Source organism: Ylistrum balloti, unplaced genomic scaffold, assembly GCF_031769215.1.
Source record: "Ylistrum balloti isolate Yb309-2 unplaced genomic scaffold, AGI_CSIRO_Ybal_v1 Utg369806, whole genome shotgun sequence".
Lineage (NCBI taxonomy): Eukaryota > Metazoa > Mollusca > Bivalvia > Pectinida > Pectinidae > Ylistrum > Ylistrum balloti.
The window spans coordinates 1474686-1546774 of NW_026781981.1; the positions used below are offsets into that span (position 1 = coordinate 1474686).

General features: G+C 33.9%; 1 protein-coding gene across 1 annotated transcript; it reads left to right on the plus strand.

Annotated features, from left to right (window-relative positions):
• The first annotated feature begins 2877 nt into the window (after positions 1-2877).
• On the plus strand, positions 2878-21193 carry LOC132544680 (prolow-density lipoprotein receptor-related protein 1-like). The gene is made up of 21 exons (XM_060208304.1): positions 2878-2944; positions 9807-10257; positions 11020-11275; positions 11585-11729; positions 11842-11952; positions 12336-12593; positions 12840-12990; positions 13120-13260; positions 14853-14964; positions 15322-15469; positions 15614-15736; positions 16115-16351; positions 16632-16839; positions 17104-17243; positions 17713-17857; positions 18290-18402; positions 18935-19057; positions 19250-19426; positions 19806-19926; positions 20188-20488; positions 20630-21193. The coding sequence occupies exons 1-21, from the start codon at positions 2878-2880 to the stop codon at positions 21191-21193; spliced, it is 4092 nt and encodes a 1363-aa protein (XP_060064287.1).
• The last annotated feature ends 50896 nt before the right edge of the window (positions 21194-72089 follow it).

The window sequence follows — 72089 nt, forward strand, 5'->3', positions numbered from 1 at the left end:
CATAACCTCTAAGGTCCCCGTCATTACGGCAAGACTTTCATTATAGCAAAGTTACAAAGTTGCCACAAATACCTTCAGATCATGATAGAAATTTGCAATGGCCACTTGTCTAGTATTAAGTCCGGTGTCATTAAACACCATTTTTCAAGAGATTTGAATATTAGATATAAATGAGGCTCTGTTGGTTCATTAACAGAACAGCAGTTTACAAAAAATAATCAAAAATGTTTTATATAGACATACTTGCATATTGTTAAAAATATTAATGATATAATAATTGATATTAATATCTATATTGTATTTTTTCTTTGCAGAAATCCAGAAGTAACGACTATGTTTTTAACGTTAGAGTTACCTGATTAAAAATAAAGGACACGTTACATCTATCGTACTGACTTTGTAAATTATATACATTGTTGTTTACTATTTCTTTGCTGAGAGAATATATTTCATTTTATTGTAGATTAGCTCTTAATGCTTTTCATTCTACAAAAAGTGCGACTTCCTGAATCTCAAACAGCGGTATTTTTATATACAAGTTTTAGATGAATATTATTTTAATTCCATATACTGCTACATACGTTCTAATAGCAAAACAACAAAAAATATATGTCTGTAACAAGAAGATTTGAAAAAGCATGTGTGATCTGACGAAGGCATGTCTTATTGTGTCACAACATATGCCATGATGGCCTGAACCACTCTCCTGGATTTTTATGCCAAGCAATAGTAAAAATATAATTATATTTTTGTGATCACGACCATTTCAAATTAGAATCACGAGGTAGGAATCTTAGCTGTTCCAAAGTTATGATCCATAGATTGAGTTGTTAAGAATTGGATCAGATCCCAGAGTCAATTTTCATATCACAATCGTGTTTATCTTTTGATGCCCAATAATGCTATACATGGATATCGGATGGGGATCTGAAAAAGTTCCAAGTTATTACTAAGGAAGTAATATTTAGGCTGAATTAAGAAAAAAACACTGTAAAGATAAGATAGCAGATACTTAACTGATACTTAGGTTTCTGATTAAAGTAAGCTTGTATTATGTATTTGTATTTGCTGACTGAAACATACCATTTTACCTATAGCAGAACAACCGTTTATAAAATACAGAGTTCTACATCAGTAGGTTTATTATTAAATATAAATTATATTCTTAATATATTGAATTAAAGCGATTCTATCTAAATTAACTTTGGTACCATAATTAAGTAAATATTTCTAAATATCAACAGTAGACCATAACACATTGATATATTTCTAAGATAATTTTATCCATTTATGTTTCACATAAGGTTATCTAAATATATACTACATTTTCTTATATTTATTTAACAACTCTATTCATTACATGTTTGAAAATAACCAGTATGTAATGTGTTCCATTCATTCACTTCCTGATCATGTAAACTCTGTAAATTACATAATCTATTAAAATCCTGTTGACTTTATTCAATACATATCTTGTTTCTAATAATCAATGCACATATGCAGCTTTTCGATTGATTTTTATATTGGATTACTAGAAAATGCAGACGCATTTACATTTAGAATAAAATCAAGGTTATTAACACAACTGTAGGATACTCTACAGTTAAAGATTTAAGACACAGGTAAATGCACAGGTAGCCATTGGCGCTGTCCATAACCTATATTGGGGGAAACAGCTATATCACCTGTATTAGGTCTAGTGCACAAGTAGTTTACATGGAGTCTGAACTTCGTCTAAACCCTGTCTTGATCATACGTACTACACGTATACTAGGTGTTAAGATTAACCTACTACCAACTTTACTGTGTTTCGGAATTACAGAATAATGATTGACTTCCAGGCACATTTGATACATCAACAATCAGCTGTTACTTGTTGTAGTGTACATGTAGTGCTATAATACCAATGGAGTCAAATAAATATCGCCTAAACACAAGTCACAAAAGAAAAAAACAGCATTCCAGCTCTGTTGATTTTATATTTTCTAAACGTTTTGTCTTATATCGAATTTCCTGGATACATACTGAAATATAAACAACAGGAAGCAGAAAAAATTACCTAATCATATTCTCTAAACACCTTGTAAGAATCATCTTTGTAAAATATTCCTTTAGTTCATATTTTGCACTATTTCCATCGAAGTTCGGATTAAATTAAAAATCTGTGGACATGTCGTTTATTTATATATATATAGTTTCTCATTGCTTTATTATAGGCAAACAATGACCATTTATTGATACTGGGATCATATTAGATATTATAGATGTCCATGTCATGAAGCGATTGTCAAAAACATTAAAACTACAGAAAAGAAAGAAAAATCTGTCAAAATGTTAAAACTACCCGATTCATATCCAAGTGTACACATGTATTTATGAGACTTGGAATAGTTTAAAACCCAGTCATGCCAACAATGAAATTAAAAAAGATAATAAAATCAGGCACGTTTATTCTCAGAAGCCAAATTTCCTCAATACATGTTTGTTTATATAGGGTGTTAACGTCTATAAACAGTGCACTTTAAAATCAAAGGACACGTTTAATGCCTGAACAATTTTTGTCAAAGTAAACTAAATGTTTTGTTATGATAAGATAGAATACGAACTTATCCCTGCGTTAACTACCTGTACGTATTTAGAAAGAAGTCAACCATCAAATTTTACTCTTAACATCAACATAATCCCACATGTAAGATGTTAGTGTTGGAGAGTATACATATTTAAAAGGCAGTCGTCCTGAACGTTAACACTGTCTAGAGGATGTATCCACCCGTCACAACTTTTAATTGATTTACCGGCGTACTATTTTACTCAGCTTACTTGTATATACGTACATGCACATACACTTCCTCAATGCGGTGAAGAGGGCGTTAAAGAATGGCAGTGTTCGGGTATGTACTGGGGTATATACTGGCTGTTTCCTTTACCACATTGTCTGCGAAAGGTAAGACCATCATCTTAATATGATTTACATATTATAATTAATTGCAAACGATTTGTAAAGTTTTAATATCGTCTACATTTCGGCATCGCCTATGCTTTTCTCGTAAATCTGTCGTTTGTGCGATATATCAATACTATTTCTGCTAATGTGACTTAACATTTCTTAATATTTGAAAGTAAATAATTGAAATTGTGTTGAGCATTTTCGTCACATTTAGGTATAGGTTACCTGGCCAAGTATAAATAGTTTTCGATTACGTTCTATAGGAAAGTAAATATATCACAAAGGACATTCTACATTGACATCAAATAGGAAATCAAAGAATGTATTGTCTTCCCTTAAGTTTTTTCTGTTGAGCTCATGCCTTCCGCATTTCTGCTTTGGCATTTTTGTTATTTCGCATTGTGTATTGTACATCACACGCGATCGCAGCTTTCATGAGAGTGGTCACGAAGCCGATAGATTAAGGTTCAATTTGTTTTCAGCATACAGAAAATAGTAACAACATCCTCTAATGTTTCATTTTTCGTCTAAACTTTATCTAAGTTTACTATTTGTCCTCTACGTATCTCTGGATTACTATGCCTCCTACGTAACTCTGTTTTACTAGTTGTCCCCCCATCCACATACCTCTGGATTACTAGGTGTCCTCAACGTATCTCTCGATTACTATTTGTCTCCTACGTATCTCTGGTTTTACTTGGTGTCCTCTACGTATCTCTGGTTTACTAGGTGTCCTCTACGTATCTCTGGTTTACTAATTGTCCCGTACGTATCTCTGGTTTGGTGTCCTCTACGTATCTCTGGTTTTCTACTTGTTCCCTACGTATCTTTGGTTTACTAGGTGTCCTCTACGTATCTCTGGTTTACTTGGTGTCCTCTACGTATCTCTGGTTTACTACTTGTTCCCTACTTATCTGTGGTTTACTAGGTGTCCTCTACGTATCTCTGGTTTACTACTTGTTCCCCACGTATCTCTGGTTTACTAGGTGTCCTCTACGTATCTTTGGTTTACTTGGTGTCCTCTACGTATCTGTGGTTAACTTGGTGTCCTCTATGTATCTGTGGTTTACTAGGTGTCCTCTTCGTATCTCTTGTTTACTAGGTGTCCTCAACGTATCTGGTTTACTAGTTGTTCCCTAAGTACCGCTGTTTTACTGGTTGTTCCTTACATAACTCTAATTAGCTAGTTCTCCCGTACGTACCTCTGGTTTACTATTTGTCTCCTACGTAACTCTGTTTTACTAGTTGCCCCTCCCCCACCCACATACCTCTGACTACTTGTTCCCGACGTATCTCTACTTTAGTAGTTGCCCCGTCCTACGAATTAAGTAGTTGTGCCATACCAACCTCTGGTTTTCTAGCAGCCCCTACATTGATGTGATTTACTGTTTGTTCCCTATGTAGCTGTGGTTTACCCGTTGCCCCCTTCCCCATCCCCCAGCCCCCACGAATCGTAGGATAAGTAGTTTTGCCATACCAGCCTCTGTTTTACTAGTTGATCCCTATGAATCGATGGTTTAATTGTCAATAGTTGTCCCATACATATCTCTGGTTTAACAAGTTGTGCCCTAAAAATCCGTTTAATAAGTTGTGCCCTGCGAACCTCTAGTTTACTAGTGCCATACGTAGTAATGATTTACAAGTTGTACCATTCGTACCTCTGGTTTACTATTTGTGCCATGCGTATCCCTGGATTACTAATTGTGTCATACGTACTTCTGGTTAACAAGTTGTGCCATATGTAATTCTTGTTTAGTCGTTGTGTTATAGGTACCTCTGGTTTAGAAGTTGTGCCCTATATATCTCTGGTTTAACAAGTTGTGTCCTGCAATTCAAGTTTATAAGTTGTGCCCTGCGAACCTCTAGTGTACTAGTTGTGCCATGCGTATCCCTGGATTACTAATTGTGTCATACGTACTTCTGGTTAACAAGTTGTGCCATATGTAATTCTTGTTTAGTAGTTGTGTCATAGGTACCTCTGGTTTAGAAGTTGTGCCCTATATATCTCTGGTTTTAACAAGTTGTGCCCTGCAATTCAGGTTTATAAGTTGTGCCCTGCGAACCTCTAGTTTACTAGTTGTGCCATGCGTATCCCTGGTTTACTAATTGTGTCATACGTACTTCTGGTTAACAAGTTGTGCCATATGTAATTCTTGTTTAGTAGTTGTGTCATAGGTACCTCTGGTTTAGAAGTTGTGCCCTATATATCTCTGGTTTTAACAAGTTGTGCCCTGCAATTCAGGTTTATAAGTTGTGCCCTGCGAACCTCTAGTTTACTAGTTGTGCCATGCGTATCCCTGGTTTACTAATTATGTCATACGTACTTCTGGTTAACAAGTTGTGCCATATGTAATTCTTGTTTAATAGTTGTGCCAAACGTACCTCTGGTTTAATAGTTGTGCCAAACGTGCCTCTGGATTACTAGTTGTGAAAAGTCCTTTGCAGCACTAATTGCGGATACGGGGCGTCTCATGCACTTTTTGTTCGCTTCTTATTTTAATTCATTTTTACTGCAATGGAGCAGCTATATCGGTGTTTTAAAGCTTTGATTGGTATACATAACTTCTCACAAAGCGTTTGTAGTGTTATTTTCGCTTAGGCGTTTAACTGTAACATATGAGTATTGTATTGCCACTGTTGTCGGTACAAATTTTCTTTCTGGCTATGTAACTTGTATTTGCTGTCTTTCTGGGTGAAACACATATAAGATTGTTGATAAAAGAAGTTTAATCCTTTCTGAATCATCGACAAATTCACTGTTGGGTGGTGATGTTAAACAAATTGATGTGAACAATGTAGCACTCGCTGCCTTATCAGCAACATACAATCATATCTAAAGATATTGAGTCCAAGTAATATCGGGAAATATCGTTTATTTCTTGTGATAAAGAAACTTGAAATAAAAATTAAACATATAATCATGCCATACAAAAATGATACATAATGGTTTTATTGTCATTGCTGTAAGAATTTTCCAAATAAGGAACGATTCAAGCAATATAGAACTTTAATGGCTTCAACCTTGTCCATAATTTTGTTTGGTGAGTATGTTTCACAAAATGTTATTTCAAATGTCTATTAACTCACAGAAAACTTTCTGATATATGATAGCACATGTATCTTTGTATTTGCTAGTTATCTACAGGCGGACAAATGTTATTTACAATATTATTTTTTATTCTACTATTCAGCCTACAAATAAAATGTAACATAGAAAGCGTGAATAACTTCATAATGGTGTTAAAAGGCTTTTAAGAAAAGCTATGTAAACATGAACAACATAACATCTATACTTAAAAGAAATCAAAAATCAACTTTGGTATCGACGTCTGGGCATCTTCTTAACAAAGACTCCATTGACAAGTATTTGAACAATGGCGTCTGGTTATTCAGTATATAATACAAAAAGGAATGAAAAAATTAACTGCAAATATTAAGATATTATATCTTAATGATGCGTAAGAATATATATATAGTTTCATATCAATGCATTCAAAGTTACACTATACTACCAAAATATATTGACATTTTCTATTACGAAACCCGGAATAAAATCAATATCTCCACTGATATCATATCCTAACCTAAATCTACTAAAATCAACATCAAAGTATTTTTTTTTAAATTGACATGTTACTGGCTTTAAATTCAAATAGAGTTAAGAAAGTATGATTCATACTCAGGTGTCTTTTTTCAAATTATTAAGTTCGGAAGAATATATTGAAATATTGAATAGCTGTAGGCCTACTTATGTAGATAGCAGTTATCTGCTAAATACTTAAAAAGCTTTCAGTTTCCTGGAATTTTTTAAAAGGAAAACTACAAAATGCTGAGAATAGGAGATGTTACAGACTAGTTCTAAACATTTTCACAGCCATGGATTATTGAAATTACAGGGAAGCATTCTCTTAACAAACATAAACTACTGAAGATTATCTTGAAATAATACTAATTAATACTTGATATTTAACACATATTTAAGTCCGTTCATCGTTTACTTAGAAACAAAAGATACCGCAGTCATTCACATGTTTATAGGACACGAAAGATATTTAAAAGCCTATTTAAGGAAGTTAATATACTATTCTGTGACTCCAGTGACACTTACTAAAGCATAGAAATTGGTCATTCATCCCTCTACTTTAAAGACCTACGCAGTGTAAACAACACCCAGATTTCTAGTAACAGAGATATAAGGGCATTTTCTGTGCAGTCTTAGATGATAAATGACACGTGTCACCTGGAGACACACAGTGTAACTTTGTACTTTTATTATTAATTCAAGTCCAGTAGGTGCTGTTAGATATTCGAACTAGGTAATATCAGTCAGATTTACTATTAGATCTAGCAGTTTAAACATCATGTGTCCCCTACAGCAACGACATCAGTGATATCACTCTGTTCCTCTCACAGTGAATACAGAAACTACTCCTGCTATGATAAAAATGTGACATCAAAGACAGCTGTATATATGAACGTACATGACTTCTGATTATCAGAGCTATGTTTTATGTCATGGCATTACTATATTTTACCTTGATCGACCCAGTACTTCGTAATTCATAACAGTTTTTTTTATCCCCAAACAACGTCTAACACGGATATGTTGAATGCTGTCATGTGACTGCGATTGTATAATTTGATGAAACATTTTTATAATTGTCTCCTACATAGAAGCCAAGGTTCCAATCAGTTGACACTAGGTTCTAATCACCAATAAAGTGACAAAGAAACAGTCACATCTTTCAATACGTCTTTGTATTCAGCAATATGGAACAACAGCTATATATACTAGCTTCTCCATATATATTTTATTGTTGCGCTCAACTCATTTGGTAACACCAGGCTTAAAGGTCAGCATTATATGTCAGGGTCATGGGTCGAAGGTCATATACTATAGATGAATGTTGATACATTATTGTCTGCAACATTCTAGAAAACTCTTATACTGATTTCAATGAAGTGTAAAGATCACATCAGCTGAATGTTAGTACTGCTATGTCCTAACAGTATAAAAAAAAATTAATAAATATTCTAGCTGCTGATGAAAGGGTCAAAACATCCACTTTATTAAACACTTATTAACGTCAAATCATGAATGAAAACAATTTCATGACCGATCGGCAGCATGTGCCATGTGAATGTCTTTGTCACATGACAAACACCTACGTTACGAAACGGCACAGTTTACGGAGATATATTTACCTAAAACTCAGTGTTGTAATGGAACAATGTCAATATGTAATTCGCACAAGGATACTTCCCAACAGAAACATAAAAAAGGAATATTTGCATTAGCTCCCAATTTTTAATTCATGTTTTTATTTACACTGGAGTACTCGACACCAGCCATAACACATCTTACGTTCAGATACCGCCCGTAAATACCTAATTAACTGTGATATGAAAATACTGTAGGCGCTGAAAGCATAACACAATGGAAGTAATTCCTGCTTGTCATTTCGTCCATATTGATAAAGATAAACAAAGACTAGCATCAAATTGACTATGGGCACGCTGCCGACGTATATTCATCTCAACAACGAAGCCACTTTCTCGAAGTGTTATCATTTATACTTCCTGTTTAACCATTTAAAATGAAAAAAGAGAGTTAATCAGGAAAGGGAGGAATTTCAATGGGTTACACTTCAACTGAAATTATTGTTATCTGTTTACTTAGATGTCATTGATTTACATGAAGGAAACAAAGGCACAAAGACCGTTGAAAGGAACAATCACTCTTGTTACGTCTTAATGGAAATCGGATTGGTATGAGTTAGTTCAATACCAAACCAGAAATTAATATTATGTTGTTAAATACTTTTTCGAAAACATTTATAACTTACTATTACTATTTATATCAACTATAATCAACACATCTCACCGGAAAATCAACGCAAAGTGATATTCATTTCATACTATGGTAGGCAGTGTGACCATATAAAAGACAACACGGTGGCCTACGTCTTCAAGAGTCTTAATGCCCATACAATTGGAGACATCATCGAAACATGTCAATATTTGTACGAGCCATGTTCAATTGATTAGTGCCTTCTAGTTTTAGATTAAAGAGTTACGAATGAAGAAAATAAGTAAAAGGAGTATGTCTATGTCATTTCTATTATTTCATGTTGTTTACTTACATAAAACAAAAAAATGGTTAATGCATGTCGTTCGACAGAACGTGGATAGAGGGTATCACTTTACATCTGACTGACTCTCTATATTTCCCACAAACAGTAACTTAAACATAACTGAAATATGACATTTCCCCTCTGTTTATACAGAATAATAGCTATTTTTCCTTGTTGAGAGAGCGGTATGTTGTTTTTTGTATACACAAATTTCGTTTAGATTACACCTGGCACGTGTACTATTTTAGGAGGAACAGAGGCACTTGACGTCCTGTTTCAACAAAATAAAGGAATAATATCATTTGATATCGCAGAAAAATCCTGATAAAAAACACATAGAAAATCAAGTTGCAGTTTAAGGACGTTATAGTTTATGACAAATTGTTATATGGATATACTTTATGTATTGTAAACAAGGGGCTTACATATAATTTACCCCTGACTAGAACACGGCAAGGTGTCTTAAGTAACATACATCCTGAAAGTAAGACTACAGAACGAAAATAACGTACGCAATAGAATTTGATTCAATTACATTTACAAGCCATCAAGATGTCAGTTTGTAAATGGCGACATCAAAATAATTGATTAAATAAATAAATAGATAAACAAATAAAACAAAATATCAATAATGATAAGAAATGACCTCTTTGCACACGGCGGCAAATAAAACCATCAAATGTTTGCTAATTCTTGTCTACTGAATATGTGTTCCTTGTTTACAGAGGCATTGGTTACGGGCTTCAAGTCGTCAGCCGATAATACCGGTTCACTTTATACATATGAAGGAACAGTGGAACAACTTTCCAAACAATCTACTCTCCAGCCAATCATAACGTCTTTCTCACTAACAGGAGTCACTATTACCAGCATCACTTCTGACCCTCAAAATGATGTCCTGTATTTTTATGATTTCTACACTCAAGCAATATATAAGATGTCAGGTTTTACATCCCCGAACGACCGAAAGACGTCGTTTATAAAAAATGTTTCCGGATCAATTAACACGAACATAGCGTTTGATTGGATAACACAGAATCTATATTGTACCGATGGACTTCTCGGCTGGATTTTCGTGGTGAACATGGCAGCTTCGACAGACGAGGACATGTTACGGATTCTTCTAGATACCAACATGGAAACACCAAAAGCTATCACCGTCGACCCAAAAGAAGGGTGATTATTTGAAATATTCATCATTTTTAAGAATCATAAGCCCTGGTAACATATCATACAATTACAAACATACACTGATAAAGTTTTGTTTTCAGCAATGGTGGGGCCGCACATTGTAATATAGTCTCATTCATCCAGACTACTTTTGTCTGGCCACGCTCCGCCAAAAGGGAGTCTGTGGTTTTCTTAATTCAATACGAGGCCAGCCAAATAATCCGGGCAACAATATCATTGGTCGACAATATACACACCGTAATCGAGGTGGATACACACTGATGTAACCGTTTTAAGGAATCGCATTATAATCGTATTGTGTGCATGTTGTTGACCTAATGATATATAAAGGAAGTCAATGGATAAAAGATATTCCTCTGGCAGTGACAATGTCCTAGTACCGCATGTCACATACGAATGAGGAAGTGATAAACGGCTGGATTAACGAGACTGGGTAACAGAAGAAAATCTTATCTCATATCAACATCAAATGAAAACAGGTGTAAAATACTTTATGTAAGTCGTTCTTATGTCCGAAACGAAATGTTTGGTAATTTCTGATTTAGCTTACTTTTGACATATTCACTGCTGATATATACGAGACGCCAGATAATAGAATAAAATCAATGGTAGAGAAGACACAATGAAACATAGGTATTGTAAAATCTAGGCAATTCCATAGTGATTTTTTATGACCGGGTATCTGTGATGTTTGAAACTTGCCATAGGAATCTGGATTAAATATTGCATTTAATTCTAAAATTGCAGTTACATGTTCTGGTCCGACAACTACAAAGGTTCTACTCGTGTAGAGCGGGCATACCTGTCTGGAGAACAACGTGAAGTCATAGTGTCTACAAGTCTTCTCAGTGTCGGCGACGTTTACGCCGACGTGCTGGAAAAACGTTTATACTGGACAGACAGAGGTCGATACACAATCGAACGCTGCATGTATGACGGTCAACAAAGGGAGATCATCCATCGTCAGAACAATCATATCTTCTCCGACATTATGACCGACTTCGTAAGTACATTGTACCTAGGTTTGTGCCATTTGTGACGTCCAGAGGATAACATTGTTTTGTATTATATAGTTATTAGCAAATTTTCTTTCAATCTTTGCGTGGCATGTACGTATGTATCAATAAGGGTATTCTTTTCTTCCGATCAATTTTGTCTTTTCTTTCGTAATGTATTAACACAGGTGATATAAATGCTTGACAGAAATGAAGAAATCGTATGAAATCTTAAGTATTCATGCTACTATTTTCTTTTGTGATCGGCAGTAAAAGGATTGAAATGATATGAGTATGACTATGACTGTGATTTCCAGGTGCATATCTGCGTTACGGAGGAATATTTAGACACACTGCTGTGTATGTACAAAGGTTCATCGGAGTACGTGCTGTTGGAGAAGTATGACAGACAGCCTTACGGACTTGAAATCTTTGACAGTTCTCGTAAACCACGATCCACGGGTAAGTATACTTACAGTTTATCCTGAAATAATTTCTTCAATGATATCATCATTATCATCATCAGCAAAATCCATCGGACAACATAATACACTGTACTGTGTATCTATTTCAGACAAATGTGCTGTAAAGACATGTCAACATTTCTGTGTCCCGACACCTGCTGGAGCTACATGTGTGTGTAAGAACGGATACACACTCCAGGGGGATGGGGTATCATGTACCGGTAGGTGATCTTGCAAAAGGAGACGACACTCCGATTATATTGACAGGTTCCTTAAATATGGTAGATTGACAAATTTGATTGTTCATATTAATGGTCATAGAAGCAATATACAAACACATCAATTATTAATGTGATCATGTCAATTAGAGTACAATTTATTGAAGGTTTTGAAAATGCTTTTTAACATTTATGTTAAAGGAGAATGTTTCAGATGATGATTCATAACTATGTGATGCATTTTTTTTTAATTATCGATCAAATATTGTGTTTGAAAATCCATATTGTATAATGAAAACGTTTATTCACGTAACTGTTTTTTACAATCCTGTAATATTATATATTGTGTCTATTCATACATTATGTGTTTGTTTTTGTATTTGTAGTTGACCATGACGTACCACTGAAAGGGTTACTTGTTGGCAATAATACGCACATTTGTGTTATTGATATTTTGGGTTTGGTCACATATCCATTGAAATCCCCTACCTGTTTCATAGAAAATCTTCAAGATTTAGCGTTTTTGTCAGTGGATGTTAAGACGATGGATGTGTACTTCGTCGACACGGGAACAAACAGTATTAATTCTTTCAATCTGCGAACAAAGAGAACAATATCACTCGCCAGTACGGGACTAGTATCAGGTAATGTCATTGGTTGTATAATTGATATTGAATTCGCATTTGCGTTGTGTTCACGAGAAAACAGTCTTGAATACATTATTCGTTATTAGGATTAAATTCCTATTCCGTTCATATGATAACTTTCTTATTGTATTTTAAAATAATTTGATAGTGATAATGCCAAAACGAAATGAGACATATGAAGATAATTTATTAGTTTTAAATGTCTTTTTTTCTTACTCGTATGTCATAGTTTCTACTTATCAGGCTTAGCTTATGATTGGTTTGGTCGGAATCTGTACTGGACTGAAACAGACACTAAGAAAATCAAACTGGTCTCGGTAACAACACGTGCGTCGAGTGATTTTAGCACGAGTACGCTAAGTCCATCCGATGTAACAGTTGATCCACATGGAAGGTAAATACATAACCATTTGTAACTGAAGTGACTGATTATCTTTGTATCAATGCATGATACCAAACAAATACATGACACAATAATGGTGTAAGTAACAAAACGAGAATAAATGTATATTTTCAACTACAGGATGGTTTATTGGTTATCGGGGTCAGGTACATCTCAAAACACAATACAGGGGGTATCGACTGATGGGAGCATGGCGCCAGCGGATGTTGTGTCAAGTGGAAACTCGTTGACAACATTGTTCTACGATACACTAGGAAACAGGTAATATTTTGTACAATGTAAGTTTCTATGAATCCTCTTTCGAATATCAACAAGGTGATGTTTTGATAGTATATAACGGATATTTAACGGTGTGATCAGTAATAATAAATATATACATTAAGTGCGTTTAATATTTTAATATCTTTCACGAGTGCTACTTTACATAAACATTCTTCAGGAGCTTATACACGGTAAACTAGTCTGCCCACTATTCAGGTTTCTGATCTTGTGTTGTTTATACCAGGCTTTGTGATTTGTCAGTTTTATAGGACGAGAAGTCTTTTTTTTTCTTTTCACCAGTGTAAGTATGTGGTTGCCGGTGAAAAATTGCATTGATCTGAATGATGTTTCTCTATATTCCACATGCAAAAATGTAATAAAAATTAATAACATATATCATTTAATGATTACATACATGTATTTTGTCTGTACAATTTTAACTTGAACAATAGTGAGCTGATATCCTGTGCTTGTGTTTTATAAATATAAGTATACTGTTTTTTTTTTTTTTTTTTTCAGGTTTTTTTTTCCACGAGTTTTATTACATTTTGCTTGTGAATTTTTGAAAAATATCGCATTGGTAAAAGTGTTAGTTTTCACTAGTAGTGAAAAATAACATGTTTTTGTGAGTTGTCATTAAAGAAAATACCGCTTTTGTAGACATACACTATTGAAAAGGGAGAACACAAATCAAATTGACAAATCCAAATTAGTTTACTACTCGAAACACGACCTTCAATTCCAAGGTAAACTTATAATTTCCATTTAAGTCAGCAAACAATGCAACGCAGCATACCTTATCAGAGATCAAATCCAATCCTCAAGCGAATGTCTTGAATGTGGATCTAATATCTTAGACATTTCATGTCATGAAAAGCGACAGCTGCATGTTGCCGTCATATGTTTAGCCGCGTATTAACTTGCCACAGGTTTAACTCTCTCTCTCTCTCTCTCTCTCTCTCTCTCTCTCTCTCTCTCTCTCTCTCTCTCTCTCTCTCTCTCTCTCTCTCTCTCTCTCTCTCTCTCTCTCTGAATGTTTTACAGCAGATTTTGTCCGTATCTGATATAAATAAGAAATAGTGTCTATGTGAATATATAGATAAATTCACATTGAAATTTATTCTTTTGTGTTTACTTATTAATGACTTTTTTGAAAACTCATTATAGTTTATTGCGTACTGCGAAAATATTTTTTTAAGTATTGTTTACAAAAAAATCTTGTCAGTTTCCTTGTTGTATATCTGTTCTGAACAAGCCAGTAACTTTGCTGTTGTGTGAAAATGTAATAAATAAAATATGTAATAGCGTCTTCAGTAATAACAAATATATTTCACTCGTGTGTCTAAACCAATTGTATCTTTTACTCGTACTGAGCATTCGTGAAAGATACTTAACAATTAGATACTCTTCTCATATATAGTTGTTACTGGAGACACTAGTGAATATCCTCTATGTATCCTGTAGCATTGATTACCTTTCAATAAAAAAAAGCATTTGAACATATAAAATCAAGAAAAACTGCTATTGTGATCATTGATATCCATATATCATGTTAGGGAATAGCTTGTTTATACGACACTACTATGCTACAGACTTTACTGGGTTGAAGCCGGAACACTGAAGAGTTCTCTGGGAAGTGGCTCGGATATTGTAACACACAAAGCACTCGCCACACAACAACAGTCGCAGCTCCTCATATACAAGGTTGGTTTCAATCCAAAACGTGATATTATCTGTAAAGGATTGGAAACGCAAATCCATCTGAAAGTGATAAAACATTTTGAACGAGAGGTTTGAATTCTTCTTTAAACAACCGTTAATGATTGTGTTACCTGTTGTTATTACTGGACTATAACTACAGTTATCACGAGATATCCACTACAACATATTTGTTTTATATCAACCGCGATTAACGGTTGATATTACTGTAACTTATGGATATTGACTACAACAAATTGCTGAATATCTGCAGCAACAACATAACATTGAGTGGAAAAAACAGAATCAGAACAGCTGCTGATATTACTACCATCAGTAGTAACTGTTGATTTTATTTTGCAGATGTACGTGTTTTGGATCAGCTCTTTGAATTCCCAGTTCCACATCATGTCCATGGAGAACAAACAGCTCCAAACAGTTGACGTGAACGGATTTGGCGTTATAACTGGAATGGCTTTGTTTGACAAATCTATACAAACATTGCAGCCGGGTCAGTTTTCTGTGTAATCTGCATGTGTGTTGGTGTTATCGTTATTGATTATTTTTGTACATATATTTGTTAAACGAAAGAAAGATGCATTGACATTATCGTTTGTGTTTCCATACAAAGTATTGTGTCTTTCCTATGCAACAGAACCTTGTTCCATCCTGAATGGTGGCTGTTCCCATGTCTGTATCCCGACGTCCGATACGGAGAGACGTTGCGCTTGTACGTTTGGATTCTTACTGCAACCAGACCAGACATCCTGCAAGAGCAGTAATTTCATATACTATCAAAATTTCTTACTTTTACCTTTTTCTCCTACAACATTAATAGTTACGTACGAACGATAAATACGATAAGTTATATATTTCATTTTCTCTGTAAAAGTAACGACACTTACTCTTTAGTAAAGATATAAAATGTCATTATGAATTATTTGCCCGTAGTTAAAATCTCGACTTCTTGGGTCATTTTACAGTAATGTTATCACGTCTGGATGAAGAAGAGTGTTAGAGTTAAGGAACACGATGAAAAATGAGTAACACAAAATATTTGTGACACAACGTTAGTATACACTCAATAAAATCTGGTTTGCTATAATCAATTGACTCATGAATAGGCTTGCTCACCTACAGTTTCGAAATATTCCAGAACCTGCTCTGGTGAACAACTTCCTGTTAATGCCTGACCTTAACCACGCCCGTCTCTACCAGCTCTCCCTGGATACGGTTGCACCCGAATTTCTGGCCCTAGACATACGAGTGGACAGGCCAGTTGACACCATTTATGACCCTGTTCATCAGTACGTCTATTGGACAGAAGCTGTCCTCCGGGTCATCAAGAGAGCTAAACTTGATGGCTCAGAGGTTCGAACCCTGCTGACCTTCTGTAGGTATACTCTCGCTCGGAGGTAAAACTATTTTCCAAAAGAAGTTTTAGTTTTAAAACAAACGTATAGGAGAAAACCGTTTCGAATAATAGATGAAACGCATTGAAATAGAAATGGATTTGTTGGCGAAGACATCAATTACCCATATAAAACAAGCTATTTCTCTTGATTCTTCGTCTTAATAGCTAATTACTAGATGGAAGGTTCTCCTCACCTTTTCAATTATCTGTCTATCTGCTGTAAGTTTTCTTCATATTCTTTAACACATATTTCACTTAGCACAAGAGTATCCTGAAAGGCTAGCTATAGACGTTAGTACCGGAAATCTGTTCTATTCAACCACGATTTCATCCGACGAGAGTACTGGTAGGGATGGTAAGATTGGCGTTATAAGGGTCACTCCGGATCATGTCCACAACAAGGTAGTGGTCAAGGACGAGGGTACCGCCGACTTTATTCAAGGGCTGCTTGTTTATTCCAAAAAAGGGTAAGTTTCTTTTCTGGCATTTCCAGCTAGTTCCTGGTCCCATTTTTCAGGCACTTGAATTTAAGCAGTTCTTGAAGGTCGAAAAAACTGAAAACATCCAAACAGTTCCGTATATTGGGGTACTGGGGTATATCGAACAAACTTTAAATATTACAACAGTCGCCATAAGATTGAACTTATACAAATGCATCAGTTAACCGAATATTCACCATTTCATTTCCATACCATGCTTACTGGTTTCTGGTCACGTTCCTTGTATTTTAGAATGCTAATCTGGAGCGGAACCGACTTTGATGGTGGGACACAAGTTGGGACAATATATAGATCATTCATGGACGGGTCTGCTGTAACCTTACTAGTATCTGATGTTAACAAACCTAACGGACTAGCTATGGACTACACAAGTAATATATAGATTTATATATGAGACCTAAATTAAAATTTCTTTTAAATAAACACTGCGATAAATTATTGGTTTTATCTGCTTTTTAAAGAAGATTTGCTTTGCTTTACAAATGGTTCATATGTCCAAGCAATGAGGTAAAATTGGATTATTTTCGTATTTGCAATGTCGAAACTGATTTCATGTAAAAATCATATCGTTTCTGATCGGTATTTATCTAAAACGAGATGTTTATAATTGGCATTTTATCTTGTATTTGTTATTCAATTCAATTTGTCATGATGTCAAATTTGTTTTTGTATAGTTTTTTGAAAATCAATTTGTTGATACTTCTAGTATTATTTCTATGCTACAGCTGCTTCATATTGGCTGATATTCTGCCATGAACTATAAACAGTGGTTGTATAATCGTGTGAAATCTTTTCAGATGGTACGGAACTTGTATGTTCATTGTTTTATTTGTCTAATAGACGAGCGTGTGTACTGGTCGTCCTATGACGGAATAGAGTATACTGATTTATCGGGAAACAAAGGTATACTGCTTCAGAGTTCGGAACAGCTCACGGATCTAGTGTTGTCTGGCAACGTTATTTACTACACAGGTAGAAATACTCAGTGAGTACGTTATAAAACATATTATTGATAAGTATTTGTTTCTGACACTTAACCTTGCAAACAATCGACCCATTGACCTCATCTACTCTACAAATGCATAAGCATCAATCAATGCATTTGAAAGCAAGAACATTTGCAATAGAATAGACCATTAATACCTATGCGTTACTAGTATACTGAAAATCAATCAGGAGCTATTTTTCGGAACTTCAGATTTTTTTTTTTTTTTTTTTTTTTTAATATTTTTTTCGAATCTGTTGTCCTTGTTTTAAAATCCAGGAATCGTGATCTGTTATCGTAAATGTGGATGAACTAACTGGAATCAACATTGATCCTTAATTTAGTTTTGTATTCAGTATACATACCGTCTGACGTTGTGACATTTTCAATTGATACATACAACTGTAATCCGTACGATTTTCGACATTTTAGAAAAGTTGTAAAAATTGACAAGAATACCGGAGCCAACATTCATTGGTTAAACAGCACAGCGGAAGTCGGCATTGTGTTTTCAATCGACATTTATACCGGAGAGCAACAACAAGGTAATCATCCGCTAATTCACTTTGATACAGCATCCTATTGCTAATCAGTTTCATTTTGAAATACCTTATCTATTAAATATTAGACTATTATTCATATTTCTACCGATGTATTATTTTTGAGTTTTACAAATCAATTAAATGACCTGTTTTGGTATTAGGAAAATAGAATGAAATGGTGTCCCACAATCCTAACAGATTTTATTATGACATAAAACTTAATGCCATATATAAACACGTATAACGTTGATTGGTAGCGTTAATATGATTGCCATATCTCATTCATGTTTATTCATTTATTAATCATTTCTGTTTGGAATTAAAATGTCAAGATGTAATTGTACATGAATTTGTACGATGAAAATTGATTATTTTTTCTTCATTCTAACCAAAGTACACACCAATTCACTTATACGTCACATTTCATGACCAAAATAATCACTAATATTATGTCCTTTGCAACGTTCTCAATGCCTATTAACCTGACGGACCTGTCGATCCTCTAAGTTTTAACATTCTGTTGTCCTTTGGCCAGGTAATACTTACTGCAGCGGTAACAACATATGTGACGTTTACTGTCTGCCAACAAGCACGGGGCAAATATGTGCATGCCAGGATGGTATAAACTTACAATCAGACGGAAAATCATGCGGATCAAGTAAGTTTTGTTACAGCAAATAATGTATTACAGGACAAAGATCTTAGCTTTTATGACAATTCATTCATCATATTGCCGTGAATTGATATGCTCTAATATCCAATGCATAATTTTTGATAAACATATACAGAAAAGAAGGGTTATGGATGAGATTTGTCAAAAATGAATAATGACGACAAGTTGATCCTTCAGGTGTGGTGTGCCAAAGGACAATATCTAATGGTCTGATATCTTCCTTCTGCACTGGGATAGTGGGTGAAGTTTGTTCATATGAATGTGACTCTGGATATCGTAGGAACATGGATTATTCCACTATCACCTGTGTATCTGCGGGTACCTGGACAGCGCCGAGAACTGACCTTTGTCTAGGTAAGACTAAAGATACAACAAAAATATACATACGTCGAAATCATATCAAAATCATTTTAGCAACGATAAAAAGAAAAGTTGAAACCAACCCTTCAGAACAACGTTCTTTATAATCGATCTAAAGATTAAATGACAAGTAATTATAAAGAGAAATAGCAATACCGTTTTGAAATATAGCTACGAATGGAAGAGTAACTTGAAGTATCTATGTCGATGCATTGATACTTTTAGATTTCCTAAATATATATCTAGTCAACAATATTAATTTGAATAATGTAACATCGTGTTTATAATGAATGTACTGTTATATTATACAGCTATGGTGGGAAATCATATATATATATATGTTTAGTGAATTACTTTTCTATACTCTTTGCAGTTAACACTTCGCCTACCACCGTGCCGACAGATCCGTTACCTGTCATCGTTGGTGTTGCAGGAGCTGTGGTAGTCATTATCATCCTTGTGGTTCTCGTTGTATGTTTATGGAGGAAGAAACGGTAAAAATCGTCATACTATTTATTATTTTGTGTATTTATGTTTAAAATAATGCCTTTATTACCATAAGACTTTCGTTGTTTACATATAATGTATATGTTTGATTAATGATGTTAAGCTATAATTCATTGAAATTCAACACCAAATTTCTTTCCATAAATAGAGTCATTTTTCATATGTAGAAAGATGTTATACATTGTCCATATATATGGATGTTCATGTCAAATAACATCCCCAATTCTTATGTGTTATTTGTGTTGTAGTAAACCCCAGCGATTTCCAGATAATATTTATTTGAACAACAGGAGTGTTCCCACAGTAGTACAGAATCAATATGCCTTGCCCCAAGACATTCAGGGTGCTGTGGGTCCACAGGTTGTCGTGACACCACCCACCGATTTCATGGAAAAGAATAAGATTAACCCAGCATACCTCCATCCACTCGAACGACGCGATAGATGTCCTTCGCCAGATCACGTGTATGCTGAACTTCCACCTGCTTATTCAAAGATGGATCCAAATTACATCCATCCTATGGAAAATGAGCACGATGATCCACACCAAAATTCTGCTAACTCAACGATGAGTCCAGATTACATCCATCCAATGGAAGATGAGCACGATGATCCACACCAAAATTCTGCTAACTCAACGATGAGTCCAGATTACATCCATCCAATGGAAGATGAGCGCGATGATCCACATCAAAATCCATACGTGGACCCTGAACCTATTAAAGACAAGGAAGGGTTTAGGCAATCACGACAAAGTAAAAGAAGTCGAAGTTGCGATGAAACCTCCCCATCATCGAACGTTTCTTATACACAGCCGGATTCCTTGACTGGCGATAGAGAACATGATAACCCATACCTCATGCCAATGCATGCGCCAGATTATGCCTATTCAAAATCTGTGGGAAGTGATCGTGGTCATCAGGACGGAAACATTAAAAACAAAGATGTCTTCGAACATTTCCCGTACCCGTCACAACAAGAGACTACATTAACATCCAGTAGGAAAATTTACACCGGAAACTCCCAAAAGGATCGATATGTCAGTACGCCTGGTAGTTCCCCATACCAAATATCTCCACCGCAATTACCCTCACGATCTGAAAACTCCAATGATTCGTATTCTCACCAGTCCAGTCATCGTCGTTCTTCACAGCAAGATGACCCATATCGTTTCCAGCCGGGGGTCAACATGCCATCATCACATCAGCTATCCGGTCACGACTACCTTGAGCTCGGGCGACAAACAACTTATTAAGGACACTTGAATTAGAATTAACCGGTGATTAAAACAATGTTCGTTGACAGTATTTAAGATAATATCGAAGTAACTGGGGAAAAACAACATATTATTAGTTATCACATTTATTTTCAACAGGATTGGCTTAATGATGATTCAATGATTGTACCTTATACAACGTTATCGTCCATCTAAAGTGACATACTTCAAGTGACACAGCAATGTGTAGTTTCCCTATTGGTTTGCTATTTGCATATTTTGGGAGGTTATTCGTCGACTGTCTGTAAAAGGAGACATAATGCTGGCAAATTCTAAAAGGATATTATAAAACATTTGAGACTGAAACTATTATATGTATGCTTTCCAGCAAGCACGTAACCATCAAAGTTGAATGCTGGGCGTAAGTAAGTGCTGTTTTGTTATGATTATATTGTATGACCTAGTTAGTTTACATTTCAAGTTTCATGGTGCATGTAGATATATGTAAATATAGGGGTATACATATCCCAAGTTGTAAACAAATACATTTGATGTGTAAATAAGATAGATCAAAATTTCGTTCTCGAAGCTTTTCTTCCTTATTATAATTCTGTGCACTGTACGTGATTCTACTTTCAACTGTCAACTTGCTACACGATACTAGAGTTACTTCCCTTCGAATGTCATTTTGTGTTTAGCTGTAGTGATTGAGGTTATTTATGATTGGTGTAGTTACTATAAACATTGGAAAGAAATTTTACATATTTTTTCGATAACAATACGGAGCATTTACATTTATCTTCAAGTCGTTTCATCCTACCTATTTGTTAATATCGAAATAATGTACACGGAAATTCATTCCCTATCCTCGTTATTAGATAAAACAGATAGTATATATATGTGTAAAGAATGGGCGTTTCCTTCGTTTAGTTGAGGAATTATAGGTAAGCCTTAGTGAATCAAGTTTTAAACTGGTGCCACACTAATATTATGAACGTATGATGTATTTGTTTCGAAATTAGCAAGTTGAAACCACAGTCAGTTTAGCTCCTCCTATACATTTATCTTATAACAATGTAAGCTGATCTTAAATGCGAATTTTATTTTTTAAATACCTGTACAAGACAAATGGTAATACTTATGAAAATATTTGCTGGAATTGTCGTATTCGTCATAAAAAACACAACCTCGTAATGAGGAACCCTCTTATCATAACAAGTGAATGACGTGTCGATAATTAGAAAACGCTACACTAACAATTCACAGAATTGATACTAGATCAAAACAGCACTCATAAAAAGGTTATGAAATAGCAAAACAATATAATTTTCTCCCTTGTTGATGAATTAAAGGGTTTGCACAAGCTTATGGAAAGACTTGGCAATTCTCTTTATTGCCGAACAAAGAAATCAAGAAACCCCCTTCCCCCTTGATTTTCCAAGTGAACATGTTAGATTTCCAATTGTAGAGACGCAAACCGAATGACTCTATTATCAATGGTGCGCATAATGTAAATCGCCTTTTATGGCATTGCTATATGATATACGTGTACGTTTCATTGTTCTCTTTCTGATTGATATAGTCCCCTTCACGGTTATATTGATATGAAGGACGAAAGAAATAATATCTTATTTTATTCACTTCTATCGAAAAAGTAATTGATCCATTTAGAATAAATTAGTTAAGAATGTACATTGTGTATTAGTGCAGTTATGAGCCTGTCGCGACTCTTACAAGATACAATATACAAAATTTCAGACATAAATACTTTTAAATGAGGTTGTAACAGGACATTAATTTTTCAGATCATCATACGTAGTTTTCAGATAATTGGCCCGAACTCGACGCCACTTATAGAACAACGTACATGTACTCATACGTATTACAATGTGTTTAGTGTTACTGATAGGGATAACATTATACGTTGTAGATAGCGACAGGCATAACAAGCACAGATAGTTCAGGCAGATAATGATGGTTTAATTAATTACTCATTACTGATAAAGAACGTATATAATCGTTCCTATTATTAGTTCTGATCAATGACATGAACGGGTAACATTAACGATTACCATATTAAGCACAAGATCTTCTAAAGTCTGTACGTGATACCTACACATATATTTCTGTTGGTAAAATGGAATATGTTGTAATGTACCAAAATAATCAGAAGGTTTGTGTGGAATTTTAGAGGTTGCACTTGCATTTTAACAAACTATACAATTGGAATGAATTTTGTATTGTATCAACGAATCGAATTTCTTTTCTGTAAAATACCCTTAATTTCTTCATATCTGGTCATGACATCATTAAACATATGGGAAAACACTTTGTCCGACTTTGGTAACCACTGGAAATGTGGTTTGTAGATATGATTAATAATGTTACCACTTAAGAACTATATCTATTTGTCAAACAAACATGTTTTCTTGTCCATCTTAATGTTTAACCCACGTGAATTATTCATGAGTGACTTAGCATACAATTAACCTTGGTCATCCAGTGGACACTCACTAGCCGGGAGAAAGGTTGAACACACCAACTTGTTGTCTGAATCACATCACAGGAGTTTGATATATAATGAAGATACCTATTAAGAATGAAATACGATTTTTCGTGTGTGATAATTAAAATCTCTCATAACGACATTTCATGTACAACAACAGGGTCATTTGTTAGTTTGGGGCTTCATGTCGTTGAAACAGCTAAAATCGATTGTTGTCCAGAGATGATTTGGCGACATTCATTATGCATTGACATCACAATAAAATACCTGGAATCGGTGCAAGAATTTTTGTACCATTCACACAACAATGAAAATCACCAAACCTGTTCTTACAGCTAACTTAGAACGAAGTCTAAAGCAGAACTTTCAAACCTTCCTGGTGTGACTAAATCTTCAACACTAAGATCAATGTTTTTTGAAAGCAAGATTTAAAGACATATATCAATTAACATTCAACGTAGGCAGCAAATTACACCTCCAGGTCCTTGACAAGAGGTATAATAGGATAAAGTTTTCATGAAAAATATATAACACACAGCATTTATTTGAAGCAAACCATTTATATCTGTAGTCAACATATTTTGATAAAGATATTTTTTAAATATAAATATGTAGAAATATAAATAATCAATATATAAATAGTACACTTGTTGGTTTAAAGGTAAAGGTTTTCCGTATAATATAAATTGTCTACATCAAAGCAGTTCCATTTAAACAAAACAAGCAAATATCAAGCAAATCTCATGCATAATTATTGTCATACTTTGAACCTGCTATCATGTATGTGAAACAAACTTTATATATGTGTTGCACAGCTGTTATGTAATCGTCACGCATCAGTACCTAAAACACCTGAAGGGTTCTTTTTTATTCCAACAAATAAAACATGTTAACTCATCCTATGTAGGAAATGCTGAATTGTGCAAACTTACCTTTTTCAAATCTAATATTTACCTTTCTCCGCGCTGAAGTGTACAAAATTACCTTTTTCATATCTAAAATTTACCCTTTTCCGCGCTGAATTGTACAAAATTACTTTTTTGAAATCTTAGATTTACCTTTCTCCGCGCTGAATTGTATAAAAATACCTTTTTCAGATCTTTAATGTACTTTCTCCACTCTGATTTGTACAGCGTTTACTAATACCAAGTCCATCCTTAAACCCCTCTATTTTAATGGAAACATGTATTACTGATATTGTAGTGAAAAGTAAATTTAGTTTCAAAATGTAACCGGAAAAAATACCAGTTGTATGACTCTGAAATTTCACATTCTCATATTGCGTATGACAATTAAAAGCATATACTATATAGGTATAGTATTATTATCAAACAAATGAGACCGATAAACACACGAACTCGGTAAATATATAATCTTGTATACACAAGTACGACATTCATAGAAAAGAAAATCAGTTCAACGAAATTCTGAGCAAATGTTCGAAGCACATTGGAAGTTATCACATCTGTATTTAAGACATGCACTTTCCCCGTTTAAAACGTTAAAATGACATTGTATCCATGCATGAAACAATAACATCTGAATTCCGACCAGTCGTCCACCACGAATTATAATCAAAATGTCTAGGTAAATAAGTCTGAACTGCTCGTCCACGAAAACTCATTCCATGTTAGATTAGTCAGAAACAGGTGGAAGTTCTTCGAAATCGTCGTCATAATTTTCATCGTCCGTTGTTCTGTAATAATGGGCTTTCCTACATACAATTGGCGCGTGTAACCGAGCAACCATGTCCTTCACTTCGCGGGGGGTCTTTAAGCACTCCTCCGGTGGATCTTCCTCTTCATGTTTATATTTTTCAAATCCCCTTTGGTACTGCTTACAGCCACGAGGATGTAGCTTAATAGGGTTCGGTTGACTTAAACGTGCCACTACACTTTTCACGTCCTCCTCAGAAACCTGACGGAATGCTGGAGCACGTGGAATATAGCCATACTCTTCATCATCCTCATACAATCTTCTCTTCAGCGAGGCCCCGAGATAGGTGTCAGAAAAATGACGGGAATGTGTTGGTGGGTTGTACATCCGCGGGAAACGCCTCACATTTGGTTTAAACTCTTTAGTTGAATATATATGCTTAATATTACTTGAAGTCAGCCTTCCGTATGATACACAAAACGACATTTTTCTTGTCTAATTGTTAACAGTGAATATAGTAGATTGACAATTAGAAATTATCACAGTATTCCGTGCAAGAACACTTGTTTTGTGTGTACCGTTAACTCCCAGTCAACATTATGTAGATGGGCCGAAGAACAATTTGACGATTTTCAAACACATGTATATTAACCACAGTCACCTTAAAATTGGCAGAAAATTTCCTGGCAGGTGTGTGACACCTTCACTCGTGTCAGCGGTCTTGTTATAAATGCATTGATAGAGTTTACCTACCTAACATTTAACACATATAATGAACATACACAGTGCGCCACTAATTTAAATAGCTGACTACAAGTGTACACACTGTCAACATTGATCTTGGCCCTTACTATAATTCACGGACACCAATAGTTTATCTATAGTCGTAGAGCCGACGAAAACAGTCGCCCCTACAGTAGTACACTTGGCAGTGGTAATAAGGACTTACTCAAAACGCTAATCCTTTCAATGGTCTGGGTCGTCATACAAACTGCCCTAGAATTTCATAAATATATTTCAATGACAGTTTTTAATGTCTATTTATCGATTATTAATTACGTGTTGAAAACTTTTAAATGAACAATACTATCCCTTTAAGTATTAAATGGCACATGTATATTGAATACAGTAATAAATAGCCATTTTAATGTCTAGCAGAGAGAATAATATTATATCGGATGCTCATCTATCATGTTAATTGGTGCATGAATTACAGTCTTTTTCCCCAACAACAAACACTCGCTGGGTATTCCGTTCGATCTCAGTTGCGTTGAATCCACATACCCCTAGGGATGATATAATTAACCTTATTAAAAGATCGGTGTGATCTGTTAAAACTGCATTACAAACGTTAATTGTAGAATCTTCTATTTTAGATAATGTTTATATTAGAAATACCTTTCTCATTTGCATATCCAAACAGGCCTTTAGGGTACAGATATGATTATTGAGTCAATACGTTATTCATAGATAAAGACAGATAATACACATGTATTTCTCATCGCATCTTATTCCATTTTAGTGAAGATTATAGCCAAATCAAAAAGGCGTATGATGTATTTGAAATGTTTCCTTATAGTGAAAACAAGCAATAAATGTTACATATCCATAATTATCTTGGTAAAGTGGAATATCAGGAAATTTCTGTCATGCTGTCGTTGCACAGGATGCTGACCTCGGCATATGGCCGTTGATTTCGGTATTCTGATTCATATTATCATTATTTCATGACGTTGAAAGTCTGGTTTGTGTTAATATGTATGATTATTGCAACACGTGTCTTTAAATCTATCATCGATATTCTAAGTGTACCTTTCTAGTGGTAATATGTTCACCACCGTGAGGTCACAGATAGCACTTAGAGGTACAGTACATATAGGTACATAATGTATACTTCTAATGTATATGTATATTTATATGGTTGTGGTAATGGACACACGTCTTACTCGATAGGTAAAGAATACATTTGTAGTACTTACTGACTAAACCCATATCTGTTCTTACTACATTTTAAACACCGTTTAATTAACGTGATTAACAATGTTAATTAAATGTAAGAATTCATGGGTCTTTATCACTGGTGTTCATTTTCTCCAGTCTACATATCTATATCATCTTGTCTTTAAAATGAAATCTCTCCCGTGTTACTTATTCAATTGTAAATATGGGAGAATATATCTTATATGTCTGTAGAATATAAGAAATAAACTTTATTAATATGTTATAGATATTTTAAGATCGATTTCTGAACAATGTTTACCAAAAATGTGTTTGTACAGTTTGATATCCTGTAAAGATAAGGTATAAATTTACATAAATATTTTTTTCCCTTCGTTATAAGGACTTTACCACTATATATAGGTACTTATCATCAGACCTCTAACATGTGGGGGTTATATAAGTAATGACTTGTATCGGTTCCAAATCTCCTTCCCTATGTAATGATTTCCTTGACAGTTATTGGAAGATGGGGATAAGCTCACTAACACATTTCGACAAACCCAGGCTGATGAAGAATTTTGAGATGTTTTAAAGGCAACCACCAAGATCTACATTGGGACAACACGTATTCTATTTCTCTGTCTGATATATATACATGTTCGACGTTCGTTTTATACAGCTGGTTTAATAGAATTATATATAACAATGTTTACTAAACTGTTTAAATACCAAGTTAAAGTATAATATTTTTGTCAGAATTCTATTTTGTTTTTTCTTTTCTTTTTTTTTTTTTTTAATTTCGTTGTTTTCCTTTGTTTTAACACGCCACCCTCAACCCCCACTCCCACGCCCCACTCAGAACTACGTTGTTAATTATGACTTTTCCTGACTTCATTTTAGCCTGTTTGTGACCAGATCAGGTCAGTAGGTAGAAAATAATTGTACAGAGAATATAAAGCCTTAGGTACCCGGTGTTGGATAACTTTGTCAGATAATCATGTCTATTCAATTACCGTCTTTTTAAAACTTTTAGTAGATGAATACACAAAGTAATAGCATAACCAAACCACTTTCAGTGACACTCGGATTAAAAAGGAAAGCAAAGTAATGTAAAGGCTCGAGGAAATAGTTCAGTGTTCAGTACACGTTCATATCGTGTGGAGTAGGAATTCCATTACACTTCACCATACAAATATATACATCAATACTAGTTTGTATTCGTGTCTGGTCCACAATGGTCTTTCAATGGGCGATTATCTACATTTCTATCCCACTGACGATTAACTTGTAACATTCACCGCGACAATGATTTTACAAATGTTCAGGAACATGGTTTTAATTTCAAACTGTGATGTACTTGCTGGCTTCTTGTTTGTGTGTGTGATTTGAAATTATACATTCACGCGGCAATGTAGTAATATATATGTAACTCCGCAAAATATAACATACTGGTGATAGTCGAGACTATAAATTTATCCCCGAATTTAAAAAAAAATGATATACAAGTTTATTGGGGTTTTCTCTTTTTAATTCAATTCAAGCCGGAGGTGTAAATTGCTTTAACCGCGAATATATATATTAATGTTTTTTTAAGTAAGTAATTAATAGGAAGTGAATAATTGATAAGACACAATTCAATTAAAGAAGTTTTTGTGCGCCCACCCCCCAAATACATAAAAGATTATTCGCCTAGCCCTTGGTCACAGAAAAACGTTCAGTCCTTTACCAGTACATATATAATGGTATTATCACCGATCATAATTCAAAGTAAGGGAAACGAGCACGATGTTTGTGACAGAATAATTTTCTAAAGAGCCTAGACGACAACAAAACATTAATATAGGTTACGCCTTACTCACTAGTTGTTAGGTTACATACTTTGTGGTATACTTATGTAATTTATAAGGTTCCAGGCTATTAAATAACTTTCAAACAGTGTTACAGTATATATTTTCACCCTTGTGTTAATGTCTACAAACCCAGGCTACAATCTGGCTCCTCCTTGACTTACGTAATGACATTAATTAGAGTGCTACGTGGAATATTTATTACGTTTTTGTATACAAATGGGTGTACATTCAGGGTTTATATACTTATATCAGCTTAGTGGAAGGGTTTACGTTCGATCACCTGTGTGCGAATATAAGACATACATCTACCTGTTTTATCGATTTGTAATACACTGATATAAATTACTAATAATGAAACTGGTTGTTTTTGTTATTCATCATGTGGAATAAGTTGATGCAAGAAAAGAACAAAATATGTATGTATATGCGCGTCGTTCAATAGAAAATGTCAGCTTATGACTAAGATTTCTCTCATTTCTCTAAATAAACAGAAATATTTAGAACCACGTAAGATTTTATCAAACGTTTCTAGAATTAAAGATTTGTTATATGGTGAATTGGAGACCCCTGTCAACGCTTACCTGTGTGGTATTGTATACAGACAAAGGTAATTGAAAGGTCTTTTATATACTGTTTGTTTACATTGTAAAGACGTTTTACTGAGTGCTGCATAATACCCTTTTTGAATGCATGTGTATATGGTATGGTATAGATAAGGTACCTTATCCGTGTTTCTTTGTTAAAGTGTCATTGTACAACTGTAACACTTTACACACGGAAAAGTACATATTCATTATTGTTATACTCTCCGATAACTGTAGAAAATGGAGTTTGTTAGGGACAATGATATGGTTAGCTGGTTTTAGTAACAATATATGATCAACAGGTTTGGGTAATTGTTTGGATGTTCTAGAATAGGCTATTGTTAAATACACATATCCGATCTAGTTTTTAACAAAATGTAAATCAGTTATGGTATCAAAAATATTACCCGTTGAGATGTATTTGCAAATCAATATTTACCCGACAGCGTACCAACTTTGAAATTTTCTTTATTTGTTTATCAATATACAAATATATTTAGCTTTGAATTATTTGAACAAAGTTCATGAAAAAAAATCTCGACCATATCTCAACTACCTGTAAATCGTCCCATCGATTTAATAACGCTTTTTATTTGCTTGAGATCAATAAATGTTTATATAACAGAACGTTTTCATGAAATAGAACTTAACAACACATATTAAAGTTTAGTACAATGGGGTAAAAACGAGGCCAGAATTAGGTCACAAATTTATATGGATATATACATAAGATATATATATATATATATATATATATATTGTGTATCAAACTTCTCTGATTGAGGAAAAAGAGGACAAAAGAAAGACACAAGTTATGTTATCAATACATGAATATATATAAAACAAAACAACACAAGCAAAGTAAGAATGTTATGTTAGTTTAATCTAATTTAACATTACATATTATATCATTTCCTAAATGTAACAGACAGATATACAACACAGAGAGGCTATATGCACCTGTGGTATCGCTTTTTGGTCAATAAAATAAATAAAACAAGTTGATCAGTATCATCATTGCTTGATTTAAATGTCATCTTTTTACTAGAGGAAACTCGCAGTAACATGTACATGTATCAGGGAATATATACATATTGTATAGCTGTGTCCTGTCATTATCTTCATCTCATAAGGTGTAAACTCATTTGGTTCAGGCCGAATTACCATAGTGTTTTAAACCTCTTGTAGCCACATATCTTCTGACTATTTTTTATGACATCAAACATTTTGTAATAAACCGACAATAATCATAGGTTCTACAAGATCTAGGTAGTCTGTTGCTGCATATTTTCCGAATAAAATGCTGTCATATCTATGGAACATTTGTAGTAGTTATTACAACAAAATACAATGAAACTAATTGGAGGTTTCCTGCAGGTAAAATCACATAGTCATGAATAACTTAAGATTGCTGGAGTTAGTTCCCTTCGACTGAAAAAAGCGTACAAGTTTTACAACTAATGATATTAAATCGTATGCGTATTTTAAAAGGCATAAAACTACAAACCGTGATATTATGTTAATCAAATATCTATTTAGCCTAAATTTGGAACATAGCAGTGTTAGGCTAGTAACAACGATAACAAGACAGGCATGTAGCGAACGGTGTTATCAATTTTGAGGTATACAAAAGACACGTAAGTGAATATCACAAATACAAATAGAATTGTTATAAGTCGTACATTAATTTCTTAAACATACAGTTACAATTCACAATCTAGTTATCGATAAAAAATAAAGAAAAAGGACTCAGAAACATGTTGTTCAACTGGCAGCAATGTGTTCCCTAGTAGAAATTACCGTAAATAACAGAGATAAAAATACAATACAAAATTAAAAAAAAAAAAACAAAAACAGAACAAAAACAAAAAAAAAGGCAAGCAGCTTCATTTAGTAATTGAATAACTGAAAATGGTTTTGAAAAAAGAAGACGAAAAATAGGATGAGAAAAACAGTAATATTTATGATTAACTGCTAAAACTAAACCAATATCACTTCAAAGTGAAATTTACATAACAATGTTATAGCAGTCGAAACAATTTTTCTGTGAGCAATTGTAAATTGCTAAAAGTTACAAACAGCAAATTACACAAGATGGGAACAAACAAACACACATTTGTCAGTGATGATATGAGCCTAATACTTTGAACCATGGAGGCGACCGAGGAAAATTCAAAGTGATGGAAATAAATGTCAAAATCTTGGAGGTATGATACTCAGACGTTCAGGTTACGACAAACCTCGGGGACTGATAAAAGTCCACTTGTAGTGTCTACCACTTGCACTCTCAACAATTCTACACACGAGTAAATAGCACATTTTAACACAAATTTGTGATTACATACATTAAAGCCAAACAATTAAACTACGTTATACAGCTGTTTAGTCCTTCTAGCCATTATCGGCGATGAAACGTACGGCTAACATTAATCACTACACATATCAAGATTCTGGTACACTTAACCAAAGCGTTGTCTCACATTCCAATGCGATAATATACAATTATATTCTGATTAAAATTGAGTTACCTCCCTTCACCCATTCTGATGACATGTTTGCACAATAATTATTTGGTATATTAACGCGGAAGGGCGAACAATAGTCGCTACCCTTGCGTGAAGCCATTGACTTAAAGTATTATTCTTTTATATTTTCTTATTGATCAATGATAGCTAACACATCACGGAATGGTTTATTTGGCGTTGTAATTGGGATGAACAATTATTCATAAAACCAATGGATATGCGATGTAGTTTCGTCATTATCTACTTAAGATCAAATCCCCTAAACTTTGATAGATGCGACAAAAGTGCTAACTTCATAGAGACTTCGTATGAATATTTCTCGACAATGTAAGATTAACAAAGAAGAAAAACACAGTCATCTCGCTTCTTTGGCGAAATACACAGTGTTACATATGATATATAATGCGATTTGTTTGTTTCATAAATGTGTATATATATATTGTTTTAATTTAACGTATTCAAAACAGGACAAGTAAACAATACCCAGTTGAGGGATCTCCCACGGGAACAAAGGGACTCGCCACATATGTTGACCTTAGTCCTCGAAAACATCTTAAAATGTTATTAACACGTCGGAAGAGAGGTCCAACTTGTCCTGAAACAAGTCCCCATGTCCGTCGGGTATCTACCGTATTCAAATCGGTGGTACAGGACGTCATCTTAGAGACGTACAAAGATTAAGAGTAATGCTGGTGGTGAAACGTATCTGATTTTATTGAAATATGGCCGATCAACTGTAAACAGCATGACAAGGGATACAATGGGTATATTGGACGTAAATCGCAGTGTCAGTCAGACAAAACTATAATCATCATTATAAAAATCTGATTATGACATAATGATATTCCAAATTATGAATTATAATATAACTGTATATTTGTCATTATATATCAACTTCGCCAAACTCTTCGTATGTCACCTGTAAAGGAATCCAATTCTTTAATCAATGATTGTGATTAACACCCAAGAAAAAACATAAACGTGAATATTTTTCGGCTATTGGCTCTAAAATCATTACGTGTCAGATTCTCTGGTTTTTCTAATGTCTCCTTTTACGCTATCGGACTGTTGAATTTTAGTCGAGTTTTCGCCTTTGTGACAAACGTTCTGGTGTCTGCAACTGGTCAAGGCATATGAGAATCTTTAAAAAAAGATAGGATGCGATTATCTGTTTTTCGCTCAGAATTTTGGTATTACAACGACTGGTTGGCTCTTTTTCAGTATTAGATGGCCAGGTGTAGTGTCCTGCTGGGGGTCCGCGACAGTATACTTCACTTCAGTATGATAACACCTTAAAGTCAGCAACAATTACACACTATCAAATGATGTTTACACGCGCACATATTGCAGCCTATCAAAAATACATGCACTCACCGCATGCATTAATTAAACGTGAAAATATAGATAGACAGTCAATAAAAACCCTTAGACAGGACAAAAGGCGATAAAACCCCAGCTTTCATCCTGTGTCCCGTGAAGCCAGAGAAAATGTCTTTAATTAGGTGTAACACTGGATATGGTAACAGTCTAAATAGAAATACTTACAACTAACAAGTTCACAGGTTAGAAATTACTGAAATGTCCAAGTGGCAGTTTAAATTAAAACACACATAAGATATGCTTCATCCTGAGTAACGGTTTGTCAGTGTTTGTCTAAAAAATTGTCAAATCATTACAAAATGTGAGACAGAATCTTAGAGGAAATCGATACAGCTCTATTTCCGTTGAAGTCGACCGTGGGTTCGATAATACAAAAGTTGCCCTTTAAATCAATGCTATTTAAAACAAAATATTATTAGACACAAAGAAGAATATGTTTTTCTCAACATTAAAAGTTTAAAGGGACACATTTTTATGTCAGCGATCCATAAAACACAAGTACGTGTTTTTTTAAAATCAGTTAGGTTCAAAGGAAAAGAATAAAAAATATGAAATCTTAACAATGTAGATCACGAATTGTAAACGTTAAATAACCATGTTTTACCTCTACCCTATCTAACAATTATAAGTCGTTGGAAAATATTTGTAATGATTCGTCAAAAACTGATGTAGCAGTCCACTTCATCACATGATACCTGCCATCGCAAGGCTGACTAATATACTGGGTCAATGAATGTACGCATTGTTCCCTAATATCCTGGTTAGACGACAATAACTTTGATCTGATTCTACATTAACAAACTTCTGATCATTTTATGTTTATAACAAATTTCAGGTGTCTCGAAATCTAGCAGCCTAGTTCATATTGCTTGATAGCACAATAGCATATCGAGTAACCGAAAGAAAATATTACCAAGTGAAATGTACGTCTTACGTTAAGTCGAGATAGCATTGTGTATGTCGAAGTGGGATTCATTACGTTTTATAGAAACCGTAAGCGTGTCTTTTCATAATGCTATCATTGACAACAGAATGGGAAAAAATCTAGTTATCTTTGTGTGTCTATTGAATAAACCTTTTTGATTGCTGAGTGGTAAGATCTACCATATCTCAAGGTTTATATCCTTGCACGTGACTAAAGTCTTATGTCTAGTGCACGTGACACGTTATACTATGTCAAACATATGATAATTACTTCACCCTATCAATATTATAAGTTGATATTTATTTCAACCTATTTCGATTAGGTCACAAAACTTTCTTGATTAAAGCACCAAAAGCATTCAGACGGCCTTATAGTGGGAGGGGAAAATGTCAAACGAATCTTTATTCAAACTCAAACTCAATATAAGCAAGGAAAAAATGTTTCAAAGTAATATTTACATGGATGCCTCAGACTAGAAACAAGGAGATTAAGATCAGGTGGTTCGGAAGTGTCTTTTGCTCCGACTGGATTTGGCAGTGAATTTGTCTTGAATTGTGTTATTCACGTGTGTCTTTCTTACTACATTTTGTGAATGTAGGACCTAGGCTTATTGTATCATAATAATAATGTCAAATCTTTGTGACTCAATTTCATGTTTTTTGTTATTAATCTGGTTTGAACTAGACTTTTTGCATCGGATAGATTAAGACAAAGAAAAGGCTCATAACTTCGAGATATGTAGCACATTTTATTTGAAATCTGCTAAATAATCCCTGTTAAATATGAATATTTGACTCAAAACAAAAACCTGGTGTCACTTTCTTTCTTTTTTTTAGCCAATTTTATTGTATTATGGCAACAGATATTGAAAATAAATGTGTTATATGTACATATCAAGGTCGCGCGTTGCTCTGCGTCAGTCAAATGAAGACATCGATTTTTAACCAAGATATTTGGCTATGTTATCTTAATCTTACGGTTTAAAGCTTAATACCTTTAAGGTAGCACACCGCTTTCGATTCGATACTTGGGCTTGTTCACAACATTAATTTGTCAATGTAGACATTTGATACATAAACTTACTATGCCTTTTAAAAAATTTTTGTTGGTAAGATACTTCAGAACAAATTTTGAAACCCAATCATGATCTTATTTGTATCGATCATAATGTCACTGCGAATCAGAACTCCGATATATCCTATACAAGTTCTAGTACACTGTTCCGTTGTATTCATTGTTTTAATTTGAGAATGTGACAAAATCACTGCCTCGGATTTACATTTTACATGGCAGGTGTCGCGGATAAAGCAGAAAACGCATGCACCTCTGAAACACCTAGTCTTATTCTCCTGGTACTTTTTTAGGAGCCCGTTACATTTTTTAAATCCTTTTTCTTTCATGTTATACCCTAGTTTTGTGCAATTCCTGTTTGGATTATGATTATGTTGACATGTTTATATTTTCTTGTTATGTTTAGTATGACTCATGGTTTCATTGTTAGATATGTGAGATGTCTGTAAGAATGACTCATGGTTTTGTTGTTAGATATGTGAGATGTCTGTTAGTATGACTCATGGTTTCGTTGTTAGATATGTGAGATGTCTGTAAGTATGACTCATGGTTTCGTTGTTAGATATGTTAGATGTCTGTTAGTAAGACTCATGGTTTCGATGTTAGATATGTGAGATGTCTGTTAGTATGACTCATGGTTTCGTTGTTAGATATGTGAGATGTCTGTTAGTAAGACTCATGGTTTCGATGTTAGATATGTGAGATGTCTGTTAGTAAGACTCATGGTTTCGTTGTTAGATATGTTAGATGTCTGTTAGTATGACTCATGGTTTCGTTGTTAGATATGTGAGATGTCTGTTAGTATGACTCATGGTTTCGTTGTTAGATATGTTAGATGTCTGTTAGTAAGACTCATGGTTTCGATGTTAGATATGTGAGATGTCTGTTAGTATGACTCGTGGTTTCGTTGTTAGATATGTGAGATGTCTGTTAGTATGACTCCTGGTTTCGTTGTTAGATATGTGAGATGTCTGTTAGTATGACTCATGGTTTCGTTGTTAGATATGTGAGATGTCTGTTAGTATGACTCATGGTTTCGTTGTTAGATATGTGAGATGTCTGTAAGTATGACTCATGGTTTCGTTGTTAGATATGTGAGATGTCTGTTAGTATGACTCATGGTTTCGTTGTTAGATATGTGAGATGTCTGTTAGTATGACTCATGGTTTCGTTGTTAGATATGTGAGATGTCTGTTAGTATGACTCCTGGTTTCGTTGTTAGATATGTGAGATGTCTGTTAGTATGACTCCTGGTTTCGTTGTTAGATATGTGAGATGTCTGTTAGTATAACTCATGGTTTCGTTGTTAGATATGTGAGATGTCTGTAAGAATGACTCATGGTTTCGTTGTTAGATATGTGAGATGTCTGTTAGTATGACTCATGGTTTCGTTGTTAGATATGTGAGATGTCTGTAAGTATGACTCATGGTTTCGTTGTTAGATATGTGAGATGTCTGTTAGTATGACTCATGGTTTCGTTTTAGATATGTGAGATGTCTGCAGTATGACTCATGGTTTCGTTGTTAGATATGTGAGATGTCTGTAAGTATGACTCATGGTTTCGTTGTTAGATATGTGAGATGTCTGTTAGTATGACTCATGGTTTCGTTGTTAGATATGTGAGATGTCTGTTAGTATGACTCATGGTTTCGTTGTTAGATATGTGAGATGTCTGTTAGTATGACTCATGGTTTCGTTGTTAGATATGTGAGATGTCTGTTAGTATAACTCATGGTTTCGTTGTTAGATATGTGAGATGTCTGTAAGTATGACTCATGGTTTCGTTGTTAGATATGTGAGATGTCTGTTAGTATGACTCATGGTTTCGTTGTTAGATATGTGAGATGTCTGTTAGTATGACTCATGGTTTCGTTGTTAGATATGTGAGATGTCTGTTAGTATGACTCATGGTTTCGTTGTTAGATATGTGAGATGTCTGTTAGTATGACTCATGGTTTCGTTGTTAGATATGTGAGATGTCTGTTAGTATGACTCATGGTTTCGTTTTAGATATGTGAGATGTCTGTAAGTATGACTCATGGTTTCGTTGTTAGATATGTGAGATGTCTGTTAGTATGACTCATGGTTTCGTTGTTAGATATGTGAGATGGTTTTGTTGTTAGATATGTGAGATGTCTGTTAGTATGACTCATGGTTTCGTTGTTAGATATATGTGTGAGATGTCTGTTAGTATGACTCATGGTTTCGTTGTTAGATATGTGAGATGTCTGTTAGTATGACTCATGGTTTCGTTGTTAGATATGTGAGATGTCTGTTAGTATGACTCATGGTTTCGTTGTTAGATATGTGAGATGTCTGTTAGTATGTGACTCATGGTTTCGTTGTTAGATATGTGTTAGTATGTCTGTTCAGTATGACTCATGGTTTCGTTGTTAGATATGTGAGATGTCAGTAAGTATGACTCATGGTTTCGTTGTTAGATATGTGAGATGTCTGTTAGTATGACTCATGGTTTCGTTGTTAGATATGTGAGATGTCTGTTAGTATGACTCATGGTTTCGTTGTTAGATATGTGAGATGTCTGTTAGTATGACTCATGGTTTCGTTGTTAGATATGTGAGATGTCTGTTAGTATGACTCATGGTTTCGTTGTTAGATATGTGAGATGTCTGTTAGTATGACTCATGGTTTCGTTGTTAGATATGTGAGATGTCTGTTAGTATGACTCATGGTTTCGTTGTTAGATATGTGAGATGTCTGTTAGTATGACTCATGGTTTCGTTGTTAGATATGTGAGATGTCTGTAAGTATGACTCATGGTTTCGTTTTAGATATGTGAGATGTCTGTTAGTATGACTCATGGTTTCGTTGTTAGATATGTGAGATGTCTGTTAGTATGACTCATGGTTTCGTTGTTCGATATGTTAGATGTCTGTTAGTATGACTCATGGTTTCGTTGTTAGATATGTGAGATGTCTGTTAGTATGACTCATGGTTTCGTTGTTAGATATGTGAGATGTCTGTAAGTATGACTCATGGTTTCGTTGTTAGATATGTGAGATGTCTGTTAGTAAGACTCATGGTTTCGATGTTAGATATGTGAGATGTCTGTTAGTATGACTCATGGTTTCGTTGTTAGATATGTGAGATGTCTAGATCATGGTTTCGTTGTTAGATATGTAAGATGTCTGTTAGTAAGACTCATGGTTTCGATGTTAGATATGTGAGATGTCTGTTAGTATGACTCATGGTTTCGTTGTTAGATATGTGAGATGTCTGTTAGTAAGACTCATGGTTTCGTTGTTAGATATGTGAGATGTCTGTTAGTATGACTCATGGTTTCGTTTTAGATATGTCAGATGTCTGTCAGTATGACTCATGGTTTCGTTGTAAGACATGTGAGGTGTCTGTTGAATACATAACATTTCTTGCAATTCAGAGATGTTTTTTAGATTGATATGACAATTATCGTCTTTTGGACAGAACACACCATTTTTTGTTTTTCCTTTTACTTTTTTTTCAATTATTTACATAAAGAAATCAATTGTTCCATGTTTGTCCTAGTTTTATCGAAGTCGGATAAGAACAGCCATATTGTTGACAAGTCGTTATATTTCTTCTGTAGATTTAAATATTGATAACAGTCACTACCCCGGTATTATTATTTAGTGTAATGTATTATTTCAACGGTGAAATTGATTTCTGATAGTATCTGGCAATGCGATTTTCTTTCGTTTTGATATATTATGTGATTTATCTCAAAATGTACGGCATGCCTTTAACGACTTCAAATACCTAGCGGTTGTCATTTAAAGACCGCTGATTAAACCAGTGTATCGTTGCGTCACTGATACGAGTGGTGACTGTATAGTCAACACAGTGACCGTACGCCTAATATACGGTAACAATACACACAGCGAAATGAAATCCCATATAAAAACATAAAGAGCTTTATGGTAGATCTCAAAGACTTCATTCTAGTAAGTAGGTATTAACTGGCGCACACGAGCGGAAAATATACTCCCCTATTATTGATATACACAGCAAAGTATACTAGGCAAATTTAAGTGTATTGATGTTTTGAAAGTTAGGTTTGTTTATTCTTCCCAATGGTTACAGGGCACACACAAAGCCTTCATATTATCGACGCTGCCCCTAGTTGGCTGAGAGGTTAGGACTGCGAGACGAAGTAACGTCCAGTTTCCGGTGAAGATATGTTATATATGTATATAGACACACTGCAAGTCCGGAAGAGCACAAGGAGATCTACCTGGCATCTAGGAACGTAATATGCGTTTTAATCGTAAATTTCTTTAATTCAAGGATTTATTGTTTTCGAGGGAATGGTAATTTGTGAAAGTGCTTCAATCAAAATTTTGTTTATGAAGTTTGAACAATAGCATACGTGTGATTCCATTTCCTAAAGGATTTCTGCACTTACTGCCTCTATGCGTTGTACTGGCATGAGGATGTAACCGCGCTACTTTCGGAGACAACGCCATTCGAAAACGTTTTCGGTAAGCAGTTTGTTAGCATTCTATATACATTTAATACAGTTACAGTCACCGATAATCTCCAGGTGATAATGGCGGGATTTTGCACAACATACCACCGAATTAATAATATGAACATCAAGCATTTATACAGTGAATATAAAGACCCCGTCGTCCGTCGGAAGCGGGTCCCCAACCGAATCGTCGCCGTCAGGGAACAAGATAAACTGGAGCGCCGGAAGATGAGATTTAGTGTTGATAGGAGATGCAATGAATTTGTCCCCGAACTAAGCATAAGCCTGCCGCGAGCCCCTGCTTTTCGTGGGGCAGACAACGGGGAAATAAATGAAATTGTTGAAAGATTACATCGTCCAAAAACTGCCGACCCTTCGCCACGCCGTGAGCGCATGCTCGCACGAGAGGAGGAAGAATCTAAGAGATGCAAGAGTGCGGGAACGATGTCAGGACGGAGCAGTCGACCATCATCTCGAAGTTCCCTAGAAATTGATTTGATCGTTAAGAGATTATACCATTCTCATACGTATACTAGTCGACTGCGCAGCTGCAGCACCGCCAGGGGTTAGTTTCGGCGGACGTAACGTTTTGTATTGCCATATTTGACTGAATGTCGGTAGGAAATTTACAAAACGATTTGTCAATTCCGTTAAGGAATAGTACGTATGGAATGTTATATCCAAATCAGACAGGGGCATCGATCTAAGGCTTTACCGGCTGTCGGAATTGTTCGTCGCATTGGATTCTACGCACCTACAGAGAGATATTTTATAAACCACTGCGATAACAAGGTGAAATCTACAATCTATAAGGATTTTGTGTAGTGTGGTGAATATGGTACTTATACACAGATAACGTTCTTACAACTGGAGAATGTAGCACGGACTTTCATCTGAAAAATTCAAGTTATGTTTTGGCGTTATTATTTTTCGCCGAGCTTTAGCAAGCATATTTGTATTATAAATTAAATAATCACGACATGTATATTAATATCGAATTTTATAACAATAATGAATTGACCTTTAGTTGATTTTCACATTTTGTTCATGACGTCAAGTTCAGTAAATGCTGCACCAACTGACCCTTTTGATTTGTTATTTAGATTCTATAAATTGAAATGTGATTATTAATTAAGCCTATAATTAAAGCCTAATGCTGCACCAAAACTTACATTTTGTATTGTTTATATTCAGTGTCGTGTATGTAATGATATGAACTAGATGAAGTGTTCTATATTATGATTTTCAGAACCTTATGAGTACGGACTACCATAATAAACATACCTGGAATATCAATATAGATATTTCGAAGATTTGGAACATAAATCTGTGTAACCCCGATTTATATATATATAATTGTGTATAATTCTATTTACCTTCAATTATGGAAACAACAATCGCCTTATCATCAATTTCACGACAGAAAATATTTAAGTAATGAAACAAAAATTTGAGCCCAAACCGACAGTCAGTGACTACTTTTTTATCTTCCCGTAACCAAGCACAAAAGATGGCAGATCATACAATGTAGATATATTACTACAGAAGGTAGATACATATGTGACCGACTGTGATGATGGATGACCGACTGTGATGATGGAACTCCATTCCATGTGTTAATATTTGATAGAAAATGCATACAAAACTGTTAACATTTATGAAATACGTTGAAAATACATGAACGCTTATATTAATTTCTTGTGTCACTTGGAAGCTTTAAGAATTCACGCATTTCAATACAGCAAGTAGGGAGCACCGTTCAATACGACAAGTCATATCTAGGGATAAGATAGACACGGTATAACGACTGTGACGATATCTATACAGTAATTTTATGTCTGACAGATTACTGTAGATAATAGCTTTCCATATTGTTTCTTTTGTGTTTCATCTTTACATTTTATACTCGTTCAACAAATGAAATGTTATCTCATTCAACTCCAAAATATACAATATAAAGATTATGGAGTGTAATATAGTCATATTATGCTTAAACGCTACTTCACTATAGTTCAGATAATGGGATTACCGCTATCTATTAAGCGATAAAAATGGCAATACCACCATGATAGTCTCACTAGAAAATATAACCTGTTTACGGTGGTCACCTGACCACAGTTGCTCAATGCTTGATTAGAATTAACTAGTGGTCAGTGAAAAAAATCAAACAGAAAAACTAAAATTTTAAAGCAAAATTGATGCGAACGGTCGTCACGTGACCACAGTTGCAAATTTGATGCTAAAAATAACGATCTGATATTTCTACAACTTTGAAACTTTAAAGAATGTTCTTGTTTTTGTTCAAGTCAAATTTAAAGATTTCACAACTAGGACCAGGTTGGTATAGCAAAGTGGTATATTACCGATCAATAATACATAATGATAACTACACGTATGTTTTCTCACATTGAACTTCGCAGACACCGAGACATCTAGCATCTACAAACATTCGACCAAAATAACAAAACATAAGTCAATAACACAATAAAGGATAATTTGATAATTTTGTTAAAGCTTATTGTTCTTATTTGATGTGATGGAATGTCATTATCAACACTATGGTGTTGAAATGTGTACAATGTTAAAATAGAAGCCTTTGAACCGAAATTCCTTGTCCTAGTCGATTTCGGAATACAAAAATACACAACGGGAAAGATAATAGCTTATGTAGGTAATATGTATAGGGAGAACTGTGATAGATACGAGGTCAGTGACGTGAGTACAAGGTGCTTGGTTAATTACGATCGCTTATTATACCATAATTATACACAATTTGAGCTAATAATTACATATGAGAAAATACCAAAGAAATATATTTTATTTCCCGTCTTCAATATATATCATATAGCCGTTCATTTTACTGAGTAGTAATTTTAAAGATTTCAGCAAATCATTATTCCTTTGATCTGTGAGTAGAGAGAAGAAAAAAAACCGGCCTTGTGCAGATTATAAATCATCTTTCAAAATGTGGTAACGAGGTGCAGTTCAATACTCAAGCTTTAGAATGTGGTAAGGAGGTTATTAATTGTCTGTATGAACAAAGTACCCTTGGGTTTGCTTAGGGTATTACCTAACACCAGTATAACAAGTATATATCAAACATATCAAAACTAGCTGTTCTCTTTGTCGTAGTGACTTTACCGAACAGAGATATTCAGTACTTGATATGTGAATTTTGAAGGAAAACCTATTCAATTCTTTTAACATGTAATTCTCAACCTTCAAAAATGTAAACTTATCACAGACCAGACCTTGAAATTATGCGTTTGATCATTGTCAGATCATTTTCTACTCGTACAAGTGTGATATGAAATTTATTCCATTCTCCAGCCCATAGTACAAGTATGATCAAATATCATTCCATTAATTTTTCCGCCATCTTGTTTTGTTTTTGAGCTAAAATTTCATTTATTTTGTCTTTGAGTTAAAATGAGTTGATATCACTGTCCTTTTATTCCTATTAAAGCTTATATGAAAAAGTGAAGCAAAGATGCATTCTTTTTCTCACATCTAGTGATGTATTGAAGTGAAACAAGTGAATTCAAATTACAAATCTACAAAACAAGGGAAAGGTGCACGAAATAGAGATTTACACGTATATACTTAAAAACACATGAAGAAATAAGAACTTGTGTTCCGGAAGTCACGGATGATTCCCATCGTGCACATCGTGGTCAATCCAGGTTACTAATGGTGTGTTTCCTAAATAAGAACAAGGTTGACATGAACTGATCCCTCAGGCCTACTAACAAGCATCACAGACATCCAATTTGGTATCACTTAAGGAAATGGAATATTGTCAACGAGATAGTGATATTTACTATAAAGCTTCCTTAGAATTTTACCAATGTACTTCTCATGAAATATCGTGTCCGAAAGTCTATCGTTCTGCTGTTCACATAGAATATAGTGGTATAGAGAATCGAACCAACCTTGACATATAACTTGGGAACAGGATTATATCTAAACATGCAAACATTGAAAATCACACCAGAGAAATCCAAATGGTCACATTTTTTCATGAAGCTTTGCAGAAAGTTGTCAATTGGTATTGCTGTAGATAAAGGTAATTTAGCGTTTGATGTAGGATAGGCTGTCATCCTTTTATTGTCTATGCTGGCAGATTTATATAATTAAAGGCAGGATAAGTAAAGACACTGTCAGAATATCTTACGTCACAATTTTTTTCAGTTTTTGTCTGTGGAGAGCAACTGATACAGGGACAGCCTCAGATATTCAGTCCGCCTTTATGTCCCTTAAATTTGGTTAAATTCCATGTTATGATACACTTTTCCCTTCTCAGAGAGAACTCAGTCTCGATTTAGATATAATAGTACAACGGCTTATCTTTTCCATACGTGACTATAATGTCACAAAATAGCATGCTAGCTCCCTTCCTTTGTTGTTTTTGTTGGAGATATACACTGGCACCACTTAAGTATGAACTTGTTGTAATATGCCGTTGTCATATTGTGACATTTTTAAGTACAGATTTGTTCAGGAATTTACCATTTGTTTCTGGAGTTACATTCCTATCATCTACTTACAATCGTTTGTCACTATAAATAGATAATAGTGGAATGTCAAACATCCATCACATAAAAAGGGGATTGCTAGATTAAAACCTTAAATATCTTAAACGAAATACAGATCGAGTCTAATTCATGACTTTATAACACATCTGAGGGTATTCCGTGGGAGTAATGATTGATACAGATGGCTTTATATATAGTGTGTATAGCCACAATGAAATGTCACAGTGCGACGTGATAACTGAAGACCAAACCTACGCAAACCATTGTCTTCAGAAAAGTTTTAAAGTAACATTGATAACATGGATTTATTTATATTTACATACCGGATTTTGTCGGTGAAGAAGACGCTTACTCTTCAGGAACGCATGATTTTATTCTTCTTGCACGTTTTAGGAGTAAATTCATTTTGTGTTCATATTTTACCATTGGGTTTGAGTTTGAATTATGATTTTGTTGAAATGATGGTATTCTCTTTGTTGGTTTTACCTATGAATACTCACCAGTACAGCATGTTTACATCCTAAATAAGATATGTTAACCTCTTACGATATGAGTGGCAATATGTTTTGTTTGACGTTGGTGATCGTGAAAGACCGGGATCTTTATATTAGATATTTCAGAGGCATATAAGAGAATAAGATAAGAATGTACTTGAAAGGGTACAGATAAAGACACTTTTTTTCTAACTGTCGGAGAAGTCTCTTAACACAAGCAGCAGAGTATCCGATGCTCCAATATAAAATAAAATCTTTTGTTGTCGTATCATGGAATTAAAGTGTTCATCGTGACTATAAAATACACCCACTGCTTCTTCCTGATGTCAACACGTACACAATTCTCTCTGACATCTATAATGATTTCTAAACGCCAATCATTTTCTTTATCGTGTTTTTTGTTTTCTTATATGAATTTTTCGTTGTGTAAACCATTATAAATCATTACTACGCAGATGTCATATAAATCATACATATGAGGTTGAGTGTCAGGATCAATTCCAAAGCTAAAATATGTGTATGGTATCAAACAGTTGTAAGCCTATATTCATTAAACCAGTCTGTGCTCAATCCAAGTCTATAGAAACTTGCTCAAAATCGTGAAATATCAGTTTGAAATAAAAACATTAACATAAAAAATATCTCATCTGAATTTGTTCCGAGATTTCCTAAATCATCGGAATGCATTCAGATATCAGAATCATCACCAGTAGTATTTTAACCTGAACACAAAAGGTGTTTGAGCAAGATGATTGTTTCAATGCGATCTACTGACAGCTCAAATTACATAAAAATCAGAAATTTGAAAATCATCTTTTGCTAATAATAGTTTATAATATAGAGAGTTTGTTATCCAAGAGTTATCTCCCATGGTATATATAGCTCTTCCTTGAAAGGTGTAATCGCAGTGAGTAAAGGATTTTGATATTAAAATCCAAATTTGTTTTTATACACTTCAATTTCCATTCACATGCCGTCTGAATATTCATGTTTGTAAATTACACAGTTTTCTGTTCGGCCTAGATCTCATAATTAAAAACCTCACCTTCCGTCAATTGTAAACTAACACGAGATGTATTTGAGTTATCTCCCTTCATACTCCACTTTGCCGATTTTGAAAGAAGATAATCATTTATTTGTATGTAAAACAATAATTCTTTTACCTAAAATTTTAATTCTTCAGTTCAACATCTTGAATTCAAGAGGTTAAAGGTGTTATTTAATGTTAGTAACTATAAAGCTTTCCTGCAATAGGGGCTTTACTGTCGTTAAAATATCATAATTTTCTATAGCGTGAAATGTTTAATTTCGGAGGTTTGACGTAACTGCATTCCAAATTTTAATTCTTTCGAATGGTGGCATGGTTCAGAATATACACATGTGCATGACGCACTTTTGAAGTTATCAGATACATGGACATGAAAATCACTAAAAAAATTATTGCACCTTTCTATTTAAATTTTGAAAGTTTTTGCAATCACTTTAGATTTTCGTTTGAATCGCCTCCTTGGTATTTTGGTTTTAAGTCCTTGATATCACAGACCAGTCCTAGAAATACGAAACAGCTGTATGATGCGGTTGAATTCATTGTTTGGCTCTACTGTATCTTGTTTTCAATTTACATTGAAAGATGCTATTCATTTGTGTGTCTTTTGTGCAATTGTTAAAAGTTCAAATTACACTTAAATCTGTATGCATATAATTGGAATATCTACATGTCGCATTAGTTTTAAGCAATATGACACATCACAGAAATTGACAACTGCTGAAATTTATTCTCCTAGAGCCTATTCAAATGCTCACACATATCACGATATCAACATATTGAGAGCAAAATGGGCCCACTTACAGTATATTTCTTTATGTCGACGCAAACGTCATGATCTTTTAACCAGATAAATGTTTAGTGACCATACCAGATCCAGTGCAGACTTGATATATTTAACTGTTATGGTACTCGGTCATGAATCATATCTCATGATCAAAATATTCTAACATTTTATAAGTCGTTTCATCTGTTAATGTTTAATATTACATTCAGTATACGTTCTCGAAACTGCTATATAGATAACTAATAAACTAAATAAATAGATAAATAAGATAGTGATTTAATCTATAAAACAATGCATGAAAATTACTCTTGCTGACGAATTCAAGAAGGACGAAGCTGCTGTATAATTCTAATGTTGTAAGTATACTTTTGCTGATGAGGTGTAGAGGGAAGGAGCTGCTGTATAATTCTAATGTTGTAAGTATACTTTTGCTGATGAGGTGTAGAGGGAAAGATCTGCTGTATAATTTTAATGTTGTAAGTATACTTTTGCTAACGAGGTCTAGAGGGAAGAAGCTGCCGTACAAGTTTATTTTTCAGTTTAATTCAATACTTCACTTCATCTTATTCTAAACTTGTATAGAATGATGCTATAACATAATCGTTTCACTATCAGTTGGACTGAAATTAGATGAGTATTCAGACTTTTTGTCCTGGTTTTCAACGCTATTTACAGGGCTACGACTTCAGACGGTCGAACTTGTTCCTACAATAACCACATATTACAGTACTAAAATAAGCTTAATTAATTAGTATGTAATCACCAGCGGCTCAGCATGGACGTAATCCAGGAAGATTTTACCGGTCCAACGAGCTGGACATTTTGTAGTAGTAACAATATTGGGCTGTGGCTTAGTGATGGTATTGATGCGATTACTGTTGTCGGGAAGGATGAGACTTATGTTGATGAGATCCATGTTTCTTGTCAAAGGTGAGCTGACAACATCTGTACAGTGTCTGGGACAGCACCATGGATACTTGATCTAAGCAATCAATCCTTTATCTGTATATTAAAACATACTCCGCAGTTTTGTAGTAATCAAATGCCATTTTCTGACAAAACAGACAGATAAAGCAAACAAGAATTTATATCGTAAACGTAAAACAAAGATATATAGCTTATTTAATGTAACGTTCGACTTGAACTTTGCATATATAATAACGCTTTTCGAATTTTTTTTTTTTTTACAATAACCAACATGAAGGTAATATAAATCCAAAGTTCAGACGTACAACCAGAATCAATCTCTCTGCCTACCTTAAAAATGATTCAATAACCGCACCAGTTGAATCACATTTACATAGGAGGACACTAATTTCTTTCATGAAATACGTTGTTGTGCAATTTACAACCATATACTTGCATTATTCATCTTTCTTCAGATATAGTGTTTAAATCAATGCATCAATGCGTTCCTTTAGTCTAAACGAGGTGTGATAGCAGAGGAAAAGTGTGAAAATATATATTCTTATAGAGGTATTATTTTTCAACAGTGGAAATCCAAATTGGCAAGAACTCCTTATGTTCATCAACCTGCATCTTTTGAAACCTTGTGTTACGAGTTGTAAATCAGCTGATGACTTCTTGCACGAACATTGTGATAATGGGAACAGGCCCTTGAATATCGAGTCGAATTCGACACGTAAATACCATAGGTTGGGGACGCAAGTGTGTTGCTATCCAGAAATGGAAAATTCACAATAGGGCTATTGAAATCATCACGCTTGTCATACTGCTTTGGTTGAAATTTGTCCATGTTGGCTATGTTGTAGGAAGAGATATAGATTAACGAATGATGTAGAAGAGTCTGTCATGTCCGTGAATTTGGGCTTGCTGGAGTCCCGTTAGCATATATGGCGATTCTGCTGTTGGTAAACATGTTCTCATGTGGAAACGAGACAATATTACCTGGGTAGACCAAAATTGAATGGCGGGTGTCGTCGACGACCCTTTTGAATTATTGCCTAGTGTTTTTTATTTCAAGGGCATCGGACATCCAATATTCAGATGACATGTCGGTATGAGTGTTGTTTTCCTTGCTGAAAATCTGAATAACTGTAATGACGCGATGTGGCTAGCTAATCATTTGTCTTTGCGAAGGTTTGGTTTATTGTAGATAGAGTTCACGTGGTCATCGAGTAGGCCTCGCTCTTTGTGATAAAGCTACTGCTCTACATATTCTGCTCTCTCTATATATATACAAAGAGGGACCTCAATGTTTTCAATCCTACTAACTCAATGATGAACTTTGAGAATTGCTAAAGGACACTACTTAGTATGATGTAATGCATTGATGTTACTGTGTGTCTGCATTCTGTTGTACCAAGTTACGATGCAATGTAGTATTGGTATCATCTGCCTATTCTATATACATTGTTAGTTCTATATACATTAAAGCTATTTGGGAATCATATTCAGTGATCTGATAATTCTTATGGCACCTGTCTTCATTTACGATTCGACCCTGCTTTGGCGTTCAACTTTTCTCATATTATATTGAATGCTGAAAACATTTTCTATATCGTAACGTACTTGCCTGTTTAAATGTGGATTTTCTAAATTGTTCGTATTTGTATGTTAGTTTGTTGTTTTGTGTTTTCTTTTTCTTTTTTTTTTTTCAATTAGCTATTGCTGTTTTTTATCCACGGAACAAAAACTGAGACTAATTACACATCGCGAAATATTCCATTCTCATGTAATAAATCATCCGGCTTTTATCACATGTAAATTTACTTAATATACATTAGCTATTCCAGTCTTCTCATTTGAAGGTATATGTTACGGGGACATACTATTACACATCACCGTTTCTAATCGTTTTTGTAAAATTGAAAGAACAAAATGGTCTTAAACCAATTCTTGAGATGGCAAGATAACATTTTAACAATAATTAACCCTGCTTTAAATAGTAGTATTAGTTGAAATTGCATACAACTAAATCACCCTTACTCGAATTAGCAATAGTTTTAATGGGTTCATAATCTTGTCTTTTAATTTTACACCTTTATTGAGTCATCAGCGGGAAAGTAAATTTTCGTCTCGGTTTGGAACGTCAACGGAAGGACGTCAAATATGTCAATGTAACACAAAAAAAGCATTATGTGTATCTAGTGATGGTAAAAAGGACATTTCGAGGCCACGTTGACGGATGTGCGACCTTGGAACGACAACTATGGTATGTATGCTCCGCACGTGTTATGAGAAGTTATGTATATTTCATAGCTTCAGTAATTGGAAAAGGTTCTTTCGATGACACATGATGATTAGATAGTGCAACGGAAAAGCATTGTGATTTTATGGAGTGAAATGTATCCACTTAATATGTTACAGTTGTGGGTGGTATTATCTCATTTTGTTATTACCAAACCATGTTAAGAATATTTTTGATGAATTTCGATTAATATACTTACTTATCATATTTTCTCTTTTATAAATCTAAGATCTTCATCTTTTCCCAACTTGGCTTTCGAGTCAATCAAAGGATTAATCAAAGTGCCTTTTATCTCAACTGATAATACAAGTGAAAACGACCATTATGTTCAGAAAATATGATAATACATTCTAACTTGTCCTGGTATCAAACTTAAATTTGATTAAACGAGTTAAACAAATTAAGAATAATCTTTTATACATAGATCCCTGATAAAGTACAATATAGACGGATGGATGATTTCGTCCTTATTGAATCAGTATGAAGCCTCGTTGTTATAAATATCGTCAAATACGTGTATGTGATTATTGATGTAAATGTGTAAAATTGTACAAAAGACACACTAGTTATTAGCACCTTTCTGTATAAATTGAGAGTTAAGTACAAAAGAGAAAAGCAATGAAATAAACTGCATCATTCATATGTTGTCTCTTTGTAGGACTTCAGTGATACTAAAGGCCTAATTTGGAAGTCTATGAGGCGACTGTAACAAATACCATAAGCATTATAAAGGAAATAAATGAAAATTTATATACAGAAAACATGATACACCTGTGGAATAACAGCGAGATCTGTGTATTGTTTGACTGTCCTGAGCTATTTGTTGTTATTGTATAGAGGATGAGGAGTGAGTGGGCATGACACACACGATTTAATCGTACCCTTGTGGTATATGGTACAATACAAAGCAATTATAGTCCACTTTATTTTAATATCTAAAAACAGATTAAGATATCAAGTGACATTTTTAAGACATCACGTGTTTGACAGTTGTCATTAATTTATTGGACGTTTGTCAGTGAGTGCTGCACTTTTAGTTAATTAACTTTTATCAAATTTCTTCCTCTTACATACATTATCACTTGTTCCCCCTCTGCGATTGTTATCGGCAGAAAAGTGCATTCTCAACGTCTTCCTTTTGAACATCAAGCTCACGAAAAAGATTATTTCTAAATTATACATATATAGCACTTCTATAAAATCTATAAAAAAACATTTTTCAATATCAAGTTCTTATATGTATGTTCAGGTTCATTTGAATTATTAAAACCAGAATTATTCAGTCATTTTTCGCACATGGATGATAAGATATATTACACTAAAATGTTAAGCTGTGAAGGTGTTTATGCGATTGTTTTAATGATATATATTAAATTATACTAAAGTGTCTCTGAGTGAAATTATCAATCGTGGACAATAAAAGTAGATTTAAAATTTTCTAGTACGACCTGCCGGGCTGATGGCTGCTCGCGTTTGTTTTTAATGGATTGCCGTCACCCTGACAGAAAATTTTATGATTTGCCGTAAAATCGTGAATCCATCACGCAACTTGCGCACGGGCAATTCTCACTAATGTTGTACTCGAGACGAGCACGTGCCCCGATGTTGACGGAATACATTTTCATTAACATCACAGTAACACCGCCTCAAGACATTTGTTAATTTGATGAAAGTTTCCGTGTTGGAAACAAATATTGGTGATGTTGGTATATTGTTTAAATGGCCATATCTCATACGGTCGGGTGTCACTCTAGCAATAGGAGTCGACGGGGAAATACGGATACAGTCATATGAACGCTCTAACCGATAATTATATTTATCTATTTCATTCAATCTAATTTCCTTGTGAGAATATATTTCTTTAATTTGTTTTTCAACAATTTTATATAAGATGAAATAATATACACTGTTTTACTTAATATGAATCGAACACTTAAATCATTCCATTATCAACGGCCTTGATTAATCAGTATATACAGTAACTTGTTAAAAGTAATTTGTATAAGTATGATCGCAAAAGTCATATTACTATATCATAGAACAGACATAAGGGAATTAAAAACAAATTTCGATGATCCATTTTCGTTTCATTTTAAACCGACATTGAGTTATGAAAATGATCTCGATAAGTAAAACCTGATATATTTTGACACTACTTAATATTTTCAATACAATTCAATATTTCATGTTGAGTATATGGTATAAATGAGATACCATCGTAATGTATATACAAATATGTTTCCGGTATTCTGATTACCTACCACAAAACATTTGAAAGCATTCTGCAAATAATTGATGTGTGGTAATGACTGCCTTGTTATCAAGCAATTATACTGGTTAGTTTCGCTTCAGTTCCATGAAAGTGGAATCTGTCACCTTTTGATCTCTTTCCGCCTGTGGATCCAAGACATTTAATATAATGAAACGTCTTTCATATCTTAAATCACAACATAATATTTTAGTTATATCTCAAGCCAGATCACTATCAACTTTTAATTCCTTACAAAAGCCACGTATTCTTTGTTTTAATGCAATGTTTTTACTGAGCATGGAAATGCATGTAGATACAAACAGCGATATTGAAGAAAAACCGTTCAGAGAAATAACGACAAACTTGGAAAATAATCGGACAGTGAAGCATCTATATAACAACATTAGCGTAACAGAATCATATAGAACCAGCCAACTTAACGATTTCCATAGCTCTATAACTCTTTATTGAAATGTTTTTGTCCTTTACCCTAAACTAAAGCGAGAGAGGTAATATCGAAACCACAACTTCCCTCCCAACATACAAATTCAATTGTTATTCCATCGTATTATCAAGTTTATTTGGCCCGATACCTAAATCAAGCGGTGTTAGGTAAGATGGGATTTAACGTCCATCCAGTCTATTGTTCGCTGGACAATGTGTGCAGGACACTTCATCTTGATAATTTAATCAGAATAGTGTTATTTTCCACTTATTGGACAACAAAAAAACCGTAAATGAAATTCATGGATCTCATGGGAGATATTTCAGGCATTAATTCTATATAAAGTGATCCATCCTTCACTAGCCTAATGTTGGCACACCAACTTCAAGTTCCATCCACCATAATGGAATATTCATTGGTACTTGAACCGAGTTTTATTTTTTCCTCAATAGAAAACAATATGACCAGCTGGCATTCTGAGAGGCTTACAAATCTCTTTAGATCCAAAATAAAAATGTATTAGATGATAATAAATCTGAAATAACGATTCGATAAAATAGGTTTTAATTTATTCTAATGTTTTTTAATTGAATTCTAATTGCTATGGTTTCAAACTACGTGAATTTACCTCTGTATATGCACACGAATACTACAGTGATAATTCATCATAGGAAGTAAACGCTGTAAATAACTATCTGATAATGATAATAGATAATTTACGATCTTCAACGATAGTGTACAACATTTAAAGTATAAACTGCTCCTGCTGGTCCGTTAAATACATCTCATAGCTGTGTTTTGCTAGTCATAAAAGTATATTTTCGTCAATATTGTAGCCCTGTTATATCTGCATACTTAATGGATTCTGTATATAATTTCATTTAGTACAAAATAGTAACAAAATATGATATTTTCAAACTACAAGCACTGGCACTATATATCCATTGTAACGAAATGGTTCGTGTTCATCTCAGATTTTCCATCAGGAATGCAGGATATTGAATTCTAGTAAACAAATAAAACTGAAAATGAAAAGTATGATAACATAAGGAATAAGTAAATATGAACGTCTGAAAACAATGTTATCAAGCTAAACAACTGCAAACTCATCATGGAGTTAAATGTAACCTTTCCTTGTCGTGATAATTCCAGGTAAATTTAGATCAGTTATTAATACAATGATCAATTTGATTAGTCTTGAAACCATTTGTAAGTATATATAGTATTTGCAAAATAAAGCAATATTAACGCATTTACATGTAAAGTTTATCGTGGATAGAGCCAGCACTACGCAGAAACGGTACCTTGAATATCAGAGCAACGATTTTAGTAGAGTTAACCATATATAATATTAATTCGTGATTCACTGACCGTAAAAAGTAGTATCATGTGTTTCTACAGCGCTTGTACAAACAATATTTTGTTCTCCTTTTAAAATTAGTTTTATTAAAATATCTATTTATAAAAATTTTAAAAATTGATTAATTTGATGCATTCCCTTCGCCTGCTACATCTTCGGGACTGCATTATCGTATCTAATGTACATCTCCGATAATGAACTACATCATTATTACATCATCAACGCAAAAAGAGGAAACGATGATTGGTCAGATATGTACATACAAACCTTTGTGGTATTACAGCAAACTAAACTGGCAAACATGTAATAATGGTCCGCTCGTCTAATAGGGAAAAAACAGCTAATATTTTCTTTTGACTTTCTGATCATTTCATATATACATATATTTTCATGAATTCATAGATATTGAAAGATATCGATTTATGTTTAATTATATTTTCATTATTCTAAATTTCATTGAAAAGAGTTTTACACTTCTGTGTCTTTTGAACAAAACTTATATGCATATTGAAGCGGCATTCATTTATCTATAATTAAAGTCGGAGACTAATTATGATACTCAATTACCATACGTGCAATTTTCCGTATCTATATATGTATAAATGTACGTGTTTTCCTTAACAGTCACACAAATAATGTATGTAAACTTCTACATTTACAGATAAAGCACCTCTCAGTGTAATGGCACGAATTTTACATGGTGACATCGGCCTATACATAGTGTCATGATGAATATTAAAAGATTGGGAATAGTTGTGGTATTATGACACATTTGGTCTCTACTCTTCATTCTCATTTGTAACTTAGTATTCATAAGAACAGATATTTACAACATAAATTAAGAATGTCAATCCATAAAATGGTACTAATTAACAAGGTCGATACGGAGCGCGGATACGCCATGGAGCTAGTTTGGATTTACATATGTATAATGACACGGCACATTTGTCGTTATACAAAACTTGTTATGCATTATAAATAAGACGTTTTTCCCTTTATAGTGCAAATCCACGTTTCGTTTTAAACCGTCTCAATATTCTTAATTACAATAATACGACTAGGTTGCGTTTGACTTTGTGGCTAATGTGAAGACTAATTACATTAGATATGTGTTCAGATTATTTATTAATACGCAGGCATGGGTATGGTATGGTAATGGCGGGTTACTAACTGTGCAAGGAAGTGTTATACCAATGATCTTGGAGATCATCGGGCATTATTTGATAGCAGTGTAATGTAAGACGAAAAAGCAGATCTTCAATGTAGGGGCGTTAGTGCTAGGAGTAATCATTCTTTGGTAGACTCTATACAGCAGGAAAGAGGAATTTACAAGGTGTTACGTATATCAAATTCGAGATCGAAAATTCACGACAATTTAGTCTTTTGCGGTGAAGTGAGAACCATAATATAAATGTTATATGTAGACCGTCGTAGGTTTTAAAAGGAAGAAAAACATACCAGGATTAAATAAAAAATCTCTTAGGTGGGGGACAGTCAGAAGTCTTTATATCAAAGACAAGCGATCAGAAGCATACGAAGACAAGGGGAACATTTGAGGGTCTAGATGAGTTTTAGAAAGGGAATGGAACAGAGGCATACCATAACTAGGTAACTATCTATAAAAGTGGGCATTACCATACGAAATCTTTGGTACATTTTATAAAAAGGAGAGGAGAAAGCATATGGTCCTAGGTAGAAATGAGGTACTTAGGGAATTGAGGCTTTAAAAAGGGGAGAGAGAAACATACATGGGATTAGGGTTTCGGTTAGCTTTACAAGGAGGAATGATTATTCAGATACGTATGAAGGCTCGTTTTATTTGGATACATACAAACTCCTTTCAGAAGGTTTTAAAAATAATTAAACGTCGACTGTTCGATTCTTAATTAAGCCCTTTGAAACCATAGATTATATGTTTATAATGTACAAATGAATGTTGATTGTCAGAACACAGAAAACGTATTATGATCTCTTTATATATAAAACAGAACGGTAATACAGTATTCACATTTATTCCTCTTTCATTTTTAAGAAATATAAGATCTTTTACAATATGTTATCTAATATGAAAATAATTCGCATCATGATCAGACTTTATTATCCAAGCAACACGTGCCGCGATAAATCGCCCAGTATGATGGAATATCTCACATACAAGCTGAATATACGGTTTACTATATGACAACCACTTTTCCTGATGCAAAACTCCCATAGGTTCTAGGATCTGTACATCATCAAACCTTCCTGTTAAATAAATAATGAATACGTGCTTTACGATCAAATATATATATCAAAGCAATACAAACAATGAGGTCAAAAGGGAACTAAAAGAAGGTTCTTTAATCCTATGTAGATAACGAAATTTTATACTAAACCAAACAAAAGTTGCTTTAATTATCATAATTATGTATTTTGTTGATTTTGGATAACTATGTACATGAAGTTGATTTGTACATATGAGCTGGAATCTGATGGACTAAGGTATCATACATTTAAGTACATTTATTGAATTCACATTCTACCTCTCCATTGTGTCGTATTAAAACGTTTTCTTGACTCAAAAACATTTCACACAACCATTAACTCAAAAATGTAAGGCAATCCTAAAAATTACTTTTGGAAATCACGTGCAACTTTTCAGACTTAGATTTACAGAGAGCGTCCATTTCGGCAGATCATACGAGTTGTGTGTTAAGTCAGATTCATATCATTTCCTGCGCGTGTGATGTAATTCTCGCCTGTCTTTCTTCAACACCTGTGTCACACCTTTGTTTTTGGCTTTATCAATAAATCAATGAGCACCTGAGGAGTATGGTGTTTCCATCCTTGCCAGCCTACGTGATTTGCCACGGTGGATGTGCAGCTTTTGTCATGTAGAGCTGATAATTACACCGCTGTTTCACTTGAATCTCCCATCACTGACAGTTTTAGAAAGTTTCAGGAAGATTAAATTCTGGTTATAATGAATCACAACAAATGAAATGGTTGACACTTACTGAGAGTTGTTGGTTTGTAATCTAGAATTCTAATCTTTGTAACAGTGCGCATAAAATAATTTTATTTTCAGGGAAATTAAAAAACGCAATAGATTAGAAGCCTTCGATAAGATGACAGTGTCCCACTTTAAAATAGGTTTTAAGATGAATTGTGACAGTAACAGTATTTGGTATAACGTTGAAATATTCCGCATGGTCGTTTAGCTCTACACATAAGAGGAGGGATCATGTTCAAAATGTATATTACTTTGTATAGGTATCGCCTTGTTAACAGGACTGAAAAACCTCTATCACTATAACATTTCTTCCGGACGCTTTTTAAACCAGCCATGTTTGGTAAAAAGAAATTTCAACAGCTTTTAGACTTTCGTTTATGATTAATATAGATATCGATATATGATACCTTTAAACTTTTAATCTTAAAAATATATCTTTATTAGCTTTGATTAGTTACCTTACAACATTAATGTTATAATCTTTGACATTTTTTTCGGCGTATATTCAAGAATTATACATCTTCGGTTAACACATCAACGCTTGTCTGCTCTAAAATTTGTTAAAGAGGAAATACAAGTATTCGATGCGTGTGGTTTAGGTTCAAATACCCCTACTGACAACACATCTTGCCCTTGGTACTTATTCTGTGTGATGATAATCATGTCGCTGTATACCTCCGGTAGTTCATAGTGGCTCCGCTTTAATTAGCATTTGTGATGATTTCTTGATTTTTTATTTCACGATTTGTGTTGGCACTCCGCCATATCTCGCTTTGCAGCAAATGTTGCTTGCTTACCTTGATTTGGTATATATATATCCTTGTTTGTTGGCGCTGTGGTTTATATCGCCTTCATTGTTGACGCTGTGGTACATTTCGTCATTTTTCATTTCATTTCCAGTTGTTTTCCTTTATCTTGTCTCTTGCCGCCGTATATCTAGCCTTGTTTGTTGAAAGTGTGGTATACATCGTCTGATGTGTTGATGCTATACTGTATACCTCCTCCTGTGTTGATGTTGTGATATATTTGACCTTACAGTGACATATTTATTCTTTATTTTTCTATTAAAGTATCTGGACTTTATTGAAAATGCGTTATGTTCCGCCTCGGATGAAGTGATGTATTCGTATATACCCATGTATGTTAAAGCTTTGCTATACATTTGCTGATACTATGGTATATTTCCATCGAATGTTAGCTTGAATTTAGATCATGATATGTCAGTATCGTTCTCTGGATGCCGTAAACCTCTCATCTTTTCGTTATCGAAGCTATGTGTTGACACAGTGAAACATCTTGTCATTCTTGAAAAATAACGAATGGTTAGTTACTTCATAGTAAAGGCAGTTAAATTAATTTGGTTTGTTACTGTTGGTGAACGGAAATAGAGAGGGTCAGTCAAATAGCAAGTATCGCACCTTATCAATCTAGTGATTGCTATTTCCATTGAGCAATATTAACTACAATGTTTTACAAGACCTTTCAGGTTTTGGTAGCCATAAGTCAAGGTTAAATTCACGCTTGATCACATTAAGTTTACAAAACATTTCTTGAAGCGATCCTAATTTCATCGGTCAAAGCTTAAATGATAAAATATCACACATAGAAGATGGGGATAGTTTTTTTTTTTTTTATTTTTATTCATCTCGTATTATCTTTGGTTTTGTTTATTACGCTCCGTTGGTAACAGAAGATGTAAAAGCTAATGGCATTTTTAAACAAACGCCACGCAAAAAAAACTGACATCGGTTGGTGAACATATGAATGTCTATGACGTCATGCTGGCTATTATGGAAATGACGAATGAATTTGGGTTAACTTATTCAACTATGATTTATCCATGATTTATCATTGATATCATTTACCTTTTGTGTTGACGATTTGGTTTAATTTATATGTTAAAGTTATAATATATTTCGCCTTGTATGTTAACAGTGTGACATCGTTTGCCCTATGATACATTTCGCGAGACGTGTAAAATGTATGGCATCGTTCGGCTTGTGGCTTGACGCTATGGTATATGTTGGTGCAATAGACACTTCGTTTTTTTATTACGGCGTCAGTTACGAAGGCCAGGTTGTATCAGACATGTGCTTCGTAATAAGCGTTTATTACACTGTAGAGTTGATGTTGTATATCAAGCCTTTCTATTACGTGTTTTTGGACAATATATTTTTTATTTTTGTATACCATCGCTCCATTTTTTTGTTTGATATTTAAGTGTTTAGTAGATGCTGAATCAATACGTTTGAGTGACAGTGATACTACCTTAAGTCTGTTACTGAATATACTCTTGAGGTATTCAGATTTTGACAAAATGCTTGTAGACGCAGTTAAGATTGATTGAGCAGAGGACAGTTTCTGTACTAATGCTTAACAAGGTCCTAAAGCCATTTTATGGGTAGGGTTTTAAAGTGTTTTATCGATGTTTTATATCATTGAGACATCATTGTAAAATGTATGTGTCATTTTTTATGTTTTTGTAAAGTACGACATAAACCTTACACCATTCGGAAGATACCTTCGTGAAGATAAGAATGTTCAATGTGCGATTAGACATTTTGCAGTCATTTTCCCCCAATGGTTTGGGAAATTTAAATATGTTTAATATATCCAATATGTCAGCTATCTAAGGTATGATGTCACTAAACAGTGTCGTGCGTATCTGGTTTGTTTGTAGTACGTTATGTCACTTCATTTTGATATAAGCACAGTTTTCTCCTACCCGATATAAATTTTATTTATCATTTCGAATTTGGGCCAAAGAAAGGGCCCACACTCACCTTCGCTTTGCATACAATTTTTTTGATAACTACAACATGAACATGAACACCCAAATTAAATCATTTGAGTAAACAATATAAAAACACGAAAATCTAACATACCACACTATCAAATGTTAATGTAAACATTGATAAGAATTACTTTGATTTATCAGTTTTATTAAGGTCTTTGGCATTAACTGCGGTTAATTATGAAAGATGTATATTTCTACTTACGAGAACCTGTCTTGAAAAACATGCTATAATAGCCATCTCTTGTGTCGCCATAATAGATGTTACACAGCAAACCGTAAGCATAAATTCCAATCTCTTTCGTAATTATTATAATGGCGTTATAATAGGCATCAACGGTAGTTATTTATTTAAAACATACATGTATGCAAGATAAGTTCATATCATATATAAGTTTTCGTAGTTCTATATAATTGTTTCCATATCCAGCTGGTTAAATCAGAAGAATGCGTATCTATGTTGAGATGAGCTTGACATAAATTATTTGCCTGAATATTATCTAATGTAGAAGATAAATACATATGACGTGAAACCCACTCCGATACTTCTGTTGTTTTACTATTAGGGGATTAATGCCCAAGCCAGGAGGGAAAGTGAGCCAGATATCTGTGACATTTGAAGCATTTAATGCATAACTATCTGTAGTGTTTGCACATGTACGGATGGCTGTGTATTCATCACTGATGGCGCCGACTAACACGAAGAAAAAAGACAAGCGGCCTCCTCTGATAGTAAACAACGCCATTGTCAGGGAATAAAGAACCCTCTGACACTAACGCACCAGAATTGATTGAGTCGATTTTCATTTCGTTTCTCCGGCAGTAGTTTTTATTTGCTTCAATTTGTTGATTTCCCTTGATACATTTTTACCAATAATACAAGCACTGAAACCTCGCCTTCCTGCTTCGATATCTTCTCTCTGTGTCACCAGTCTATTGATGACAGGCTGCACGCGCGCGTCCATCCTGTAGCCCTGCCGAGTTGTCGGGGACCGCGTCGCTGTTCCTACCCTTGCAACAGCCTTAAGCCAAATAACAGGTCTGAAATGAAAGATATAAATTGATACCTAGGGAAAACGAAAACATCGATGTTCAATTCTCTCTACCTTTCAAGGGAAAATATCTACGGGCAATTTTCAGAATTTACAACTTATCAATATCCATTCAACAGAGATCCCGGGAAATGACACTTGTCTCGCGAGACTTTGAAATTAAAGTATTTTGAAGACGAGGATTGTTATTGAACATCCCACGAATGCTTTACTATGCAATTAAGAATACATGAAGAACAAACTGCTGATGTATATTTCCAAAATACAGGAGATTGATATTTGTTAGACACCGATTTCCTTTTTTGAACTACAAACATTTTTTTTTCAAATTTAATCAGCACTGAAATTTACCAATAAATCTGGCCATATTAGGAAATAATCGACAGCCTTACAGATTTTTCTGGAGTTTAATTTCCTTATACATTGTAAATGAAACATTTGCATCTCCATGTTCCAAGATATTTCATGTTATGTCATGTAATGCACCTTACCATCTACACGTTGGCATTTCTCTCTGTCAATCGTCTGTTAAGTTTCAAAACATAGTCCCTTAGCATCATTGACGAGTCATAAAAGGACGAAGCAGCTGTGTGTTTCAGTCAATTCAAAGTTGGGTTCTGCTCTATCCAATTCTGAAAATCTGAATGGTGCAATTCACTTGTATGTCTGTTTTATTATGCTGTAACAGTATTTCTAATCCACATAAATGCGTCATATTTAATCTTCTTGGCATTTTTTAACGTTAAATAAGTTAATGGCGTCAAAGTTAAAAAATAACATGATATCCACATACCGTTTAGCATTCATTGTTTAGAAAACATTCAGATATCTTTATCGACCCGGCATTTACAACGACAACCTTCTCGCAACAAATCCTTCCAATTTCCGCCAACAGATAACATAAGCCGGAAGCAGTTTTCTTGTTGCTTTCAATCTTTACAAGCAGCTTTCCTCTTTTCATGGTCAACTGTCATTTCATCTACAAATATCGAATCGAAAAGACCAATAGTTATATAGAATTAGAACCTGAATCGTGAATAAAGACAGGATAAGATAGTATTATTCTAAAGTTTTTCATTGTTTGTCTGGGTTTTTCTCAAATATTTGTTGTAATATTGTTTTCAATGAAAAAGTTTAAGCTTTCGTGAAGATATTTGTATCGTTTGGTCTTATGTAACTTGTCAGTGTATTATTCTACAATGTGCGTATTTTCAATGTCCCTTACTTCAGAGTGACTGTTTCTTGAGTCCACGCACTTGGATGAAAACTTATGACAGAGAAGTTTATCATTGTACGGTATTTGATATATGAAGAATAATGCTGAATTTTATAGAGTGAGCATATGCAAAGCTGTGGAAAAGTCAGCGTAGAATCGATCCTTATAAAGCATAGGCTCCATTGTCAGGGTACACAATAGACCCTGTTCTTCTCTACATCAGTGAGGCTTAAACTTTTATAAAGCTATGACATATTAAACTCTCCTGGGAAACGGACGTTTCTTGCGGAAATTAAATCTAAAAGAAGATCGGACTGGCAGACTTCACAGTAATGGAAATACGAGCTAGCACAGTAAGACATTGCCGCTATAGAACAGATGTATGTACGTTTGATGGCTGGCATGGTATCCGCATGCCAGGTAAATGTCATACGTTCATCAGTCTCTACCAAGCCTATGTATTTATGCTAATCCATCATGAATCCATCAAGTTTCCTTTCATCTCATCACAAATCTTTTATTTGTTGCTTTTCAAGTGATTTACACCGCCTTTCTTTGAATATGCTCTTGTTCCATAAAAGGCCTCAAAATCTTAAATATATCATATGTCCACACAAAATCTCTGTAAAACACTTAATTATGTCTACTTCATACTTTTAAAGTTGTTGAATAGATTTGTAGTCTTTCATTTAAGATACAAATGGTGGTTATGTAGAAAGAAGTGAACAAATGCTGATTGTAAGTAAAGAGACGTCTCTCATTGTATCCACAACTATTACTGTGAAAGGATATACAACATTGCTCTAAAACAATATACAAAATTGTATATCACATAATTAACATGATTATGTAAAATATCATTCGTTCATCCTTGAGAATTGGATTAAACGTGATCATGGGTTTTTGCTTTTGTTTTTGCTTTTTTTTTTTTTAATGTATCTGCTATATTAAAAAATATTCACTAACAACATTGTATATAACATTACACTAGGCTATATATTTAAAAACACACACATCACATGCACCACTCACGCCCATCCTAATCCCCAATCCTGAGCTATTTTATGTCTATTGTATATGTTTGGTTAGTCCAACCAGCCGAAGTGATTATCAGTAAATTCTATATCAGCATGTTGTTCTCGGCTTAAGTATGTAAAAATATCTTTTATTCATGCATATTCTATGTAAGTGATGTAATGTGTAATATTTTGAGCCTTGATAATGGGGCAAAATTACTTTTAAAATGTTAATTTAGTAATATGATAACAGTATGGAAAGAGATTTAACAACTTACAATAAACAATTTCTTAATGAAACCGTTCGTTATCATAGATTATATTAAAAGTAGAAATATGTTGACACAGAAGGTATTTGAATTCAGAACGTGAACAGAACAGTTTTGGTTCTGTATTATTGTATTCTAACTTCCATGCCGGTTTGTATACCTAGCTTAAAATAGAGTAAATGCATAATTAAGTTTATGAGATAATTATTATCTCAATATATTTTGTTTGATGCAATATTCCCAAACAATTTGTAATCACCTAAACACAGTTTATATATAATGCTGTACATTTTACTTAATTTCGTTTCATCTAATTAATTCCAATTTCACGCCTTCGTGCTATATTATATGGTATGCAATTACTAGAGATCATTTTAAGTGAGTTTTGTTCTAGAATAACGACATTTCTATTGTGAATAATAGTACTTATCCCAGGTCAAGGATATCAGAACCGCAACAAACACTTACAGAGATAATTTCAGTAAACTGAAAACTATTTAATTAAAACCTTGAAATTAGTTTCTGGAAATGCGTCTCGTTTTCATATATATGGGAGTCTAATGTAACGTTTGGTAAAATTAAAACAATATTCTCAGCGTCTTTTCTATTGAACTAAATGACGAAAAAAACATCGCCTGTTTTGATCACGACCAATACAGTGCTAATTTCTTTCTGTAACTTCGATTACCGTACATGACGACAAGAAATGTTTCCATTTCATAACCTCACTGAATGATACCATTTAGTTATGACGCCATTCATTTAAGGAGAGGACTTTCATCGGCTATGCTTGTTGGCAAATTTCTTTTGTCATCAAGATTGTGACAAGAAATATTCTGAGATGAAATAGCATCTAATATCTTCAGCTAAAGTACAATTACTATTTTTGATGTTTATAACCAATGTTAAGCATACAGATTTATCAGTGAGGTAATGTATAATTCTTTTACTGTATGACCAACCTATTGTTTAATGATGACGTCAATGTGTATTTGTATTTCGGATATTCAAACGGGAGAAGAAGCCCTATATATTACGCTCAAGATAAACATATTACTCCATCAATGTCATGACCTCCAACGTTTTACCACAACGTATCGTATTTCAAATTTACTTCAACATACTCTTAGACAAATAAGGTATCAATAAGGCCTCAGTTGCTCTTGACATTGTTAGAGTTAACCAGTGGTTAAAGAAACATTTTAATTGTCGCCACAGACAAATGATAATGACTTTTAGCGCAAAACTGGCATTAAAAGTATCAATCTGACCTGTCGCAAGAAATCTAAAGCTGCTAAATGATGAAGAATGTTTCCAATTTTGTCTGATTAATATTTAATTTTTTCACTAATCACTAGCCAAGCTTTGAACAACAAGGACATGGAGTCATGTAAATATCGTTGTCACTGGATGTGCTTGACAAAATTTTCGCTACAACATCTTCATTTTTAATACATGTTGACTAAGACTTTTAATAAAGATTGATAACCCTAGAGATATCTCCTCCCTAAAACCATGTGTAATGTACCTATCCTTAATAAAAGATTTCTATTTTAAGTCTTAAAAATATCAGTTTTTGTTCGGGAAGATGAGCACTGCTTTCAACTAAATCATTGCACCAGGACCTATCCCGATGACAATCTATTACAGTATTCTTCGTCTAATGAAGATGTGGAATGATTTTCATTGATCACATTGATACGATGACTGAACGTTGAACACACCGATTGAATTCATAAATATTTATCATCAATAACAATTTACTATCTGATACAAGAATTTTTCGATATTTTATTTGATTTGATAATAAACCCAGGCACACCATATGGCGAACCTATGTTCTTATAGAAACTTTGATTGCATTAATGTATTCTACTTTAAGATATGTGTATGCTTGATGTTATACATAGTCTACTTTCATCAGTTCGGCGACACACATTGTAATTGTGTCGACATCATTTTGGTTGCGATTTTAAATTGGGGTTGGGGTGTCTTTAAGGTGATACTGTTGATACAGAAATATCAGACAATGCCTGATTCCACGTTATGGGTATCATTTATGAGATGTAAAATGTAAAGATAAATATAAAATCTGGTTGACTTAAGTAAGATATCATTTTCAGTACATGCGATGAATCATAGTTTTCTGCATGTTGACTTCAAGTTTCTTTCCTGTATGTATATACGTATATCATTTGTCAATTTGATAAGATTGTGTGTCCGTTTTTTTCACATTACTTGTTGATTAGATTCATACAATAAATACGGTTTTAGCATATTAACAAATGAATATTTCAACTGTTTGTTTTGTTAGCTTCAGTAGGAATAGTTATTGTCCATAATTTTTAAACGTCAAGTCTTGCACATACTTAAACGTTTACAACAAAGTGACCGACATAGGAGAAGACCATTCTAGCGATCCATGTTGTCAATTCGAGGCTCTGGGCTAAAAAAAATAAAGATCAAACCGGTAAAGCGATGAAATGTGGCAATATCCCCAGGAAGCAATCAGCCTTTGTTTGTTTAGACGGGCACTGAAATGCATCAAATGTGTAGAACTGGAGAAAAACCCGGTGATGCCAACGGAGAAATGGGATATAATGGAAGAGAGAGCCTTCCGTTTCATCACATTTCATCTCCGAGAGGTAGGCAATCACAAACACAGCCAATTTGTGGTGAATCATGAGCCCTGCCATTATCCGATTTCATAGGACTTTTGAATGAGTGGTCTGGGTCGACAGTAAAACGTTTTGATGAATTAGATCAAATCTCCCGTGACACAACGTGACTCTCGCGCCATCAATTATGATCCGGTTATGACGGGGCTAATGAAATTTCATCCACCGCCAACAATTGATACGAGAGGAACCAGTGAATATTCAATATTCTCAAAACTGTCTTCATTCAAACTTACTCTAAAATGTTTCTGAGAAATATCATCTTTTAATTTAGCAAAGTATCTCTAAGAAGAAATTGCTCAGCGTGATAAAATCCCCAGTATCAAAGAAATGTACAATAAGACTCTTCTTAATAAGAAGCCAATCCATTTAGGTAATAGATAATAATTAGAAAGGGCCTTGCGCTTGATGAAAAAAGTTAATTTGTCGAAAGCTGATTACACATGTAGTATTTACCCAGACAATTTCGAAAATTATACGTTTCGGCTTATCAAATTAATTGAACATTATCAAATATATCTGGCGATACCTCTCAATTTGGTTTTCAATTTCATTAGTACCAGAGACTCAGTAAGTGTAAGCGTGTGTTAGAGAGGTGTGGGTAGTTCACAGAAGGAATTTTAGGAATGATGGATGCAATCCCGTGCAGTCTCCGGCTCAAACATATATGGAAAATACTTACACGTGCTTATTCATGTATTCCAAACCCATGCCGCGGCAACGGGATATGTAATCTAACCGGAGACGCGTGACACTTGGTACGTATAGGCATGTGCATTTTTAATGTTTCACTTGTTCTTTGAAAGAAAAATTTAATTCAACAATTTTCTGCTGGCTGTCTACGCCAATAGGCAGGCGTCTCGCAGTCCAGCTTCCGTACCGCCATCTTCCAGTGTCTTCTGTTCATTAACTCCCCCGTTTTATTTAACAGTGTTAACCAGAACACTGAGGCAAGTAGAAATTTCCGTTTCCGTACATGCGGGCTTAGAGATAGACGGATCACAAAATTAAAAATCAGTAAAAGATAATTAAAAACAACAATATATCTCACACGTGCAGAAGGCTATACTAAATTATCTTAAAAATAACCTTCTAACATGTTAACTCTGATTTACAAATACGCACACAGAAGTTGAAAAGGGGAAGGAAAGTTGAAATAGTCACAAGGCTGTTTATCAAAAACGTCGCACAAAACTGACATTGTAAAATGGCATGATCCCATTACATATGCACATGAATGAAATGTCAAAATGTTAATACAGAGAAATTTAATAGTCTTGTCAGCATTTAAGTCTAACTTCATTTTTTATCTAAAATTGTGTTTTATTTCAATCCAACTGAGTGACAAATATTTCTTCATAAATTTAATGTTTTCAATTATTAAAGTAAAACAAAATATATCGCAAAAAATAAATTTTGAAAATATAATTATCGAACGATGTAACCTGCATTTAAGCTAAATTAAAAGTTATTAATCACATTTCCATTCCTGAACAATTTGCTACCTTCGGAAACATTTACCTTATCATTATGTATTACCTTTTATATCGATGATATCATGAAACTCTTTCATGATATATTCGATATTCTGTAAATTAAAACTAATAAAGTTGACGTAAGTAGAATTTTGTAAGCATATTATGACATAATTCTTATATAATATACACAACGCATGTTTACTGATAAAGAAGACATTTAATATGAAAATGCTTATTTTGAACACAAAAATGTATTTATTTCCTGGTTTCATCATTGATGCAAAATTGGAAAAATTTCGAGCACGATAATTTAAGATTACAATGCACTAAAACATAGGGATTATTAACGGTAAACAAAGTAAGAGAATACCATTTGTGGCAACTGAAAAAGAAATGTTCCTTAGTATAGAAAAACTCTATATAAAACTGCTATATAAAGCAATATATGCTAGCAAAACATCTGAACTCAGACAGATCGATTGGCGATACAACAAGAAAATATTTAAAGTTGATAAAAATTGATGTACACATTACTTAGACATATAGATATATCTTATTTACATAATTAGATTTAAAGATAGATAAAGGTAATTCATTTTCCAATAAACCACCATTACATTCTGCATGAGAATTAATATGTATGAGCTCTGCTGCTTTTAAACCGTGTTCATATATCATATCCTTATCGCCTTTTCTAACAAATCACCTTTTTGTTTTATAAATTCATCTCTGTAGCATACGTAGTCAAAAGTCCAGAAAGATATGAAGAATTAGAAGTTTAGGTAAAAACTTAATGTTAGTCTGATATTTTCTGTTAAAGATACATATTATTTTGATATCTTGAGTATCTCAAAGTGCATATTTGATTTGGTGTAAAATATTGGAAATGATGAAATCAATTTGTTTTTGTTTATGTATTTCTACGCCCACGTTTGAACATAAACTTATCATTTGTATGGCCCCGTCAGATTCTGAATGTTGTATCCTAAAAATAATTATCAAAACATACTGCAATACTTAAACTAATAGAAATTTGACTTCCCAATTGGAAACAAGTAAGAAATTATCAGTTCAGTATACATACAGAAACTATTTCTGTTCGCTTTGCCACACTTATCAATGAATACTCCTCTTGTAGTATCCCAAAAGCTCACTAAAACTATACAAAGCTTAATAATATGGTAGACTTTTTCTAGAACATATATTCAAACTTTTACCCCATTGAAATTGAATCGTATAAAACGAAATTCAGTCAATGTTACCAACTAATCCAGATATCATGTGATTTAAATCAAGTTGCAAAACATGTCTTTACTGAATAATTAATGATTTATTAAAGTATTAAAAAATGATCGATAGATCGTTGTATAGTTAAACATCCTGCGGACCGAAACCTGTCATCTTCCACCTGGGTGTTAATGTTATGAGATCATCGTATGATTAACATTTAATGAAACAAACTATTTGAATTGATATCATCTTATGTTAAAATAATATATTCTTGACACGTCATCTTGAAGAAAAAAATCCTATGTTTCAATTTTCATGTTTTGTAACACTGCCAATCGTTTGATTCGGTTGACACGGATTTGGTTTTCTCAATTCTAAGACTAGACTTTAACCAAAGTTACTGATATAATAACAAACATCAATTAGCATTTCTTGAGAACACAAATACTTGACGTGGCTGCAAATTACCTTTACAACAACACGCAGGTCCTTCTAGGGTCGCTTTTTCTATATAACTTGATACCACTTAGTACTCCTTTGTACTCAATATAAGATAATTATTTCTACACAATTTCAAATATGTTGTTCCCTGTAACACAATATAAAACACTGAACTTGGCAATGAATGAACATTTCTTTGCGGTGTGCTATTTATCATTCTTACTTTTAAGGAAAGCGTGCGTTATCATATTCATGAAAATTACGAAATGTATTTGACTTTGGGACTCCAATCTAGATTTTTCAATCCTTTCGATCACTTCAGATTTTCCTTAATCGCATTCTAAGTTTCAAAATTTAGGACTTTAGCATTGCTGACAAGTCTTAACGAAACAGTATAATGGTGCAAATTAATTCATAATTTGGCTTCACTTTATAAAAAGGTATTATACACTTGTGTCTTTCGTGTAATCTTAGATGATATTTTTAAAAGAGCTCAAGTGACTATGACGATAAACGGAAATAAATAAGGAAAAATCAAATGTTTGTTTTTGTTTAGTATTGAACCTATACTGCAGTCAAAACACGATAAAAAAAACTTACATATTATCATTTGATGATACAAAAATCAATTTTTTTTGTCCCTGTTTCGATCATGTTTTTTTTTTTCACGGAAATAATCACCATGTTTTCTTCATACTACCCTTAAAAAACTGTTTGTTTACAAACTACCATCCTGTATTCATTAATTTAATTCATCAATCTATTGTTTGAGGTATAAGCACTTAGGCGAAACAGCATGTTAATTAAACCTCTTGTTAGCCTGATTAGCGACCGATAAGTTTGTTGCACTTCAGATGAACAGTATCAATTTACTTCGCATCGTATAGGCAACAGGTTCTGTCTCCGATATTCTATAGAAGTTCATAGTAAATAACTCTGTTTTCGTAATTTCATGATTTTTTTGTTTTTAATCTAGATGATAATATGATATATAAAATTTTATTTTGCATTCTTATATGTGTATACGTAATATTAACATTAACGTTTCAATTTCAACCAAATATATACAGGAATACGGATGACATGCAACATCTCGTTAAATTTAAAACTCATTTAACATGAAAACAGCAGTAGCATAAAGATAATTCTAAGTTTTTTTTTTCCAGTTCAAGTTTTTATTTATTTCATTTAATTTTCTGCAATATATTTTTTGTTTCCAAAACAATAAAATGTGTACCCCAATCTTAAGCTGTACCTTCAAGTGACTGATACCGTATTTTACCATACCTTTAGACCATTTGGGTAAAAATAGATCTTCTGATATAATCATTGATTTGCTAGATTTATAATGAAATTGAATTAAAAATGTTTCAACATACACATACGCTATCAGCTGAACCTCTATAAAAAATACTGCAAAAAGGTGTGGTTTCCTTAAAATAATGAAAATGTTGTAGATATTTTTATCCTGAAATTAAAATGATTAGGATTTTATGGCAAATGCACAGATGCTAAAATAGTATGTTATCTAAATTTTTATGTTAATTAAAGATCTAATACAGGATCTTGAAAATTGACTATCGTTAAGATCTGAGTTTTGAATACAGAATCGTGAAAACACGACTATCGAGAAGTTCCGTGTTTTTAATCTCCTTTATACCAAAGAATGGCCTTAAGCATTTTATTTATATCAAAGTTTTATCATGCACAGCTCTGATTCTTTGATTGAAATTATTGATTTTATTTAGATGGTTGGTTCATGCAGGTCAGATTTTTATTACAAGGAATGTTCAGTCAATTTAATCAAATTTCCTTTCAATTTTTGTTTTACCAAAATATTCAACAACCACATCAAAATAAATGTCGATCATAAATGTGAACGAAATGAAAGCATAGAACAAAAGAAATGGAATCGACGTTAGGAAAACCAAGATGAAGATTGATGCTAAAAACTACATTATGAACATTAGTAAGATAAATCCGTGCTTAAAAGTGCTTGTGTCATGCATTGAGAAAATTTGGAGAAATAGTAACGGAGTCACGTGTCTTGAATCCCTAGTCAGCCGTCAGTTCTTTAACTTCGTGCCATCAACTATAACATTTATTTCAAAGTACTTTTAGAATTTTGCAGAAGTCAAAAATACCGATGAATTCTTGTAAGTGCAACAAGCTTTGAGTTGTACAGAGAGATATATAACCTAATTAGGTAGGATAAGAGTGCAGATACACCTTACACGTATTTGTGTATATAGGCATCAAGGAGAGGTGTATAATTACCCATAGATGTGCTAGTGGTTCAAAACACCAGTGACGTCTTTATTTTTTTATTTGTCAATTTGCTGGCAAGGTTTTGAAGATGCATAAACATAGACTTTGCATTTAAGTATTCTACAGTAACTACAATTTTCTACCTTACTGTTCATTTGCAATACACGTGCAAATGACATTATTTCCATCTGGCTACTGTACCTTGAAAACAGGTCTAGACATGTAATATGCATTTAAACACTTACTTCTTAATCCGAAATAAAAAAATAATATTACTTTATCATTAAAGTGTTTTTATTTTCATTCATTTCAAAGATATTCTCATCACATAAATCAAGGTTTCCAAGAGATGGTATAAACAAAAGCAATGACATAACATTTCAGTAGTACAAGGTGACTTCTTCAGTGTGAATCCGCGAAAACAGGTGCCCACAAAATACTATTCCTTTTCCCTCGTATTTAAGTA

What these genes read in the sequence shown, in the direction of transcription:
- LOC132544680 (XM_060208304.1), top strand. Translation starts at nt 2,878, where the DNA reads ATGGCAGTGTTCGGGTATGTACTGGGGTATATACTGGCTGTTTCCTTT. An exon ending in ACCGTCGACCCAAAAGAAGG is followed by an intron (nt 10,258 to 11,019) that starts GTGATTATTTGA and finishes CTAAAATTGCAG; the next exon opens with TTACATGTTCTGGTCCGACA. An exon ending in CTTGTTTATTCCAAAAAAGG is followed by an intron (nt 16,840 to 17,103) that starts GTAAGTTTCTTT and finishes CTTGTATTTTAG; the next exon opens with AATGCTAATCTGGAGCGGAA.